Here is a 72,089-nt window from a genome sequence, read left to right as displayed (position 1 = left end):
GGCACTAGTAAGCGTTTCATGCTGCCTTAGTATTGTAACATGGAGAAAAACAAATCACAGTATGACGTTTGGGCTGAGTGTTGGTTACCTGTCATTTTTAATATTATTTAATTTTGCAGTGCTTATCTTTAAACACTTGTTCTTGAAGTTAGTATCAGATGGAGTGGAGGATGTTGAGGGGTGACATTATAGAAACATATAAAACCATGAGAGGTATGGATAGGGTGAATAGCCAAGGTCTTTTCCACAGGATAGGCGAATTCAAACATAGAGGGAATAGGTTAAAGGTGAAAGAGGGTAGATTTAAAAGGGATGAAGGGTCAGCGTTTTTACACAGAGGGCGGTGTGGGTATGGAATGCGCTTCCAGAGGAAGAGTGGGAGATGCAAGGACATCTACAACATGTAAAACGCATTTGGACAAACGTATGAATGGGAAACATTTAGAGGCATATGGACCAAATGAAAGCAGATGGGACTAGTATAGTTTGGAAGATCTGCCCAGCATGGACATTTAGAAAAGCTTCTCGCAGAGTCAGAGTGGTTTTGTGAAAGGGAAATGATATTTTGCCCTGTAAAATCATGGAAAGTATTTCTGGAGATGCCTGTAAATGTAACAAGTGGACTTGATAAAGGGGATCTGGTGGACACCAGGCTTTCCAGAGATTTTCCACAAGGTATTACAAAACAAAAGTTCTTACACAAAACAGAAGCTCCAGGATGTCGGATACTGTATTAACATGGGATGATAATTGTTTAACACAGAAATCGGAGATTCAGGATTAATGTATCTTTATGAGAAAGGTGTATCTGCTGGAGTACCACAAATATCAGTCCGATGGCATCAGTTATTTGCAATCTATGCTGACAGCCTGAAGGAGGGAGTTGAGTGCATTTTACATCCGAGTTTGAGGATGACACTGAGAATCAAAAGGCAGGCTGTTATTTAATGGAGAGGACTTCCAGAAAAGGAACAGTACAAAGGTATTGGAGTCTTCCTGGGTATGAAACATAAAGTCAGCATGATGATGCAGCAAGGAACTTGGTTAGTACATTCGGCGGTTTCCAGGGAAGAAAGGGTTGTGTTATTGAGAATCTCTAAGATGGTGAGGCGATAATTCATTTGGGTTTAAATGAATGAGGAGTGATACTGCTGAAATATACAAGACACAGAAGGGGTTGGAGAAGGTAGATGTTGAGAAGTTGTTTCCATTGTTGGGCAAAGTGTTGAACTCGAGGACATAGATACCGAATAAGGAACATCGATTTCAATCTGAGATGCAGAGTAATGTCTTCTCTCCGAAGGTAGTGAATGTCTGGAATTCCCTAACCCAGAGAGGTGTGGAGGGATACAAGGAGTCGGCAAGAAAGTGGAGTTGAGCCCTGGAGTAGATCAGCCATGTTCTTATGAAATGACAGGGTAGCTTGAGGGGCCGATTGACCTACTCCTATTCCTATTTATTCATTTCACATGTTATGCTTTTGGACACTAACGGGTTATTTTGCTGGAAATCGTGTTGTACAATGTTGCATTCAGAGAGGGCAGAGGATTTGTTGTTTTAACCCTAGGTGGGGTATGTAGCTGTATTCCCAGCGTATCTGTGTCTGCTACATGACCCACATCTGGAGCAGAAGTTACAAAGAGGAGAAGCCTGGAAACAGGGATTGGGGGTGGGGGTGGTGGTCACTTCCTTTTCCAGTCTGGATTTTCCAAGTAAATTTCCAAAACTCCACCTCACCATCGGAGTAGCCTCGATCTGCCTCTGTTTAGCATGTCCGAGGGCTGAATGGAACATCAGAAGATAGGGCTGAGGGACACAAGTGGGTCATTCGGCCCTTTGACACTACTCCACTAGTAAATAAGGTCATGATTCATCTCATTGTGATCCCAGCTGCACGTTTCTTTCCATGCACCATTAACTCTGATTAACCTGTCCATGGAAAATCAGACAAAGCCAGCTTAGATATAATTTAAAGATCTAGCCATCCCAAACTTCTGGGTAAGAGAATTCCCACTTGACTGAAATCCTACTTTGTGTATTTCTCCTAATTCCTGCTCTGATGGAGGTTGGAGGGTATCACTGTTTCCTTTTCTCGTCCCATTCCTCCACTGCTGACACCAAATTTTAAATGTAACCAGGTTGGTGATATGGCCGATGATAAAGTTCTCAGACTGAGTCGGATTCAGTGACAGGAACAAGTCAGGAAGATTTCTTTAGTCAGCCACATGTAACTAATATAACTAACGAATGTGCATGGTGGATCTGTGGTTAGCACTGCTACCTCCCATCACCAAGTAGCTGCGTTCAATTCCAACCTCGGGCAACCCTTGATGTGGATTTTGAACATTCTCCCCATGTCTGTGTGGGTTTCCTCCCAGTGTTCCAGTTTCCTCCCACTGTCCAAAGGTATCCAGCTTAGAGCGGATTGGCTATGCTAAATTGCCTCTAGCGCCCAGGAATGTGTTGGTTAGATAGGTTAGTCATGGGAAATGCCGGGTTACATGGATAGAGTAGGGGGGCAGGTCCGGGGTGGGGTGGGGGGATACTGTTACGAGGGTCAATGTGGACCTGATGGACGGAATGTCCTGCTTCCACAATGTCGAGATTCTATAAAAACAAGAAGTTTTACTATACAAACACCCAGAGGGTATCTATCTGATCACTCTCATCTAGGTTTTTTATGTTTCAATAACATCACCTCTCATTCCAAGAGTAACCTGTTAAAGCCTTCATAATATAAGACCCTCATCTCTGGAATACAGGAAGTGAAATATCTATGAACTGCTTCCAATTTAATTATATCCTTTCTCAGGTAAGGAGACAAAAATAATCTCATACACAGCTGAAGTTAATTTTAGTTTTCTCAGTGGTGATAGTATTTGGAAATCTCTTCCCTGCAAAGCATTGGAGGCAGTGATATTGAATATGTTTGAGGCACAGACAGAAGGTTCATAAAGAATAACGGAGTCAAGGATTATCGAGGAATGGCAGGAATGTGCAGTATTGGGGAAATGCTGACAGTGTTAAAAAATCACATTGCTCCAGAACATCCAAGAATATAATGCAAAATGAAATGATAATATCGATAAAATGTTAATGGGAAATCCAAGATGGTGGCGATCTGGAAGGTCTGCTTTGTCGGGCTCTGCATCACAGCACGGGCAAAGTGCTTCCCTAACCCACTCCATCACAGCCATTTACTTAAAATGCTTAGATTTTGAAAGATTTGAGATTTGGCAGTTGTAGTAGTTTTAGTTTGTATAGTTTTTAAGCTCTATGAGACTTTGTTTATTAATGATCAGTAATTCGAGTTCTTCGTCTCTCGAGTTCAAATGTTGCTACAGTGTATTCTGGGTAATGATGTGCTTAAATGGTGTATCTGGAACAGTAAGGTGAGCCATTAGCCAGAAAAGAGGAAAAATTTACTTTCTAGTCTTAAAAAGAGAGGATGGATGTTGCCCTATTGCAGGAAATGCACCTTGATGACAAAGAACATTTGACTTTCCAGCAGGTCGCGTTTGATCGGGTTTATTTCTCCTCTTTTAATATTACGAGTTGGGGAGAAGCCATAATGGATAAAATGAATCTTCCATTTAACCTACTAGATTGTACTTGATAATCACGGGAGGCTCATAATCCCCAAAGCATTGAACTATGGTAAATAATACAGTATTTTGCATGTTTATTGCACCCCCTCCCCACCCCCCATCCCCCCCCACCCCCCCCCCACCCCACCACACCCCCGGCCCACCCTCTTAAAATCCTGGTAGATGCATTTTCCAAATTCAGTTATCTTGCATCGTGGCACATTATTGTAGAAGATTTCAACTTTCTTATGGACCCCACGGTGGAAAGAATGTCCTAAAGTGCCCCAATACCCTCGTTATAATGTAAGCAATTAGTGGATTTGTGTGCAGAAAGAGAGCTGGTGGATGTCTGGAGGCAGATCCACATCACAAGTAAGGATTTTATTTTCTTCTTTTACCGGCATAAATGCCACACGAGGGTTGATATCTTCCCCATTCCTGCAACAATCTTAGATTCGGTGGCATCCTGCACAATTGGGAATATTACCATTTCTGACCATGAAGCAGTATACTTATTGATTAAGATTAAGGGCAATATAACAACTTCGAGACACGAGCGAATCAATCTTTTTAGTATTAAGACTAGTTGGTTAATTGAGTATTTAGATTAGATTACTTACAGTGTAGAAACAGGCCCTTCGGTCCAACAGGTCCACACTGACCCGATGAAGATCAACCCACACAGACCCATTCGCTGACATTTACCCCTTCACCAAACACTACAGGCAATTTAGCATGGCCAATTCACCTGACCTGCACATGTTTGGACTGTGGGAGGAAACCGGAGCACCTGGAGAAAACCCACGCAGACACAGGGGTAATGTGTAAACTCCACACAAACTGTCACCTAAGGCAGGAATTGAACTGGGGTCTCTGGCGCTGTGAGGCAGCAGTGCTAACCACCGTGCCACCGTGCCACCCACTGCAATGAATTCAGATCTTTCTTAACCATTAATTCAGATCTAACCAGTAAAACCATCCATTCGACGGGAAATTGCTAAGGCTTCTGCCGAGGGAATAATTAATCCTTAGGATGTCGCAGAAGGGGGAGCAGGAACGCTGGTTTGAGGCAGAGCTGAGGCCAGCCAAGAGGGCATACTGTGATAATTCCTCACAATGCTTCAGTCTACAGTGAATTCCACGCTCACACAGACAGCCAGGAAGGAACTTACTTTTGCAAAACAAAGGCTGTTTGAACATGGTGATAAGCCAGGCAGGTATTTATTCTATCTTGCCAGGAAAACGAACGCCCCTCTTAAGCCATTACCTCAATTAGGGAAGGTACTGGGATTCTTACCTTCAATTCCAAAAAGATTGATGTCCCCTGTCCGAGATTTTTCACCAAATTATTTCAGCCTGAACATTTTGAGGAATGATGGATTAAGATGGAATCATTTTTCAAGAACCTGGGTCTTCCAGGAGTAACCCCTGAATAAGTGTTGTGGCTTAATGCACCATTGTTAGCACGGGAAGGTGTGAAGCAACTTCAGAATGTAAAGGTGCACGTTCCTGACGGATTTCTGAGTGAGTTTTATAAATAATTTATAAACCTATTGTCAGGGCTGATGTTTAATATGTTCCATCACTCATACAGTCACGAACCCCTCCCTCCATCCTTAAGAGAGGCTCATATCTCTCTGATGCTGAAGAAATGAAGACCCCGGAGGATTGTGCTTCTTACACGCCAATCTCACTTTTAAATGTTGGTCTCAAAATCCCGTCTGAAATCCGTGCATTAAGGCTGGAAACTTTGCTACCTTCCATTACCAAAGAGGACCAAACAGGCTTTATAAAGGGCGGCAGATTTTCCTACAATGTTAAGTGGTTACTCAATATGATCCAAGAGTGTCAACATCAATCTGTCCAGGGATTATTGATCTCTTTAGATGAGAGAAAGCAGTTGATTGGGTTGAGTGGCCGGATCTCTTCTGTACATTAGAACGGTTTGGTCTACGCAAAGTTGTTATCAAGTGGGTGAGGGTCATTTACCATGATCCTCTGGCTGCAGTTCTCAGTAATGGTGTGCCAACCAGTAATATTAATATTTCTCCAGGCAGCCGACAAGGTTGACACCTTTCACCATTGTTGTTTACGTTGGGGATTGAGCCACTGGCGGAGGCCATCTGTAGGGATGTCAACATATCTGCCCTAAAGGTGGGATATAAGTCACGAAAGATTACATTGTATGCAGATGAGGGTGTTATGTTTTTTGTCAAATCCCGCAATTTCGGTAGGTCATGTGATGCAATGCATTAATTCGCTTGTTGCCTTTCCGGGCGATAAGATTAATTTTAAAAAGTTGGAGGCCATGCCGATGGGAGGCCTTAAGAAAATACCTGATACTGAGGCTAAATCCTGGTTTCCTTTTAAATGGTCACGGGGGTGGTTTCCCTATTTCAGTATATTCATTACATCTGTCTTTGATCATTTATGTAACGTAAACTATGTCGATTTGTCGGACAAAATTAAACAAGACCTTCAAACACGGGAGGAATTTCCAAAATCCTGGCTAGGTTGGATAGCTGTTATTAAAATGAATGTCCTTCCTCATTTCCTACACCCCGTGTGAATGCTTTTTTTGATGTTTCCCAGACAAATGAGGCATATGGGCTGCACTGTGGCACAGTGGTTAGCACTGCTGCCTCATACTGCCAGTGACCCGGTTCACTTCCCACCTCAGGCGACTGCCTGCGTGGAGTTTGCACATTCTCCCCGTGTCTGCGTGGGTTTTCTCTGGGTGCTCCGGTTTCCTCCCACATTAGAAAAATGTGCAGGTTAAATGAATTGGCCACGCTAAATTGCCCATAGTGTTAGGTGAAGGGGTAAATTTAGGGGAATGGGTGTGGGTGGGCTGCGCTTCGGCGGGTCGGTGTGGACTTGTTGGGCCGAAGAGCTTGCTTCCACACTGTAAGTAATCTAATCACAGTTTTTTTTTGAAAAAAATGGCTGGTTTAGCTCTTTTATTTGGCACCATAAGCGATTCTTTATCAAGCTAACAAAATTGCAACTGCCCCAAAAATTGTGTGGAGTTGATCTCCCCGATTAATAGCAATCAATTAAGTTTTTTTTCAACGTATTTGAGTGCCTGGGCCGCTGCGGTCTTGGCGTCAATATGGCTGGACATTGAGCCCTCTCAAACAAAGTGAACCCTTTTAGTCTGTCGTTCTTAGATAAATTGACAACGTTTATGGAGTATTGTCAGAAACTAATGATGATCAATACTGTTAAAGCATGAAGGACAATCCGTCAGATTGAGGGCAATACAGCCAAAACCATGTTTCTTAACCCGGATAATTGGTATACCAGGTTGTCAATCAGGGATAATGGATTCCAGGTGTCAACTATGGGCAGCGAGGGGGATACCTTGCTCGGGTGATTTAGAATTAGTAGAAGCCCTGCAGTTTGAAATCAGCACCTTGGGCCCAGCAAGTCCACTTCAACCCTCTGAAGAGTGACACACTCAGACCCATTCCCCTACCATTCTATATTTACCCTGGTTAATGCCCCAACTTACAGATCCTGGAACACGATGAGCGATTTAGCAATGACCAATTTATCTAACCTGCACATCCGCGTGACTGTGGGAGGAAACCTACGCAGACACAGTTGAGAATATACTAACTTCGGACAGCCAGTCACCCAAGGCTGGAACCAAACCCATGACCCTGGTGTTGTGAGTCAGCAGTGCAAACCACTGAGCCACCACGTGTTACTTGAGGGAGAAACAATTATATCATTTGGTCAAATAATTCGTAAGTATGGGCTACCTAGTAGAGACTCCTTCTGTTTTTTTCCAAATTAGAGATTTGATTAAAAAATTACTTTTAACAGACACTTATAGATCCGATATAGAGAAGTGGGTTCTTACTGCGAAGAATACACTCTCTGACAGTACCCTTTATCATTAGTTGGATAGTGTCCGCTCAGACAAGACTGTGCAGCTTCGTGACGTCTGTGCGAGAGAGTCGGGGTTTAGATCTCTTCGGAGACATGGGAGAATATTTGTGAAAATGCTCTAAGGATTTTGATCTGAAATAGGACCCATTCCATGCAGTTGAAAATTCTTCAAAGGGTCTATCTGACCCCAGATTTTCTCTCAAAATTCAAAGTGGGATTATCTTCAGCATGTCTTAAATGCAGAATGACTACAGGCACTCTTAACCATTGCATGTGGTCCTGCTGCAGGCTTCGTATATATTGGAGCACTGCGTTAGTTGTGCTAGAGTGGGTCATGGGGACCGAATTGGAGATGGACCCGGTTTGTCTTTTCCTGGGCCTGCCAAGAGTATCTTACACAGATGCACATCGGAAAAAAATATATCCTTACTTTCTGGGCTAGGGAAAATATTATGTTGTGTTGTATGTCTGAAAACTCCACAGATCTGTTGGGACTTTTTAAACTCATCATGGAGAATATCCCTTTGGACTTTCACACCAGCATGGTGCAACAAAAAAAAACAGAGATTAATATAAGTCATAGAGTCATAGAGTCATAGAGATGTACAGCATGGAAACAGACCCTTTGGTCCAACCCGTCTATGCCGGCCAGATATCCCAAACCAATCTAAACCCACCTGCCAGCACCCGGCCCATATCCCTCCAAACCCTTCTTATTCATTTACCCACCCAAATGCCTCTTAAATGTTACACTTGTATCAGCCTCCCCGACATCACCTGGCAGTTCATTCCATACATGTACCATTCTCTGTATGAAATAGTTGCCCTGTAGTTCTCTATTATATCTTTCCCCTCTCACCCTAAATTTATACCCTCTCGTTTTGACGCCCCGACCCCTGGGAAAAGACTTTACCTATTTACCCTATCCATGCCCCTCATAACTTTGTAAAACTCTATAATGTCAGCACTCAGCCTCCGACGCTCCAGGAAAAACAGCCCCAGTCTGTTCAGCCTCTCTCTATAGAACAAATCCTCCAACGCTGGCAACATCCTTGAAATCTTTTCTGAACCCTTTCAAGTTTCACAACATCTTTCCGATAGGAAGGAGACCAGAATTGCACGCACTATTCCAACACTGGCCAAACTAATGTTCTGTACAGCTGCAACATGATCTTACAACTCCTGTACTCTATACTCTGACCAATAAAGGAAACGCCTTCATCACTATCCTATCTACCTGCAACTCCCCTTTCAAGGAGATCTGAAACTGCACTCCAAGGTCTCTTCCTTCAGCAACACTCCCTGCGACCTTACCATTAAGTGTACAAGTCCTTCTAAGATTTTCTTTCCCAAAATGCAGCACCTCGCATTTATCTGAATCAAACTTCATCTGCCACTTCTCAGCCCATTGGCCATTTGGTCAATCAGAGGTGACCCTCTCCGCTCTCCACTACACCTCCAATTTTGATGTCATCTGCAAACTTACTAATTGTACCTCTTATGATTGCATCCAAATCATTTATGTCAATGACAAAATGTAGTGAATTCTGCACCGATCCTTGTGGCACTGAATTTGTCACAGGCCTCCAGTCTGAAAAACAACCCTTCACCATCACCCTATGTTTTCTACCTTTGAGCCAGTCCTGTATCCAAATGGCTAGTTCTCCATGTATTCCATGAGATCTAATCATGCCATTCAGTCTCCCAAGGGGAACCTCATCAAAACCCTTACTGAAGTCCATATAGATCACATCTTCCCCTCTGCCCTCCTCAATCCTCTTTGTTACTTCCTCAAGAAACTAAATCAAGTTTGTGAGACATGATTTCTCACGCACAAAGCCATGTTGACTATCCCTAATCAGTCCTTGCCTTAACAAATACAAGCACATCCTGGCCCTCATGATTCCCTCCAACAACTTGCCCATCACCAACGTCAGGCTCACTGGTCAAAAGTTCCCTGGCTTGTCCTTAACACCCTTCTTATACAATAGCACAGCGTTAGCGAACCTCCAGTCTCCAGCACCTCACCTGTGACTATCCATATTACAAATATCTCAGCAAGACGCCCGGCAATCACTTCTCTAGCTTCCCACAGAGTTCTGGTGTCACCTGATCAGGTCCTGGGGATTTATCCACCTTTACCCGCTTCAAGACATCCAGTACTTCCTCGTCTGTAATATCGATATTTTGCAAGGTGTCACCATCTATTTCACTACAATTTATATCTTCCATATCATTTTCCACAGTAAGTACTGATGCACAATACTCGTTTAGTATCTCCCCCATACTTCATGTGCTAGGAAGAATATTCTGTTGTGTTGGATGTCTGAAAACCCTATTGGGTCTATTGGGTCGTTGTAAGCTCGTCATGGAGAATATCCCTTTGGACGTTCTCATTAGTATGGTGCACCGAAAAGCAGAGATTTATGTAAGATATGGCAACCCTTTCTGGATTACCGCGATGCAGGCTTATTTGCCACTCTAAAACGGTCTTTTATATAGCCATGACGATTTTGTCTAATGAATCACATCTTAGGAACTATGAACGTATGAATGTGTATCCGTTGATGCTCTCGAAGAACGAGAGCTATCACTTTGTTATTATTTATTTATTATTTATTGTTTATTTTTGTTTTCTTCTGTCCGTTTTGAGACTTTAACTTATTTTGTATATACATGCACATGGGTGTAATTTTGTTCAGTTATTTGAGTTGTTTTGTTATTCGTTTAATATAATAATAAAAATATATTTTTCAGTAAAAAATTTTGCTAAAAATTAAAATGCTAATATGGATAGATTAGAGTCCCAAATATCTCTCATTAGAGAGACCACTCGTGGTGGTTTATGTTGAAGGTCACCACACGGGTGAAATGGTAAGGTTGAGAGAGGATCCCCTTCATGATAACCTCTGGGGAATTGACCCTGCGCTGGTGGCCTCCCTCTGCATCACAAACCAATCATCCAACCAACTGAGTGGGAGACTGTGTAACTGCTACACACAGAATCAGCCGCAGAAGAAGGGCAAGAGAAATTTTAATGACAAGGAAAAAGGTGTATTTGATACAAAAATGTTCTCTGCTGGAAATTGTATTTTATAATGAGACAAGTGTTTGGAAGCTTCCTTTGGCTGAATACAATAAGGTGAGACAAGTGAAATAACCAGAATGACTAATTGTGATTGGATATCGATAACCATAAAATAAGTCCATGTTTTTGATTGGTCTGTGGAAAGCTTGCTGGCTGTTGCATGAATTTATAAATCAGATGAAATATATTGAAAGGAGAGTCCATCCCCATGAGAAATGCCTTCTGAACACATGCTAGAAGAAACCCGGGGTATGAAGTGTCTGAGAATCGTCTGCTCGGTAACAGGAACCTGGGGGTTGAATGACTGAAAGTTCATGTAACATGGAGCTCAGAAAACCATCAGATCACCCCCAAACGTATTGAATGTTGGAGCATATTTGAAGGACTGAATGGCCGCATGATTTATTTTAATTGTGTGTCATTTGAAAAACGTACATCCCTACTCCATCCTCTTACGTGTTACACACTGGGGCACAGCCGTTTACCTGAAACTGGGAATAAGTTGGAACAATACCTGGAACATTCCATAATTGGCATTCCCCAGAATATTCTATAACTATGTGGGGGGCATTAGAAAGGCAAGAGAGAAAGAGAGGGAAGGTGCTGCATGCAGTAGTGAGAGTGGTGGAGCATGAGCCTTGTTCGGGGGTCGGTGCTATAACAGATATACAGTGAGTGTGAGGCAGCAGATAGAATGCGGTGACCCTTAACCCTCCAGACTGGGGAAGGTTATTGATGTTTGTACTGTATTGCTGGACATTTCTTCAGACCGTAGATACTGCACTGAGCTGGGTGGAGAGAGCAGACCATGCTCGGTGGGTCTGGTAGTGTGGCCCCCTCTGGGAAGAGAATGGTCCCCTTTTGTACTTGCCCATCCACCAGGACCTCCATGTTGCTGTCGACAAACCGTGGTGTAATTTCCCCTTCGCTGCCATGCTTGGGGAAAATGTGCAGGGCAGCTCCAAACTGAGAAAGCGCAACCGTGTGCCGATCGGCCTTTTAAAGATGGCACCAGTGTCAGTGATCACAGAATATCCAGGGGCATCCAGGCGATTGTGAGTACCTCCAGTCATGATGGGTGGCAGAATCGGGCTGGCATTGTATGAGAGGAACACTATGGAGTGGGGTGGCTAGTTAATGAGATGAGTTTGGTAAGATAGCACCAGGAAACTAGCTCGGCCTCGTGCAGACAATCCCTCTGTCACACTTAATTAAAATGTCACTGTGACAGTTTTTTGTTAGATTCAGCCCAGTGAGGCGAAGACTCTGCTGTCCTCATTCCCAGTTACAAAGCTGCAGAACAAATGCTCATCCAAAACTCTCCATCGCCTGAACTCACAGCAATATCCCTTTCACTCATAATTCTTCGAAATACAGACCCGTGTTGCATGATACTATAGAAATGTCTTCATTCTGAAACCTGTGAACATATCCCTCCATGTCATTTTATCTCAGCCTACCCCCCCCCGCCCCCGCATCCTATCTTCTCCCCAAAACACACTCATTTACAGTCATATTGAACGAGACTGCCAGTATGACTGGTCATTTGGCCTAGCTGGTCCATGGCAACCAAAATGTACATCACCCCATTTCCCTGCCCTTGTTCTGTATCCCTCTAATCCTTTCCTATCTGTGTATTTGTCCAATTGCCTTTTCAATGTTGTTATTGTACCAACCTCAATCACTTCCACTGACAGCTCAGTCCATATGCGTACCACACTCTATGTAAAAATGTTGCGCCTCGGTTTCCTTTTTATAACTTTATCCCTTCCAAACATTCATGGATGTCCTCTAGTCTTCGATTCACCAAACTTGAGAAAGACGTTTGAAGTATTCACCCCATGCACGCCTCTCATGATTTTATAAGGGCTACACTTCTATAAGAACCCCCTCAGTTTCCTAAGCTGTGAAGAAATAAGTTCTAACCTGTCCAACCTGTGCCTATAACTGAGAGCTTATAGCCCAGGAAACATCTTTGGAAATTTGTCTGCATACTTTCTAGTTCAATAATATCCTTTCTCCAGCAAGATGAACAAAACTGAACACAATACTCCAACTGCACCCTTACCAACATCCTGTACAATTTCAGCAAAACGTCCCACCTTCTATACTCAATGCGTTGATGAAGGCCAATGTGCCAATAGCCTTCTTCACTGTCCTGTCTATCTGTGACTCAAATTTCAGACAACCGTGCACCTGATCTCCAACGACCTTTTGTTCCACTACACGCCTTAAGGCGCTATCATTCGTCGTTAAACTCCTACCTGGATTTGACTTTCCAAAATGCAAGACGCCACACTTATCTAAATTAAACTCCATTTGCTATTTCTCAGCCCACTTCCCCAGCTGATCAAGGTACTGCTGCAATTTCTGATAACGTTCCTCACTGTAAATGATCTCTCCTAATTTAGTGTCATCTGCAAACCTACTAACGTTGCGTTGTGCACTCTGGTCCAAATCATTGATATAGATAACAAACAGCAATGGGCCCAGGACCGACCACTAAGGCACTCCACTAGTTACAGGCCTCCAGTCTGACAAGCATACCTCCACCATAGCCATTTGTTTCAGAACATTAAGCCAATTGTGTCGCCAATTTGCCAGTTTACATTGGAGACCATGTGATCTAACCTTCTAGAGCGGCCTACCATGTGGAACTTTATCAAAGGCCTTACTGAAATCCATATAGACTATGTCCACCATCTTTCCTCATCAACCTTTCAGGTCACTTCCTCAGAAATCTCTATCAAACTTTGTCAGGCATGATCTGCCACGCACAAAGCTATGCTGACTGCTCCAAGTCAAACTCTGTCTTCCCAAATGCATCCATATCTTATATCTCCAAACCTTCTCAAGTGGTTTCCGAAACAGATGTGAAGCTTACTGATCTATCTTTCCCAGACTTTTCTTTGCAGCCCTTCTGAATAAGGGCACTACATTTGCTACTGCCCAGTCTTCCGTGACCTTGCCCCTGAACTACCGTCTCTCGCCTTGTGCAGTGCTCTTAGATATATCTGGTTAGGACCAAGAGATTTACCTGACTTTATGCATTCTAATATGTCCAACAACACCTCTACTGTGATATTGACTGTACCAAGATATCGCAACTAACCTCCCAAAGTTCACAGGTCTTCATGTCTTTCTTCATGATAAACACAGAGGGGAAATTGAGGACCTCACCCATCTCTTGAGGTTTTACACATGCATGCCCATTTTGGATTTTAAGGCGTCCTATCTCTCTCTAGTTGTTCTTTTTATTTGCTATACTGAATTTGGATTCATCTTAATCTGCTCAGCCAAGGCTATCTCATACCCCATTTTAGCCCTGCTGATTTCCTTCTTCAGTAAACTACTGTAAACCCTGTGTACCTCCAGACATTCCCTTGGAACCAGCTGCCTGTACTTGAGTGACGCCTCCTTTCTTTCTGGTCAGAGCCTCAATATTTCTTGTCTTCCAGGGTTCACTCTTCCAGCCTCACTTTCCCTTCACCCTCACCGGAACATGCAGACCTTGAACTCGAGCTATCTCACTTTTGAAGCCCTCCCACTTGCCCTGAATCATTCTATCTGGATACACACTACTCCAATCAAGCCCTGCAATCCCCTGTCTAATTTCAACAAAATTTGCCTTGCCCCAGTTTAGAACTTGAATCTGTGGGCCAATTCTTTTCCCTACCATAACTATTTTAACATTAATACATCTCTGGTCACTTTTCCCAATATGCTCCCCCACTTTACCTCCGTCACCTATCCTGCCCTGTTTCCCAACAATAGGTCGAGTTTGTCCCTTCCCGACTAGGACCCTGTACATGCTGCTTGTGGAAGCTTTCCTGAACACACTTAATAAATTACGTTCCACCGAAGTTCTTAACCCTCTGGAAATCCCAGTCTATGTTAGGATAATTAAAATCACCTATTATGACAACCCTATTGCTCCTGCAAGTCTCGCCAGTCTTCCTGCATATTTGTTCTTCTAATTCCCATTGATTATTTGAAGGCTTATAGTGCAACCACTATAACGTCACCAAACCCTCTTATTGTTTGCATCATTTACAAAATCTCATTGGTTATTATCTCAGTTATTTCATCTTTAAATACTAGAGTGATACGTGCCTTAATCAGAACTATTGGTATTTAAATTGTTTCCATTTACATCTCTTCCTCGCAGTGACTTTCACATTTCAGCATCCCTTGTCAAGGCACAGTGGAGATATGGAGCTGTAAATGGATGGGAGCTGCACATCCTGTCAGTTCCAACATTGGTTGCAAGTTTCCCCACACTGAGCTGCGATCTAACACAGTGTTACCGAACAATGCAACAATCTGGGTTGATATATTAATGAACCAGTGCGGACTGCACAGTCCCACCCCCCCCCCCCCCCCCACGCTCGACATTTAGCATTGGATTATAGATCCAGCATTGGTGTGGACTGCACAGAGTTTCACTCTGCACATAGCTGGGTTGCATTCAGCAGACACTAGCCGGATCTACACAGTGCTCCATCCTGAATATGTGAGTTAGATTGCGAATCTGAGACAACTAAATATCCGGCTATGCCTTTATTTTTGTTTTAATTATTGTGATTGGACTCTTCAAATCCTGACTCATCCCGTTAGACCCGACCCTCTGGATGAGTCATGGTAACTGTTGTTACAGTATCTGGGTCTGCATCATGACCAACAATGGAGCACAGACTGCAGAGAGGACAGTCTCCGTAAAATGCCATGAGGGAATCACAATCAGATCAGCCGTGGTCTTAGTGAATGGTGGGGTAGGATTGAATGGACCACTGATGCAACTTATCATATATTTCTGTTTATTCCAAGCAAACTCCCCTTCTCTCCCAGTGCCTCATCCTGGTGGGGAGTGAGTCACCTCCTCCTGTTCCTGCGTAACAGGATCCTCGGGCCTCACTAGCTTTCAGTTTTCCCTGTGCCCCAGTTTTGAGCAGTTGAGTGACTGGCTCCTGTTCCTGTGTCCCTGTCTCGAACAGTTGAGTGACTGTCTCCTGTCCCTGTGCCCCAGTTTCAAGCAATTGAATGACTCCCTCCTGATCCCAAGTTTGTGAAAGTAGATGTCCTCCTCCTGCTCCAGAGTAACAGGCTCCAATAGCTCTGTGCTCACCTGCTGCTCCTGTGGAATGGAGGTGAGGGACTGAATGGCCTCTTCACATTCTTTACAGCTTTTATTTTGACTAAAGGCGTTTCCCCGTTTCTGTAAAACACCATCAAAATCTGAATGATGTATTTTTGTATTTGACTCTCAGTAATTGAGCAAACAAGCCGACTGGCAGAATTCAGATGCTGAATAGCCTCCTCCTGTTCCCGTGTTATACACTGAAGAGTCAATAGAATCTCAGAGATGTACAGCACGGAAAAAGATCGTTCGGTCTGGACATCCATACCGCCAAATAACCTAAATAAATCTCGTCCCCCTTGCTAGCCATTGGCCCATCTCCCTCTTAAACCCTTCCCATGCATGTATCCATCCAAATGCCTTTTAAATGGTGTAACTGTACCTGCCTCCACCACCTCTTTTGTCTGTTCAATCCATACACACAGCGGTCTCTGTGTGAAAATGTTGTCCCTCATGTCCCTTTTTAAATCATTCTCCTCTCACCTTAAACTTTTGTCTTCTAATTTTGGACTCGTCTATCCTGGGAAGACATTGACTGTTTACCTTATCTATACCCCTCATGATTTTATAAACCCCTTTAAGGCTGCCCCCCCCCCCCACAGCCTCAACACTTGAAAATAGCCCCAGCCTATTCAAACTCTCCCTGTAACTCTAACCCTCCAACACCTGCAACATTCTTTTAAATCTCTTCTGCACCCTTTCAAGTTTGACAACATATTTCCGACAGTAGAGAGACCAGAATTAAAGGCAATATTACAAAAGTGGCCAAACCAATGTCCTGTACAGATTTAACATGTCATGCAAATGCTTCGACTCAAAGCACGCACCAATACAGAGAAGATCACCAAGTGCCTTCTTCACTGCGCTGTCTACCTGTGACAGTACTTTCAAGGAACGGAGAACCTGCACCACTAGTCTAGCTTTGCTGCCTCACAGGGCAGTGACCTGGATTTAGTTCCATCCTTGAATGACTCACTGTGTGGAGTTTGTACATTCTCCCCATGTCTGCTTGAGTTTCCTGCGGGTGCTATGTTTTACTCCAACTGTAAAAAGATATACAGATAAGGGTAGATTGGCCAAGCTAAATTGCGCACCGTACCCAGGGATGTGTAGGGTAGGTGGATTAGCCATGGGAAATGCAGGCTCAGAGGGGTAGGGCAGGTGTTTGTCCAGTGGGATACTGTTTAGAGTTTCGGTGTGGCCTCAATGGGCTGAAAAGCCTGTTTCCTCACTGTAGGGATTCGATAATTTCAATGGAGTTCTCCTTCACTGGCAGATTTCGATAGGGCACTACCTGTAAGTCTTACCTTGATTTGTCTGCCAAAATGCAACACCTCACTTGTAACTAAAATATACTCTATCTGCCACTCCTCGGTTCACCTAAAAAGGTCCCATTATAGTCTGAGAGATCATTCTTCACTGTCGTCTCCCGCACCAAATTTGGAATTATCTACAAATATACTGACCATACTTCATATACTCAAATGTAAATGATTTGTATAAGTGACAAAATGCAGTGGACCCACTATTGATCTTTGTGGCACACTACTGGTCACAGGTCTCCAAGTTTAATGAACAAATGTCCACTATCACGCCCTGTTTCCAATATTCAAGAAAATTTTGGATCTAACAGGCGAGCTCTCCCTGGATTCCAGGCAGTCTAACCTTGCTAACAGTCTATCATGTAGAACATTTTGGTAATCTTATTGAATTCCATAAAGACAACATCTACTGGCTTGTCTTCATCAATCATCTTCATCACTTCCTCAAAAGATTACACCGAGTCAGTAAGACGTGATCTCCAATGTACAAAGCCCTCTTCAGTCCTTGTCTTTTCAAATGCATTTACATCCTTTCCAACAAAGTCCCCTCCATCAATTTAGTCACCATTGACGTCAGGCTCACTAATCTATAGTTACCTGTTTTGTTTTCCTTACTTTTTAAATAATGACACTGTGTTTGCTGCCCTCCAGTCTTTTGACACCTCACCTGTGGAAATCAATGATACAAATGTATCAGCAAAATGCTGACCAATTTCTTTCCTAGCTTCTCACAAACATTTGGGATACAACAGATCTGGTCCCAGGGATTAGTTCACCTTTATGTGTTTTAAAATGTCAAACCCCTCCTTGTAATACAGACACCTTTCAATGTATCACTATATATTTATTCATTCTCTCGCTCTTGGAACCTCCTCCTCATTAAATACTGAGGAGACATTTTTGTGTCATATCCCTCCAATCTCGGGTGGTTCCACACAGAGGTAGACTTACTGATCTTTAAGGGGCCCTGTTCTCTCCCTAGTTAATCTTTTACCATTAAAGGATTTCTAGAATTTCTTCAAATGCCTCGTTAACCCTATTTCTAAAGCCATCTCATGTCCACATTTTTCTGTCCCGAATTCCCCGTTGACTATACACTTATTGCCCTTATACTCCTCTCGGGATTCACTTAATCTCAGCTCTGTTTACCGGACATATGCCTCCTTCCTTACCTTGACCAGAGCATCAATATATCTAACCATCCAGCATTCCCTGCACCCACCAGCCTTTCCCATCTCACTCTCTGAAACCACATTTTGTTGGCTTTGCATTTACCAACCATCCCTTTACCTGTGAATAGGGTACCCCAATTAACCTTTCACAGGGCTCGCCTAACATTTTCAAAATTGGCCTTGTTCAAAGTTAGAACTTTAATGTTGACATCAGATATTTCCTATTCCACAACTAATTTAAAACAAATATTTATGCGGAACATGAAAGTTAAATCGACACTTCCTGCCCCTCTATAATGGGCTCGAAAGTCTGACTAGGCTCCTCCTGTCCCTCTGTAATAGACTCAAGAGGCTTAATGGCCTCCTCCAGTTCCTCTAAACACACTTGAGGGGCTGCACGGCCTCCTCCTGTCCCTGTGTAACAGATCTGAGACACAGTAATCCGTGGATTACTAGCAGCCGTTAAACTATATCTGATGGAGGTCCATCCTTTCTCAGATACAGAAACACAGACAACACAATGTACTGCAGGTGCCCTCTCAGTTACACTTTACGCAGCTGCAGCAACACATCTCTTTGTTCTGAATGATTCTGTTGACAAAATGTGCCAATGTTCAGCTTTCCCCCTTTTCAAGTAGCAACAGGCTAATATGGGCTGAATGGTCTTCTCTTCTCCCTCTGTAAGAGGCCCATTGGGAGAGAATTTCTTCGGTCTGTTCCTGAGCAGCAGTCCCAATGCTCTATCTCAAGGTTATGAAAGGATTTGATAACAGGGCATTAAAACCAGGAGTAGCCTCACACTGGTCAATAAGTACCGTACTTTGTGTTCAGGTATCTAGAAACTTGCCCACCACCCCGCCCCCTTTTTTATGCAGCCGATCTGTTATTTTATAACTGCCTCCTTTCATAAACAGAATGGAACATAGATAGACCCCTGCAGTGTTCTTTTAATACTCTCATATACAAGGAAAAAAAGATATAAAATATTGAAAGATTTATGGTCCATCCCTCAGCAACCCTCATCCATTCCATCCAAAACCAGAAGATGAAAAGTGATTTATTGAACTGGTTAACTGAGCCTATTTGTTCAGTGACTGCGATTAATGCCAATCTCCATGGATTCTAATTATCCCAGTGGAGGGTTTCCATCTTTTAATGATAAATGGGCTCCGTTCAATGTGTCATCCCATAACATGAGCAGAGCATCACCGACAGCACTGACAGGGATCAGCAGATCCAGAGAGAAGGGGAGGAGAGATCAGAATCTGAGAACATGGGACTGGAATGTTTCAACAATGGATCAGAATCTGAGAGCATTATACAGGAATATTCCAACAATAGACAGGAGCTTAGCCGATTATGTTTGGTATCTTTCTGCATTTGATTGGATTTCATTATCATTGCGGATCTATTACGCTCTTCTCATTATTCAATATTTTTATTATCCCTTCCTGGCTATCGTTGGTGTTCCTGGTGAGTGTAACTATCCAGATTTTGTTTTCTATAAACCAGTAATGACTGTATTATTGTTATTTCATATCGTCTACACTTCCTGCCACTATTATTGTTCCAATCCAATCCAATCCAATCTCTCAATCTAGATATTCACTCTACAGACCACTGCTAACTGCATCAATGAAGGTGTTCAATTACTGTCTCGCTCTCTGCTCTGGCAGTGTTACTCACGGATCTCTATGTTGAACTATTCAGTTTCAGGGGAGAATCATAATGCATTGTATCATTGACTTTGCTGTTAAGAGCATGGAGGTCACTGTTTACTGCTCTGGTTACAAACTCCACTTCCTTCCACTGTTTCCATCCCATCCCTGGCCAATATCTGCAGCTGAAGCAGACAAGTCACAACTGTGGGAGACCCCTTTGACAATGAGCTGATTCTTGACACCATTCCCTGACATTTCTAACTTGAAATACTCACCACTCCAGAATATATCTCACTGGTTTATTCCATCTGCTGTTTGAACCTTGAGCTATGAAGTACAGGCTTAATGAAGCCAATAATCTGCTGCTGACGGTCCCAGCTTCAAACCTGCCGAAGCCAATCTGATTCGAACTCACACCAAACTCCCATCCATCTGTCATTCATGTGCATGCGGATGTATATTGCTATTGTGTCTGGCAATGCCTTTGTTTTAACATTCTCAAACACTTTACCTCACTTGTCCATGAAACGTCCCTCGTTCTCTCTGTTGATAAACAAAAAGCCTGCCAGTTGTTCTTATTTAAAATTAAGACATAGGAGTGGAAGTAAGGCCATTCGGCCCATCGAGTCCACTCCGCCATTCAATCATGGCTGATGCGCATTTCAGCTCCACTTACCAGCATTCTCCCCGTAGACCTTAATTCCTCTAGACAACAAGAACCTATCAATCTCGGCCTTGAAGACATTTAGCGTCCCGGCTTCCACTGCACTCCGTGGCAATGAATTCCACAGGCCCACCACTCTCTGGCTGAAGAAATGTCTCCGCATTTCTGTTCTGAACTGACCCCCTCTAATTCTAAGGCTGTGTCCACGGGTCCTAGTCTCCTCGCCTAACAGAAACAATTTCCTAGCATCCACCTTTTCCAAGCCATGTATTATTTTGTACGTCTCTATTAGATCTCCCCTTAATCTTCTAAACTCCAACGAATACAATCCCAGTATCCTCAGCCGTTCCTCATATGCTAGACCTGTCATTCCAGGGATCATCCGTGTGAATCTCCGCTGGACACGTTCCAGTGCCAGTATGTCCTTCCTGAGGTGTGGGGACCAAAACTGGACACAGTACTCCAAATGGGGCCTAACCAGAGCTTTATAAAGTCTTAGTAGTACATCTCTGCTTTTATATTCCAACCCTCTTGAGATAAGAGACAACATTGCATTCGCTTTCTTAATCACAGACTCAACCTGCATGTTTACCTTTAGAGAATCCTCGACTAGCACTCCCAGATCCCTTTGTGCTTTGGCTTTATTAAGTTTCTCACCATTTAGAAAGTAGTCCATTCCTATATTCTTTTTGCCAAAGTGCAAGACCTCGCACTTGCTCACGTTAAATTCCATCAGCCATTTCCTGGACCACTCTCCCAACCTGTCTAGATCCTTCTGTAGCCTCCCCACTTCCTCAGTACTACCTGCCTGTCTACCTAACTTTGTATCATCGGCAAACTTCGCTAGAATGCCCCCGGTTCCCTCATCCAAATCATTAATATATAATGCGAACAGCTGTGGCCCCAGCACCGAACCCTGCGGGACACCGCTCGTCACCGGCTGCCATTCTGAAAAAGAACCTTTTATCCCAACTCTCTGCCTTCTGTTAGATAGCCAATCCTCAATCCATCCCAGCAGCTCACCTCGAACACCATGGGCCCTCACCTTGCTCAGCAGTCTCCCGTGTGGCACCTTATCAAAGGCCTTTTGAAAGTCCAGATAGACCACATCCACTGGGTTCCCCTGGTCTAACCTACTTGTTACCTCTTCAAAAAATTCCAACAGGTTTGTCAGGCATGACCTCCCTTTACTAAATCCATGTTGACTTGTTCTAATCAGACTCTGCTCTTCCAAGAATTTAGAAACCTCATCCTTAATGATGGATTCTAGAATTTTACCAACAACCGAGGTTAAGCTGATTGGCCTATAATTTTCCATCTTTTGCCTTGATCCTTTCTTGAACAAGGGGGTTACTACAGCCATCTTCCAATCGTCCGGGACCTTTCCTGACTCCAGTGACTCTTGAAAGATCTCAACCAATGCCTCTGCTATTTCCTCAGCAACCTCTCTCAGAACTCTAGGGTGTATCCCATCGGGGCCAGGAGATTTATCAATTTTAAGACTTTTTAACTTTTCTAGCACTATCTCTTTCGTAATGGCAACCATACTCAACTCAGCCCCGTGACACCCTTTAATTTTTGGGATATTACTCCTGTCTTCCACTGTGAAAACTGACGCAAAGTACTTGTTAAGTTCTCCTGCTATTTCCTTATCTCCCATCACTAGGCTCCCTGCATCAGTTTGAAGTGGCCCAATGTCTACTTTTGCCTGTCGTTTGTTTCTTATGTACTGAAAGAAACTTTTACTATTATTTCTAATATTACTGGCTAGCCTACCTTCATATTTGATCCTCTCATTTCTTATTACACTCTTTGTTATCCTCTGTTTGCTTTTGTATCCTTCCCAATCTTCTGATTTCCCACTGTTCTTAGCCACTTTATAGGATCTCTCTTTTTCTTTAATACATTTCCTGACTTCCTTTGTCAGCCAAGGTTGTCTAATCCCTCCCCGGTTAATCTTTCTTTTCTTGGGAATGAACCTCTGTACAGTGTCCTCAATTATACCTACAAACTCCTGCCATTTTTGCTCTAGTGTCTTCCCGGTTAGCCTCTGCTTCCAGTCTATTTTAGTCAGTTCCTCTCTCATGCCCTCATAATTACCTTTATTCAACTGTAACACCATTACATCAGATTTCGCCTTCTCCCTTTCAAACTCCAGACTGAACTCTACCATATTATGGTCGCTACTTCCTAAGGGTTCCCTTACTTTAAGATCTTTTATAGAGTCTGGTTCATTGCAAAGCACTAGGTCCAGAATAGCCTGCTCTCTTGTGGGCTCCATGACTAGCTGTTCCAAAAAGCCATCCTGTAAGCATTCCATGAATTCCCTTTCTTTAGATCCACTAGCAACATTATTTACCCAGTCCACCTGCATATTGAAGTCACCCATGATCAATGTAACCTTGCCTTTCTGACATGCCTTCTCTATTTCCCGGTACATGTTGCGTCCCTGGTCCTGACCACTGTTAGGAGGTCTGTACACAACTCCAATTATGGTTTTTTTGCCTTTGTTGTTCCTCAATTCCACCCACACAGACTCCACATCATCCGACGCTATGTCATTCAATACCATAGATTTAATTTTGTTCTTAACTAACAAGGCAACCCCACCCCCTCTGCCCACCTCTCTGTCTTTTCGATAAGTCGAAAAACCATGGAGGTTTAACTGCCAGTCCTGACCCCCCTGTAACCAAGTCTCTGTGATGCCTACTACATCATAATCATTCACTATTATCTGTGCCATTAATTCATCGGCTTTGTTATGAATGCTACGAGCATTCAGGTAAAGTGCCTTAATGCTAACTTCCTTATTAGAGATGTTGTAAGTCATATGTCCTAAGTTATCCTTGCTTTTTTCTGCATTCTCAGTCTGCCTCAATTTTAAATCCGCCTGGAAACATGCTATCCTGCTGCTTATCTTTCCATTTACCTCCATACTCCCTGTTGCTTTCACTTTCCCTTCCCCCCAACTCAGAAGTTTAAAGTCCTACTGACCACCCTATTTATCCTCTTCGCCAGAACATTGGTACCTGATCGGTTCAGGTGGAGACCGTCCCAACGGTACAGATCCCCCCTGTTCCAAAACTGATGCCAGTGCCCCATGAAGTGGAATCCCTCTTTCCCACACCAATCCCTTAGCCACGTGTTTACTTGCCTAATTTTCTTGTCCCTATGCCAATTGGCATGTGGCTCGGGCAGTAATCCGGAGATTATGACCCTTGAGGACCTGTGCTTCAATTTCCTGCCTAGTGCTTCGTAATGCCCAAACAGGTCCTCCACCCTAGTCTTGCCTATGTTGTTGGTACCAACGTGGACCACAACAACTGGATCCTCCCCCTCCCGCTCCAATATCCTTTCAAGCCGGTCAGAGATGTCTCGCACCCTGGCACCGGGCAGGCAACACACCATGCGAGACTCCCGATCCGGCTTGCAAAGGATACTATCTGTCCCCCTAATTATAGAATCCCCTATAACCACTACCTGTCTATTAGCTCCCCCCTCTTGAATGGCCTTCTGCACCATGGTGCCTTGGTCAGTTGGCTCATCCTGTCCAGAGCCCTTTTCCTCATCCGAACAGGGAGCAAGAATCTCGTACCTGTTTGACAAGGTCAAGGGCTGAGGCTCCTCCACTCCTGAACTCTGGGTCCCCATACCTGCCTCACTTACAGTCACACTCTTTTGTGCCTGATCACTAGCTGAGTGGGAATTAATTAATCTCCCAGGTGTGACTGCCTCCTGAAACAAAGCGTCCAGGTAACTCTCCCCCTCCCGGATATGCCGCAGTGTTTGAAGCTCAGATTCCAGATCATCAACTCTGAGCCGGAGTTCTTCCAGCAACCAACACTTGCTGCAGATGTGGTCACTGCCGTTCACAATGGGATCAGCCAGCTCCCACATCATACAGCAACAGCACATCACCTGCCCAGCCATCTCTGCTTAGTTAGTTAATTACTTACTTAGTACAAGTATGAGTTAGAATACCTTCTGATACCTCTCTGCTATAGTTTTTTTTTACCCTACGTAAGGACTTGATGTACACTGTGGAAACAGGCCCTTCGGCCCAACAAGTCCACACCGCCCCGCCGAAGCGCAACCCACACATACCCCTACATCTACCCCTTACCTAACACTACGGGCAATTTAGCATGGCCAATTCACCTAACTTGCACATATTTGGACTCTGGGAGGAAACCGGAGGAAACCCACGCAAACACGGAGAGAATGTGCAAACTCCACACAGTCAGTCGCCTGAGGCGGGAATTGAACCCAGGTCTCTGGCGCTGTGAGGCAGCAGTGCTAACCACTGTGCCACCGTGCCGCCCACAAAAAGAGGATCCGTCCGAGGACAGAATGAATTTGGCTGGAGCTACAGAACAACAAGTGTACACTTACACTGTAAGGTACAGTCTGTCTGCCAGGAACCAAAGAACTGATGGAGAGAATAAATATGCAGGGTCATTTGAGAGCGATGACAATACTACAGATCGGTTATACTGAGAAACGTAATGTTGCCAGATATAGACAGAGATACTGTTGGTGAAAGGTCACGAGGGACAAGTGTTCCTGGATTACATGGAGGAGAACTCACTGCAGGAGTATGTATCCAGCCCAAGAGAGCATGTACTATTGGATCTGGTCCTTGGGAAAGAGGTGGGGCAAGTGGATCCAGTGTCGGTAGAGGATGGTTTTGGGGCACAGTGATCATTTTATTGTAAAGTTCAGGATGTTGTAGAGAATGACATGCAATAATTGTGACTGAGAAACATTAGTTGATTGAGAGCAGGCTTCAATGGGGCAAGAATGAAGCTGGGAAATTTTGAACAAGGCCAGTGAAATGGTAGCGTTAAATAGTGTGAACCAGGTCAGATTGAGCTGGGATTATGGAGATATGGCTGCAGTGTGACCAAGACAGACCTGGATAATCAAAAACTTTTCCCCATTTCTACAGGAAGGATAAACAGGACAACACAGTGAAGTAGCATTGTGTATAAAGGATGGGGTCAGTATTATTGTGATGCTAATCAATTCACACACTGCTCCTCCCTGCCCTCACCCCTCATCCCTACATATTAATCCTATCAGATATTGGTAACCTTTGCAAACTTCAGAAAATAGCACAGTATAGAGGAGATCACTCTGTCCACTGTCTGCATTGGACAAGATGTAATGTTGTTTTTTAAAGCCCTAGTTCTGTCTCCCCAGACAGTGTAGGACTTCAGGTGCAGATCCCGGCACCTTTTTAAAATGGTTTGAGAGTTTCTGCCTCTATACCACTTACATGTGTGACTCCCAGATCCCGACCATAAACTGCGTTAAATAACAACTTTCCTCATCAATTCTCTAATATTTCAACCAATTACATTAAATAATTTCCACTGATAACTGAGCTCTCCAACAGGTGCAAGGTATTCTCTCCCTTTCGACCCAGGATCCTGACAATATGTGCACCTCAATCTAATCTCCTATCAGCACCCTCCGTTCCAATCTTTACTCATAACTACACTTCCACTGTCACAGGGTGAAGAATCACCTCTGTACCCTCTCCAGTCCAATCCCATCCTTCCATGTGATGGGGTGACCAGAACTGCACACAGTCCCCAAGCTCTGACTGAACTCATTCTTCATACAGTTCCTACATAAGCTTCCTGCTGCGAAATTCTGCCCTTTGGCTTACAGAGGAAATGATGCCATTTGCTCCATTAACGAGATTTTTGGTGTTTCCAGCTACCTTCATTTATCTGCCCACACTGACCACGTTCTCATTTATTGCACATTCTCCTCTATTGCTGATGTCCCGAAATGCCTTGCCTTACTCTTCTCTGGGTTGTTTGCTTCATTCACCTGGACCCCATAATTTCTGTTTTTAAACAGTCTGCCATGGGATCTCTCTTCAAATCCAAATAATTCACATGCAGTTACAGGTTAGTGCCTCAGACCGACAGTCAGATTAATTACACACGATCTTCCTTGAACAAATCGAGACCGACTGTCCTGGAGTCCCTGGGACTTCCTCAGTGACCGTTTATTCACTCTCAGAGTTCCAGCCTCGACCTATTCACTCAGTCCCTTGCTCCACAGTAAACAAAGTTGCAGTATTAGCCATTTTCCTGTCCTCCGGCATCATTGCTGCAGGTTTGGATAATGTCGGTAAATATAAGGCAGGGGATTTTCCCTGCTCCTTTTAACAGTCTGGAACATTGTGTTACCCCTTTTTTTGAGGATTTTAATCTCCTGTATAATTCTCCACTCCAAGTTTGTTGCTCCCAATATTTCATCCCTGTTTTGATTCAGACAGACAGAGGCCTAAACCATCTTATGATATGGTCAAGTATCATTTTAATCTGGTTTCATGGAGGGTTACTCTCCACCAGGTGAAGTGCATTTTCTCATGATACGTTCCCAATCTGCCTCATTAACTACCCTCCCTGCCCGCGTGGTCTTCCTCTCATCTGATACTAACACAATGATTTTTCCCCTTCATCATAACAGCTGCCCTCTGACTGGATATCCCAGAATGCACCGGCCTCCCTGTTTCCAGGAGCCATCTTTAAAAAGTCATTTTACTCTTGAATTGTGAATCTGAAACTGGCCTGGACAAGGCAGAGGGGTTAAAACTGGGGCTCCCCATTGTGGACAAGCCCCTGGTCCTGGGGTATGACATGATGCATAAGAGGGACATTATCTTTCTCCAGGGCTGGCAGGGGAAGCTATGACACCAGACCCTTCCAGCTTGGTCCGAGGCTGACCCCTGGGTCAGTGTGATTCCAGCCTTCTGGGTGAATGCCCAGCAGTGTAGGAAGGAGGTCAGTGACCTTTTCCCCTCTACCAGGGTAAGTGGCATCATCCCCACTTCTCCCACCCTCAGTGAATACAGCACCTTCTCTCAGTCTCTCTCTAATCTCTTCTCTGCCCCTCTGCCCAACTCTGCCTGGTGTCTGTGCTGCCCACTCACTCAGTCAGAACACCTCAACAACTTTCCCCCAACTGTCCCAGCACTAACAGCTGTACCAACCACTTCCATTTCACTAATCCTCCTTGGTAATTCTCACATTCCGGAAGTAACTATCCCACACTAGGGCACAAAGAGCTAAGAGGGATATGGGGCAGCCTAACATTCATCTCCTCACCCCCTCACAGGGGAAGGATCCTGACCCCACCAACCATGAGAGGCTGATTGACCGTGTCCAAGCTCCCGAACTGGGATCTGAGACTCCCCCTGACTCCCTGTGCTGGGCACAGTGACTGACTGTGGACAGTGATATCAAGCTTCCTGGTTTGTGTCTCTGCTAAGCACCAAGACAATACAGCAGACAGGTGAGCCTGGTAGCTCTGGCTGAGGGGAAGCGCTGCTAAAGGCAGGGTAAGGCAAGGCAATAATTTTGTGAGCATTGAACTCAGTTCAAAGTGAGTGTGTACAAACACGGAGTGAGCAGCCCAGAGGAACAGTCCATGAGCTGGGTGTGGGTCACTGTGCCCAGTGTCCTTGCAGCAGCATTGCAATGTGAGTTGTCAGCGCGCCCTGAGCTGCAGCATTGAATTACAGAAGCGTGGTGTCAGTGGGTCAGAGATGTGCTGGGATGGCATGGTGAGGCTGGCATGTGTCAGATGCCAGCATTGGTGGGTGTGGAGTACATGCAGCTTCTGTCAGTGCAGTTTCCCCCGAGACGTTGGTATCCAAGATAGAATGACGCAGAAGCGAGGGTCAAGATGGCGTCACCAGGTACCAGCTCAGACATTCATGTCAAATTCTCAATATTGAGTTTCCCCACAGTGGGGAAGGATATGAAGCTACAAGTTGATGAGGGGAGGGATCCACAATAATATGGCTGTTGGTAATCAGTAATCATTCAGTGAGCATCTCGCCACCCCCGGGCTCAAATCTTGACAAAAGGAACGGTCCAACACAGGAACAGGGCCTTCAGCCCAGCAGGCCCGCACTGACACAGGATGACCTTCTAAAGTTAAAACAAAAGTTTTTTGCTCCGCTAGCTTCTATGTCATTCTATTCCCTACTTACTCATACTTGTGCCAAGATCCCTCTTAAACCTTGCTATATTGGCTTCTTCCCCTCTATCCGTGCATTTCAGGCACTTTCACATTCTGTCTGGAACAGCAGAAAAAAACCCTTACCTATCATATCTACAGAACTTTCTCCCTTTTACCTTAAACCTACGGTCCTGAGTAATTGATATTTCTACTCTGGGGAAAAAAAAAACTGTCCTTCTATCTATACCTCTGATAATTTTGTAAATATCTATCAGGTAGCCCCATATCCAATGATGCCCAGGTGCACACGAACCATGTGTGTTCAATTTCTCCTTCTGGCTAATACCCTCCAAACCAGACAACATCCTGGTAAAACGTTTCCATACCCTCTCCAACACTTCAACATCGTTCTGCTGGTGTGGCAACCAGGACTGTACACGATATTCTAAATGTACCTCGAACTAAGTTTCTCTACAACTGCAATATGACCTGTTAATTTTCATACTGCATGCTCTGATGCCTGTCTGCAAGTTTGCCGTCAGTTTTCTTGATCACCCTATTCACTCGTGTTACCACTTTCAGGGAACTGTGGAGCTGTACACCAAGGTCCCTTCGGATGTTGATGCGGCCAGTAGTTTTCCCATCCACTTTATACTTCTCTGCTGCATTAGACCTTCTAAAACACATCACATCGCAACTGCCCAGATAAAGTTACATCTGTATTTTCTCTGTCCATAACTGCAGCTGACAGTGGGAAGTATGTCGGGCCATGATGGTTACTTGTACAGTGGGAGGTATGTCGGGCTGTGATGGTTACTGTACAATGGGAAGTATGTCGGGCCATGATGGTTACTGTACAGTGGGAGGTATGTCAGGCCGTGATGGTTACTGTACAGTGGGAGGTATGTCGGGCTGTGATGGTTACTGTACAGTGGGAGGTATGTCGGGCTGTGTTGGTTACTGTACAGTGGGAGGTATGTTGGGGTGTGATGGTTACTGTACAGTGGGAGGTATGTTGGGGTGTGATGGTTACTGTACAGTGGGAGGAATGTCAGGGTGTGATGGTTACTGTACAGTGGGAGGTATGTCGGGGTGTGATGGTTACTGTACAGTGGGAGGTATGTCGGGGTGTGATGGTTACTGTACAGTGGGAGGTATGTCGGGGTGTGATGGTTACTGTACAGTGGGAGGTATGTCGGGGTGTGATGGTTACTGTACAGTGGGAGGTATGTCGGGGTGTGATGGTTACTGTACAGTGGGAGGTATGTCGGGCTGTGATGGTTACTGTACAGTGGGAGGTATGTCAGGGTGTGATGGTTACTGTACAGTGGGAGGTATGTCGGGCCGTGATGGTTACTGTACAGTGGGAGGTATGTCGGGGTGTGATGTTACTGTACAGTGGGAGGTATTTCGGGCCGTGATGGTTACTGTACAGTGGGAGGTATGTCAGGGTGTGATGGTTACTGTACAGTGGGAGGTATGTCGGGCCGTGATGGTTACTGTACAGTGGGAGGTATGTCGGGGTGTGATGTTACTGTACAGTGGGAGGTATTTCGGGCCGTGATGGTTACTGTACAGTGGGAGGTATGTCGGGCCGTGATGGTTACTGTACAGAGGGAGGTATGTTGGGCCGTGATGGTTACTGTTCTGTTGGAGGTATGTCGGGCTGTGAAGTCCCATACTGTATGCGCTGTACGGGGTATGATTCTGCTGCTGCCGATGGCCCTCTGCACCTCATGGCTGCGTCATCATTAATTATTCAATCTGTATAAAGTCTGTCCCAGTCAGTACTCAAGGGGCTACATATCATAGTGAGGAGGGTCTGCAAAATGTGAAGATACCCCTTGCTCCCCATTGTGCAGTGACCATTCTTACTGATATATGAAATGGAGAGGTGTATCTGTAGCAGTCAGATCGGTGATGATGTGATCAGTTATATGTTTCCCTTTTATTGATTCCACCATAACCTGCTCCAGACCAGTCTAGCAGCCACAGGATCCAGCACTATCATTAGATTTGATCCCTTACAGGATGGGAATAGGCCCTTCGGCACAACCAGTCCACACCAACCCTCCAAAGAGCAACGCACACTTCTCTGACTAATGCACTGAACACTATGGGCATTTTACTATGGCCAATTCACCTGAGCTGCACATCTTTGGACTGTGGGATGAAACCCACGCAGACACAGGGAGAATGTGCAAACTCCACACAGGCATTTGCCCGAGTCTGGAATCAAACCTGGGACCCTGATGCTGTGACGCAGCAGTGCTGACCACTGAGCCGCCACGCCACCCTATATTGACTATATACCAATGAGCTGTCCCTCTTTGCCTGGCTGTGTCCTGTCAGTGGGACTGAACCTACCAGAGAGTGTGATGATTTTGCCTCAGACATTGTCCTTTTCACAGAAACCTGCTTTAGAGGCAATATCTGACTGTTGCCTGATTAGTCCATGGGAAATATATACCTGGTCACTTTCACATTTTCTGTAATGAAGAGTTAATGTCACTTTATTTCTTACATATTTTTAAATAAACCAAACATCATTGTTTTTCAGTTGAAAACAATTGAAGTGAACAATAATTGAATTACCAGAGCGCACACCTAACTGTATTCTGTACACAATTGTGTACTGAACACAATTCAGTAACTATAGTAAACAGCCGCTTCATGTTCAGATCAGTGAACACGCCATCTTGCAGGCAGCAAAGCTGTTGGAAATGACTTTGATGAAAAGCCTGAATTCAGACACAGTGTTATTGGGCCTCACCAGGACCTCCAAAACACTGGCCATCTCCAAAATCTGTCAAAGAGCTTCCAAACTGGAGCTGGGCAGTTGCTCACACAATCCCTCACAATAGACTGGTTAGAGATACACCTGAACAACAGGGAGATATGTGTGGGGCAGACTGGTCAATGGATTAGCACATGGCGCTGGTCCAGATGCAGTTCAATATTTACAACAATGACCTATAAGCAGCCATGTCTTGCAAGTATATCTTTTCTTGTGTGCCACCTAAACATTTTAATTCTGCACCTTGGACCTGATCATGAATGAAGGTGTGATAAAGGTGATGGACTCCCGCAGCACATGGCATCTTACATTGAATCCCTCATAAACCATATCCAGTGTATGTTAGCCCCACAATGTCAGTGTCCAAACAGAATTGTGCAGTCCCATTGATGGCCGGCATCAGCCCAGCCCAACAACTTTGTGTGTGAATTGAGCTGGAAATCTCTGTGTAAATGTTTGCAGCATTGTTCTAACCATTAACAGCGAAGTCTCTTTACTGAAAGTCTGACATGCTTTCGTAATACCAACTTATAGTTTGTCCAACCAGCACAAAATCCACCCATTTATTCAGTACACTGTTATAACAACAATATGATGAAAATTCACAGTAAGCAGCATTGAAATGATGAGTCTCATTGCCACACCCAAGACCAAATTGTTATTAAGTACAAGGACTTTGAAAATACACAATTATTTTCCCTTGTATTAATATTGTTAACTAATAGTCGATTCTCCTGCTCTTCAGATGCTGCCTGAACGTCTGAATTTTTTTTTCAGAATCACACTTTTTGACTCTGATCTCCAGCATCTGTAGTCCTCACTTTCTCCCTGCTAATATTCACTCATAATCATTTTCCTGGCAACAATCTCACTGTGTGTTTAAACACGTCCCAGTCAGATATGAGTACGTTTTCAGTTGCTTCTGTCTATCTCAGAGCTCAGTAATGTGGGATGAGAATGCCAGTGTCTGTGTGATGCTCGGTATGTAGGCCATGCCTCTGAGAGACTGACAGATTGTTTGTTTCAAACAGCATATCCCTTCAGCTGTTCACAACATGCAATGTACTGCCTGGACCAACCAGCCTGAGCTCACAAAACCCAAAACACAGTGTCCAGCATTGAATAGGTCAAGACAATTTTTTTATGTTAATTTATTCATGAAATGTGATTGGGACGGCATTTATTGATAGATAGGGAACTTAAAACAGTGACACTGAAGGAACGGCAATATACTTCCCAATCAGGATGGTAGATGACTTGGAACAGAATGCGAACATGGTGGGTGTCCTGTGTATCTGCTTCCCTCGTCCTTCTCGATGGTCGGGTGTTCAGAGGTACGTTGTTAGCAGCCTTGGTAAATTTCTGCAGAGCACCCTGTGGATGGCAGGTATTGCTGCTACTGAGCGTCAGTGGATGAGGAGTGAAGCTGCACTCACCCAGGCAAATGGAAGTATTTAATCACACACACATTCAACATGTGTCTTAGCAATCGGGGACAGACTTTCGGAAATTTTGGGGTGAGATATTCCTGCAGAATTTTGAGCCCCTGACATATTCTTGTAGCTAAAGAATTTATATGCGTCAGGAAGTGGCGCTGGAAAAGTAAAACAGGTCAGGCAGCATCTGAGGTACAGGAGAGTCAATGTGTTAGCATAAGCCCTTCACAGGAATGGGTAATGAAATCATATGGTCAGTCCAGTTCAGGTTAACGATAATCCCCGCGATATTGTTTGGTGTATGTTCAGTGATGGTGGTGGAATTGAACGTTAGAGGATGTGGTTCAATTTTCCATTGATATCAGTAATCGTTGTCTGGCACATGTGTAATGGAAATGGGATTGTCACTGTTAAGCACACACCTGCATATCTCCAGGTTCTGGTACATTTGGACATGGACTGCTTCAGTATCTGAGTAAATCACGATTGATGTTGAACACTGTCCAATCATTGGCAAACATCCCCATTTGTGATTTTACAGTCATTTATGAAGCAGTTGGAAATTATTGGGTGTAGGGCAGAGAGCGCTCTTACAGCTCACTGATGCTGTCCCTGTCTCTGAGCTAAGAAGCTTGCTTCTAGTTCCACCTGCTCCAGAGGTGTCTAACAACATATCTGAATGGAATAATATTACAATATCTACCACAAGGAGCTGAGTGAGGACTTGGTTAGCTTAATTAGTTGGACGGCTAGTTTGTAACGCAGATTAATGCCAACAGTGTGGGTTCAATTCTGAAGTGACTGAAAAGGGCTGTCCTATTCAACCTCTCCCTTGCTTGAGGCATGATGACTGTCCAGGTAAACTACTGCCAATTATCTCTGTCTACTGAGAGAGCAGCCCTATCATCCCGAAGGAGTATGGTACCTTATTTTCCATTTCTGATCTACAGACTTACTCAAACACCAACACAGGGGAACTGCTGCGGAGATGTCCTGGAGCTGAGATGGCTGCTCTCCTCCAACTCCAATCCCCAACCACCTTCCTTTGTACCAGGTATAACTTCAGCCAGTGCAAATGATTTCCATTTGCTCCAGTTTTGCAGTTAATTCTGGATACGACACTTGGTGAAATGCAGTTATGATGATGTTAAGTGCAGTCACTGTTGCCTCATCTCTAGAATTCAGCTGCGTGGTCTCTTGTACACCGTTAAACCAAGGCTTCAATGAGCCCAAGGGATGAGAGCCCAAACTGAGCTTCAGTGAGCAGGTTGGTGCTGAGGAAGTGCTGTTTGATCCCACTGTGGGTGACATCTTCCATCCCTTTATTAATGATAGAGATGAGAGCAATGGGGCAGTCATTGATTGTCTGATGGTTTGTCTGTGTGTGTACAGGACGCACCCGGATAATTTCCCACATTGACAGGTTGATGCCAGTGCTGTATCCCAGCAGGAACAGCTTGAATGGAATATTATCAGGGCCCCCAGCCTTTGCATTCTCCATCCCTCCAGCCGTTTGGAATTACCACACACAGTGAATCGAATTAGCTGAAGACTGCCATCTGGAGGAGACTAAAATAGATCGTCCTATCGATACTTCTGTCTGAACATTGTTGTGGTCGTTTCAGCCTGAGCTTTTCTATTGTTGTGTTGGGTTCTTCCGTCACTGAGGAAGGCGATATGTGGGGATCCTTCTCCTCCAGTGAGTTGTTTGATTGACACCACCAATCAACCTGACTGCCTGTGAGAGGATTGCAGAGATTAGGTCTGATTTGTTGGTTAGATCTGTCTGTCACTAGCTGTTTATGCTATTTGGTAAGTAAGTGGTCCTGTTTGGTAACTCACCTCATTGTGAGGTGTACCTGGCGCTGCTCTTGGCCAGCCCTCCTGTATTCTCAGGGTGTATCCTCTGGCCTGATGGTCAGTGTAAAGTAGACCATATGCCAGGCAGTGACAGTGAAAATTGTGCTGGAGTACTATTCTGCTGCTGTAGGTAATGACACAAATCACCTCACACAGGCCAGTGCTGAGTTCTGGATCTCTTCGAAATCTGTCCCGTTTAGTATGGTGATAGTATCTCTCACATGTGTGCTCACGTGTGTACACACACACATACCATACACCGCCCCACCCTCCGCCCCCCCCCCCCCCCCACACACACACACACACACACACACACACACAATTCACAATGTCTCCAGAAATGCTGTGTGCCGTAGTCATTGTTCCCAATATGGGCATCGATCAATGTCTCTGCAGCCGTGGTGAAAATTAGGTCAAGAATGTTTCTCCCTGTCAGTCGTTCCCTCCCCACCCGATGCAGACCCAGTCCCGAAGATATGTTCTTTTGGATACGACCATCTCGATCAGGAATGCTGCTGCTGAGCACCTCTTGGTGGTGATTTGAAATAGCCCACCCAGTATACATTCTTCAGTTCATTCACTCTGTCTGTTTCCTCCAAGTTTTCAATGTAGAGGGACACTGATCCATCAGCTGAGGGAAGGTAGTCAACAGGAGGTTTCTGTCTCTGTGTTTGATCTGACACATGAGGCTGTGTTTTGTCACATTGTTGCTTGAGGAGTCTGTAGGACGCCTCTCCCACATTTAGCCCTAGCCCCCAGACGTTAGGAAGGAGGGATTTCCAGTGTCTGCAGGGCTTTTACTTTTCTGTCACTATCAATTGAAGGGCCTCTTCTGTGCTGTATGACACTCAGTCTATAACTCTTGTGATTGGACAGTCCAAGGTCTCACTCCTTCAGTTCCTCCCAGTACCTTATCTATTCCACAGATGTCTACAATATTTTCTCTATTAAGACATTGCACAATTCCATTTTTAAACTATCTATGCATATCTCTGTATCTTTCCCTGTCATCTCCTCCAGCCGCTACATCCATCTGTATCTCAGTAACCCTCCATATCACTACAACATTTATATCATACTATAGCCCCACCTATCACTGTAAACTCTGCCAGCCCCTACACCCCTCCTTATCTCTCTAAACTCCAGCTGCTTCACCTTTCCCCATATCCTAGGAAGGAGTTCAAAATATCTCACTAACCTGTTCTAGCATGCACAGGCCACATTATTTCTGTAATACCTCCAGTCTTGCTTTCCTATCTCTGTAACATCTCGCACCTTGTTTCTTATCTCTGTAACATGTCCAGCCTTTCTTTCCTACCTCTGTTGCATCTCTAGCCTTGCTTTCCTCTCTCTATAACATCTACAGCCTTGCTTTCCTATCTCTGTAACATATAGAACCTTGTTTTCCTCTCTCTGAAACATCTCCAGCCTTTCATTCCTATCTCTGAAACATCTCCAGCCTTTCATTCCTATCTCTGTATCATCTTCAGACTTGCTTTCCTTCACACCTCAGTGAATTGGTTTTTACACACCTCGGTGAATTGGTTGTATATTTGCTTCTGCATGTTCATCTTTCTGGGGCTCTTTAAAATATCCCCAGCATTGTGTCTGTCATCTTTTGGACCCTAACCTCGACCCATAAAGCCTCATTTCAACACACGTCCAAGGTATTGTCCCTCCTTACTGCAATAACTGTTCCTTAATTGATAATGCAACACCACCTCCTCTTTAATACCCTCTCCTGTCGTGCCTATAGTTCCAATACAACAAAATATTGAGTTGTTAGCCCTGACCCCTCTCAAACAGGTCTCTGTGATGGCAAAAAAAGTTCCATGTCAACTCATGTCATTACCACAACAGTTTGTCTGATAATACTCCCAGCATTAATGTAAGCTGGAATATAACACCTGGAATACTCTGTGTATCGGAGTTCCTCAATCCTTTACTATTTGTTATCAGGCTGCCCAAACCATGAACCAAAATTGTAACTCTGGGACTGAATCAATATTGTAATTTCTTTTTTTTTAAATGTATTCATCAAATGCAACTTTCCAGATCTGAGCAGTCAGCTCCACATACATTGATTTTTGATGGTTAATTCCCTGCTCAGTGTGCAGAGGGGACAGCCCTCAGTAATGGAGAAAGTGAGGACTGCAGTTCTTGGAGATCGGAGTCGAAAAGTATGATGCTGGAAAAGCACAGCAGGTCAGGTAGCATCCAAGGAGCAAGAGAGCTGACGGTTCGAGCATGCGCTGTTCATCAGGAAGGGATTGGTGCATTCCTTTTTCTTTGATTCCGTGATTCGCAGGACGTTGGAGAACTATACTTGCTCAGGAAGGCAGCACGGTATATAGCACTGAAATGGAAAGCAGTCAATCAGTTGGTTGTACAGGGTGTAGACAAGTTGAGGGTAATACAGACTGATTGAAGCACAAACATAAGGATAGATAAATCCCTTGTGCCAGATGGGGTATATATGAGGTTACTCCAGCAAGTGATGGAAGATGTGCCTTTGGTGGTGATCGTTGTGTCTTCACTGTCCACTAGAGTGGGGCCAGATGATTGGAGTGTGGGAAATGTCATTCCCTTGTTCAAGGAAGGGAATAGGGTTAATCCTGAGAATGATCAAACAGTCAGTCTTACATCAGTGGTAGGCAAAGTATTGGAGACGATTCTGAGAGACAGGATTTACAATTATTTAGAAAATAATAATTTGATTAGAGATAGGAGGTTCACAAACCTTATTGAATTATTTGAAGATGTGAAAAATTCATGTTGATGAAGGTACACCGAAGGAGATGTGGTGAACACGAATTTTAGCAAGGCGTTTGATAAGGTTCCCCATTGTAGGCTCATTCAGAAGGTAAGGAGGCATGGGACGCAGGGAAATTTGGCTCTCTGGATACGGGCGTGGCTGGCCCATAGAAGACAGAGGGATGGTTGCAGATGGAATGTATTCAGCCTGGAGCTCAGAGACCAGTGGTGTTCCACAAGGATCGGTTCTAGGACCTGTGCTGTTTGTGATTTTTATAAATGACTTTGATAAGGAAGTGGAATGGTGGGTTAGTAAGTTTACCGAAGACATGCAGGTTGATAGAGTTGTGGATAGTGTGGAGGGCTGTTGGAGGTTGCAACAGGACATTGACAGGATGCAGCGCTGGGCTAATAATTGGCAGATAAAGTTCAACCTTAAAAAGTGTGAAGTGATTTATTTTGGAAAGTTGCATTTGAATACAGAATACAGAGATAAATGCAGAATTCTTGGCAATGGGGAGGAACAGAGGGATCTTGGGGTCCATGTCCATAGGTCCCACAAAATCGTCACCCAAGTTGATAAAGTTGTTAAGAAGGTGTATGGTTTGTTGGCTTTCATTAGCAGGGGGATTGAGTTTAAGAGCAGTGAGGTTAATGCTTAGCTCTATAAAGCTATAGTTCAAACACATTTGGAATATTGTGTTCAGTTCTGTTTGCCTCATCATAGGAAGGATATGGAAGCCTTAGAGAGTATGCAGAGGAAATTTGCCAGGATGCTGCCTGGACTGGAGGACATGTCTTAGAAGAAAGTTTGAGGGAGCTAGGGATTTTCTCCCTGGAGCAAAGAAGAATGACACCTGACTTGATAGAGGTGTACAAGAATTGAGAGTCAAAGATTGGACATGGGAGTCTAATCCAATGGCAGAAATGGCTATCTACCAGGGGTGTTATTTTAAGGTGATTGAAGGAAGGTTTAGGGGAGATGTCAGAGATAGCTGCTTTGCACAGAGAGTGGTGGGGAGGAATGCACGGCCAATGAGAGAAATAGAGTCAGATACATTAAGGATAATTAAGAAGACTCTTGGATAGGCACATAGAAGCTAGTGAATTGAAGGTTATCTGGGTTAGTCTGATCTTAGAGTAGGATAAAATGTTGGCAAGGCATTGAGGGCTGAAGGGCTCTTATTGTGCTGTACTGCTCTATGTTCCAAATTTCTCTCAGCTGGTGGATTCTCATTCATTGGTGAATGTGTGAGGGAGTGAGGTGTGTGAGGTCAGGAAGCTGGAAGGGGCGTAAGGCCAAGACTTCCAGTTATGGTGTGCATGGTTACAGTCAGCTGAGTGCCAGCACAATATGTGTGGTTACCTCGACCAGACAAAATCCACCAAGTTTAGTTATTAAACTGATTTTTGTCTTGTCATTAGCTCCTGGTTTCTTCAGATACATTCTGTTGGGTGACCCATGTATTAATATCTGACCATCCACAGGCAGGTACAATTTTATTTTGATACTGGTGAATGTGAAGGTACCTTTATTGGATATAATTTCAGAGGATTCACAGTGAGACACAAGATGCTGCAGAAAACTGTCAATTGTGAACATGTTCACACAGCTCTGGACCAGGGAGCCGATGTAGGAAGTATGGGGAAAATGCCAGCTGTCAGCACCATAACCAATACCATGTGATTCTGACACTCCATGTCCATACAATGCTCTCTGGGTCATGCCCTGACTGAAGATGAATTTGTAAGACCTGGTTCCTGATCAAATATTGGTATCTAATTTAGACAGTATTTTTAACTACACTAAGAACATTGATAGGTAAAAAACAAGGACTGCAGATGCTGGAAACCAGAGTCTAGATTAGAGCGGTGCTCGAAGAGCACAGCAGGTCAGGCAGCATCGAGGTGCAGGAAAGTCGACGTTTCAGGCAAAAGCCCTTCATCAGGAATGATGACTAATAGCGTGTTGGCTAGTTTCCTCCTGCCCAAGGTGGAATCCAAATGATTCACTTTGAAGGAATGTTTGAATGATTGTCCTGACCCAGGTTGGAAACTTTCTGGTAAGATTCTGGAGCAGGCCAGTATCTCACTCAGTGTCACAGGCAGCTGTGGGGTACAGTAGCACGGTGCCTGAATTCAGGCCTTTTGGAATCCATTTTGAATGTCGGCCATGATTGCAACGTGGTGGGTTTACTGACCTGAACAATGATCAGGAGTTAGCCGTGTTTGTGAATTCGGCAATGATGAGGTATGAACTACAGTTATTCAACTGAACAATAATTGCATCATCTCTGAAAACAATTAGGTTGGTTCTATATTGATGGAACTAAAATGTAAACACCTACCAACATTTTATGATACAAAAGTAAAGAGTGTTCATTTTGTTTTATACCAAAAAGAAAATGTTGTCTGATTATTCTGGTGATCACAATTACACACTAAATGCCAGTATTCAAATACATACATTGTGGCTATATCATTTGCAAAGTGGTTGACCTCTGACTGATTGCATATTCAGAGTGAGCAAACGATTGAACAATCAGATAGAATTATCATTCTGACACATTTATGTATAATCAATCGATTAAATTCTGACTGAAATGTGTGAGCTTCAGCTATCTGCCAACAATTCTATTAGTTTTAAAATAGTGATGGAAAATGATAGACCAGATCTAAAAGTTGAAGTTCTAAATTGGAGTAAGGCTAATTTTGATGATATTAGGCAAGAACTTTCAAAAGCTGACTGGAAGCAGATGTTCGCAGATAAAAGGGCAGCTGGAAAGTGGTAAGCATTCAGAAATTAGGTAACGGAGTCCAGAGACAGTATATTCCTGTTACGGTGAAAGGAAGGGATAGTAGATATAGGTAATGCTGCTTGACTAAAGAAATTGGGGGTCTGGTTAAGAAAAAGAAGGGACCATATGACAGGTACAGACAAGGTAGATCGAGTAAACCCTTAGAAGAGTACATAAGATAATATGAATATACTTAAGAGGGAAATCAGGAGGGTAAAAAAGGGGACATGAGATAACATTGGCAAATAGAATTAAGGAAAATCCAAAAGGATTTTACAAAGACATTAAGGACAAAAGGGTAAATAGGGAAAGAATAGCGCACCTCAAAGATCGGCTTGGAATCCTTTGTGTGGAATGCAGGCGTTGGGGGTGATACTAACTGGGTATTTTGCATCAATGTTTACTGTTGGAAAGGGCATGGAAGATATAGAACGTTGGGAAATAAATGGTAACATCTTCGAAATGTTCTTATTACACAGGAGGGCGTGCTGGATGTCTTGAAACGTATAAAAGTGGATAAATCCCCGGAATCTGATCAGGTGTATAGAGAACTCTGTGGCAAGCCAGGGAACGGATTGCTGGACCTGTGACTGAGATATTTGTAGCATCGCTAGTCATAGGTGAGGTGCCAGAGGACTGGAGGTTGGTGAACGTGGTGCCAATGTTTAAGAAAGTTGGTAAAGACAAGCCAGGAAACTATAGAACAGTGAGCCTGACAGCGGTGGTGGGCACGTTGTTGGGGGGAATCCTGAGGGACAGGATGTGCAAGTATTTGGAAAGGCAAGGACTGATTCGGGATTGTCAACATGGCTGTATGCGTGGGAAATCATGTCTCACAACCTTCTTTGAATTTTTTGCAGAAGTAACAATAATGATTGATGAGGGCAGAGTGGTAGACATGATTTATTTGAACTTCAGTAAGTTGTTTGACAAGTTTCCCCATGGGAGACTGGTTAGTCATATTAGATATCATGGAATAGAGGGAGAAGTAGCCATTTGGATCCATAACTGGCTCAAACGTAGAAGGCAGAGGGTGGTGGTGGAGGGTTGTTTTTCAGACTGGAGGCCTGTGACTAGTGGAGTGCCACAAGAATCGGTGCTGGGTCCACTACTTTTCGTCATTTATATAAATGATTTGAATGTGAGCACAAGAGGTATAGTTAGTAAGTTTACCGATAACACCAAAATTGGAGATGTATTGAACAGCAAAGAAGATTACCTCGGGTTGCAACAGGATCAGATGGGCCAATGGGCTGAGGAGTGACAGATGGAGTTTAATTTACATAAATGTGAGGTGCTGCATTTTGGGAAAGCAAATCTTAGCAGGTCTTATACTCCGAATGGTGATGTCCTAGGGAGTGTTGCTGACGAAAGAGACCTTGGAGTACAGGTTCATTGTTCCTTTAAAGTACAGTCGTAGATAGATAAGATAGTGAAGAAGACGTTTTGTATGCTTTCCTTTACTTGTCAGAGTATTGAGTACAGGAGTTGGAAGGTCACGTTGTGGCTGTACAGGAAGTTGGTGACGCCACTTTTAGAATATTGTGTGCAATTTTGGTCTCCTTCCTATCGGAAGGAAGTTGTGAAACTTGAAATGGTTCAGAAAGGATTTGCAACGATGTTGCCAGGGTTGGAGTATTTCAGCTGTAAGGAGAGCCTGAACAGGCTAGGGCAGTTTTCCCTGGAGTGTCGGAGGCTGAGGGGTGACCTTATTGAGTTTTATAAAATCATGAAGGGCATGGATAGGATAAATAGACAAGGTGTTCTCCCTGGTGTGGGGGAGTCCAGAACTCGAGGGAAGAGGTTTAGCGTGAAAGGAGAAAAATATAAAAGAGACCGAAGGGGCAACTGTTTCACGCAGAGGGTGGTACATGTATGGAATGAGCTGCCAGAGGGAGTGGTGGAGGCTGGTACAATTGCAACATTTAAAAGGCATCTGGATGGGTATATAAATAGGAAGGGTTTGGAGGGATATGGCCTGGGTGCGGGCTGGTGAGACTAGATTGGGTTGGGATATTGGGTCGGCATGGCTGAGTTGGACCAAAGGGTCTGTTTTCATGCTGTACATCTCTATGACTCTCTGACTCGAATTTAGAAATGACAATAATTTAACATGCACTGTCAAATACATAAATGGTTTATGTTATTAAATTGTAACATACAATAAGTTGAAAACTTGCAATTTTTAGAATGAAAAATGAAGAACGACTAATAAAGAAAATTCCAGCACAGCAGCAGGCCCTTCGGCCCTCCAAGCCTGCACCGATCCAGATCCTCTGTCTAAATCTGTCGCATACTTTCTGAGGGTCTGTATCCCTTTGCTGCCTGCCCATTCTTGTATCTGTCTAGATATATCTTAAATGATGCTATTGCAAAAATACTCCAAATATGGTCTGATCAGAGCCTTGTAAAACCTCATCAATCCATCCCTGCTTTAATATTAAAGAAATCTCCAAATGAATGCCGTCACTGTATTTGTCTTTCTGACTGGATAGGCCACCAGGAACAATTAACACATGATGGAGTTTAATAAACTTACCAAGGAGATCTAAAAATGAACAATGATTAAAGCATGCTGGGAAATGGATCCCAGCCTTGAGTAAACTCTCTACTAATCCATATGCTGCAGAATCCAGACAAGCTGCAGCTCCCCACAGACGGTTTGCAAAAAAACCTGACAGTTACAGACCCTGCAATACCCACCTGAAATTGGACTTGAATGATACATAGGAATGTCACCCTTGGGCCATCAATATGCCAACCCCTGGTTGAGTCTGATTGATCTGGGTAAATCAACTTGATCATTCCATTGGAAGATCTTCCATACCCTCCCAAGGGCTTGAAGACTTAGACGGATAAGAATCACCTCAAAACCCCACAGAGTGCGGCAACTGGAGAATAACCACTGAGAAAGAAAACAACTCCAAGACCATCGGAAGAATAAGAAGGCATCACCACGTGGGGCCCGGCCAAGTTCTAGTGTGGTGGTACACAGTCAGTCAAAGTTAAGTTAAAACATAAGACAGTTTACAATATTTTTCATTACTTTATAGTAAACTTTATTGGACTAACATTGATTGTGCTCACAAACAATAATATTTGTTTATTAAGAGTTGACTCAGTTCTTTTGCTGAATGGAAGAATTTAAGCAAACTGTGCAGTAGATGCAACAACTTCCTAACTATTGACTCAACCTGCAAGTTTACCATGAGACAATCCTGTACTAGAACTTGCAACTCTCTTTGCTCTTCAGACTTCTGAATTTTCTCTCTCCATGCCTCTCTCCCTCTTCGCAAAGTGCATCACTTCAGGTTTTCGCAAGATGTACTCCATCTGCCACTTTGCCCACTCTCCTACCCTGTCGAAATCCTTCTGCAGCCTCCCTCTCATCTCAATGCTGCCTGTCCCTGTACCTACCTTTGTATCATCTGAAAACCTCGCCACAATACTCTCAGTTCCTTAATGTAGATCGTTAATGCACAAAGTAAAACGTTGTGGTCCCAACACTGAGCCATGTGGAACACCAGTTGTCATCGGCTGCTATCCCAAGAAGGACCTTTTTACCCCCACTCTCTACTTGCTGCCAGACAGCCAAGCTTCTGCACACACTAGTAACTTATCTCGAACAAAATGGGGCCTTATTTAACTCAGCAGCCTCCTGTGCGGCACCTTGCCAAAGTCGTTCTTGAATTTCAGGTGGATAACATTCACTGGCTTTCCTTTGTCTCACTTGCTTGTTACATCCTCAAATAACTCTTACAGATTTCTGAGGCAAGACGTCCTCTTGATGACACCATACTGACTTTTCCCAATTTTACATTTCACTTGCAAGTATTCAGAATCTCATCCTTCACAATGGATTCTAGGATCTTACACGTGACTGAGGTTAGGTTAATTGGTCTGTCACTTTCTGCCTTTTTTGCCTAATTCCCTTTTAAAAGAGGCCGTCACGTTTGCAATTTTCTAGTCTTTTGAGCCTCTCCCTGATTCTAGAAATTCATGAAAGATCACCACAAATGTCTCCATTATTTCTTCAGCTATCTCCCTTGGAACTCTGGGATATTGTCCAGTTTATTTACCCATTTAGTTTTTCGAACAATTTCTCCTAATAAGCTCTGTCCCTTCGCTATCTTGAATTTTTGGGATACTATTCGTGTCTTTCACTGTGAAATGTGACATGAAATAATTGTTCTGTTTCTCAGCCATTATTTTTTCCCTATTACTATATCAACAGCGTCGTATTCCACGACCAATGAGCATTTCTGCCTCTCTTTTGCCCTTTCCATATCTAAAGAATCTTTTACAGTCTTTTATATTACCGGCTAGCTTACCCTCATATTTAATCTTCATCCACCTATTTCTTATTTGTTTGCCCTCTATTGCTATTTGTAAGTTTCGAAATCCTTTGGTTTCCCATTGCCATTTGCCATGTTATCTGATTTCTCTTTTGCTTTTACGCTATCCCTGATATGCAGTGTCAGCCGTTGTTGCCTCATCCTCCCTATACCATGCTTCTTTTAGGTTGGGATGAATTTCTGCTGTGTCTCCTGAATTACTCCCAGAAACTCCTGCCATTACTGTCCCACTGTCCTTCCTGCTAGCCTACTCTCCCAGTCAATTCACCACAGTTCCTCCCTCATGCCTTTGTAGTTGCTTTTATTCAGTGGTAATATTGTTAACTCTGATTCTACCTTCACCCTCTCAAATTGAAGAGTAGGTTCAATGATAATATGATTACTGCCTCATAAAGGTTTCTTTACCTTAAGCTCTCTTATCAAGTCTGCCTCATTGCACAATTCTAAATCCAGTATTGCCCATTCCATCGTTGCCTGCACCATAAGCTGCTCCAAAAAAGCCACCTCGCAGGCATTCCACAAATTCCTTTCCTTGCAAACCTCTGCCAACCTGATTTTCCCAGTCCAGCTGTATGTTGAATTCCTCCCAATCACTGTAACTTTGCCTTTTCGACACATCTTTTCTACATCCTGATGTGACATCCGCCCCTGCTCCTAACTATGGTTCGTGGACCTGTACATAACTCCAACTATGGTTTTTCCACTTTGCCGTTCCTCAATTCTAACCACACATATTCTACACCATCTGTCCCTACTTAGAGTTTTGGGAACTGAGTGATGGGACTGCAAAACAGTTTAGCATTGTCACAAGTTCATAGTTTAGACATAATTTAAAAATATTACATTGTCATTTCCATTGGAATGTGGCCACAATCTACTTCTTTGGCCAAATATTCTGTGTGTGCTTTAGAAGAATGCAGACTTTTGAAACTGTTCGAAAAGCATCATATGAAGAGGACTTGAGTCTATAAAGAGATTAAGGTGGGTCAAGTGAACAGAAAAATATTGTTGTATGGAGTATCGTATGATGTATTGTCTGTGCGCTCAAAGATGTTGGCGGGTTGAATCGAAAGGCAGTGTATGATTTCAGTGGAGAAATTGGCTTGAAGCGCAGAAGAACCGGGCACCTGGATTACAAAATAAAAACTTTATGTGTGCATAAAGTTTTGAGGGTGGTAAAATAAATGTAGACATGTTCGGAAACAGAATACATTCAACATTAGGGAAAAAATTCTTCAGTTTTGCAGAGTAGTGGCGAGACCACATCGAGAACACAATGGTCATACTGACACGCAAATCAGTCCAGAAAAGGTTCACTCAACTGCCTTCATTGTGGAACATTTATTTCAGATGGAAATCTTGAACTGACTGACTGAGGATCTGCTGGAGTTTAGGCGAACAACATGTGATCTTGGTGACCCCAAGATATTCTAAGTAGTCTTTTCATGTTGAATTCTGAAACCATATTTCAGCTTGTGTGAGAGATTACCAGGCAGGGATGGACTATGAAACTGAAGGTTATCTCAGTTCAGAAGATGTTGGAGATTTTAATCCTCTCAAAGTGTCGTGTAGTTGTGAATTCTCTTCCCAGGTAGCAATGGAGGATAACACATTGAATATTCCTAAGGCAGAAGCAGGCAGATTCTTGATTAACAATGATGCACTGACATTGTAAGGGCAAAGGAGGAATGTGTGATTGAGGCCACAATCAGATCATCCACGATCTTATCACATGACTGTGCTGTATTGGTGACTTATACAGCATTTCTGTTGACTTTAGATACTGAAAAATTTATGAGATGATTCTCATGAACATGGAGACATTTCCTGTCAAATTATTGGGCAGAGGTTTCCATATGTGACTTTTAAACAGCACTCAAAAGCACTCAGGGAAGTTTCATGGTATTGGAGAAAGATCAGGAGCATCGGGCAAAGTGAAAGCCTGCCTTGAAACTGCTTAAGAAATCAGATTGGGTCGAATGGATAACTTGAATTCTGCTCATTCCTTTCAGTTCTTGTTGCGAGGTGAGTTTCATTAGCGAGGCCAGGATTCTGTTGCCTATGTGTAATTTCTATTCAGAATATGGTGATAAACCCCAGGGATTCTTGTGGTGCAGGAACACTAACAGGTATGTTACAAAGAGAGAAATGGGGTTCTGATCCATTTGATAGAGAAGGCAGAATGATATAGCTTCATGTCGGTGTGCTGTGTGACCTTGGAGATTGCATTCCTCAGCACATGATGCTCACAAGCTATGGAAATAGTGAGACTACATTCTTCGTTTTCAACAATTAAAGTGATAGTCATACAGCATATAAACAGGCCCTTCAGCCCAATACATCTACGCCAGCCAGAAAACACCAATGTACATTATTCCCAGTTTCCTGAAGACTTATAACCTACTATGCCCTGGCCGTTTTTGCTTCAATGCTGCATTCTCTTTTTATACACTTAATGGTAAGGTCCTAGGGAGTGTTGCTGAACTAAGATATCTTGGAGTGCTGTTCATAGATCCTTGAAAGTGGAGTTGCAGGTAGATAGGATAGTGAAGAAGGCGTTTGGTATGCTTTCCTTTATTGGTCAGATTATTGAGTACAGGAGTTGGGAGGTCATGTTGCGGCTGTACAGAACATGCCACTGTACAGGCCACTGTTGGAATATTGCGTGCAATTCTGGTCTCCTTCCTATTGGAAAGATGTTGTGAAACTTGAAAGGGTTCAGAAAAGTTTTACAAGGATGTTGCCACGGTTGGAGGATCTGAGCAACAGGGAGAGGCTGACCAGGCTGGGGCTATTTTCCCTGGAGCGTCGGAGGTGGAGGGGTGACCTTATAGAGGTTTATAAAATTATGAGGGGCATGGATAGGATAAATAGACAAAGTCTTTTCCCCTGGGGTCAGTGAGTCCAGAACTAGAGGCCATACATTTAGGGTGAGAGGGGAAAGATATAAAAGAGACATCAGGGGCAACGTTTTCACACAGAGGGTGGTACGTGTATGGAATGAGCTGCCAGAAGATGTGGTGGAGGCTGGTACATTTGCAACATTTCAGAAGCATTTGTATGTGTATATGAATAGGAAAGGGTTGGAGGGATATGGGCCGGGTGCTGGCATGTGGGATTAGATTGGGTTGGGATTTCTGGTCGGCATGGACGGGTTGGACCGAAAGGTCTGTTTCCACGCTGTACATCTTTATGACTCTATGAGTCTATCTGTGACCTGAGCGTTTTTTGTTCTTTTTTGCACAAAATGGTTTCATGGACACAGATAACACAATGATAAAGACAGTGGCAAACTCATCAGATCAACAAAAACAGACTCTGCATTTTTCAATAATTGCAGAAAATCCGATTGTCGTTTCAATTCATTAGGAAGTTTAATGGAACTAGACCAGCATTAATTGCCCTTGAGTCGTTCCAGTCCAGTTGATGTTGGTCTGTCCAAGTGGCTGGTAGGATGGAGTCCCAGCAGTGCATCTCATGTGCTGGGTTGGCTGGGAATAAATATTACTGGTGGTGGATGGAGTGTTACACCAGCCGTCATGCTGTAATGAACAGCTCGCAGGAAAACAGGAAAACAGACTCATTGTCAAAGCAAAATATAGGATGGAGTTTATTATTGTTCTGAGAAATAGCAACTTTACAGATACAAGTCTATATAGTAATGAAGGGAAGTCTGTATCTATGTTATTGGTGTCCTTAAAATAATGGTGTCAAACAGTTGGAATTATGTTATTGCTTTGGAGGGACGATGCTTGCACTGAGCATGTGATTTATCCTGGATATTTTAACAGATGGCTGAGCTGTCCTAGGTTGAGTAAGTGCTGATACTCCATGGGATGATGTTGATTTGTAATCTTGCCACTTACTGAGCACCATTCGCCAGAACAAACCAACAAGTACCGGTGGTTTGTGCTTCAGAATATATCAGAGCTGTCATGGCTGCCACAACATGGAATCATGTATAAAGACACGGCCAATCGAGTCTGCACCATCCAGTGCTGATACTCGTGTTTTATAAAGTTTGTGAGGTTACCTTACTGAACCACCCTCTCAGGCAATGCATGCTAGACACAAACCATCCTCTGGGTTCAAAACGGATTCCCCAAAACCTCTCTCAATATCTTCTCTTTCTCTTCAACCATGTGTCCCTTGTTTTAGACCCTTTGACTAAGGGGAGCTGCTGTCTGTTCACTCTGCCCATACCTCTCATGCTCTTATACACCTCTGTCAGGTTCACCCCTCACCCTTCTCTGCTCCAAAAGCAAGACTAGCCTATCTTCATGGTTTGAGTTCTCTCTTGTCTTGTTACTTCTTCCAAAGTGCAGCATCTCACATCTTTCCTTGCTAAGTTTTATCGGTCATTGATTGTTCAGATGGCCAGATCAATGTGTACCCTCCTGTAACCAACACATTCCTCCTCACCATGTCCCATTCGGCCTATCGTTGTGTTATCCACAACATTGTTTCTCATTCTCCACCCACCACCCCCATTAATATCATCACCATTTCGGAGCAACGAGAGGGAGAGCCGGCAGGAGGTGACGTTGGTGCAAGGTGATTGTCAGGAATGCCAGTAAGTATATTTAAACTTGTTACCTTCAGGCCAGCGAGGGAGAAGAGAGCAAAGGACTTCTGGGAAGGGTAAGTAGAACAGTTTATATTTGCGTGGTTGCATTATCAGAGACACTACTCGTTAACTAGTTTATTTCCTAATCTGTTTTTTTAGTAGTCACTTCGGGAGTTAGAATAGTGGGAATGGAGTTTAGGGCAGTGGAATGTTCCTCTTGCAGAATGTGGGAAGTAAGGGTCACCACTAGTGTCCTTGCTGATTACATCTGTGGGAAGTGCATCCAACACCATCCCCTCGAAAACCGCATGAGGGAACTGGAGCTGGTGTTGGATGAACTTCGGATCATTCGGGAGGCAGAGGCGATTATTGTCAGGACTTATAGAGAGGTAGTCACTCACCAGATAAAAGAAAAAGACAGATGGGTGACAGTTATTGGACAGAAAGGGAACCAGCAGGTGGTGCAGGGATCCGCTGTGGCCATTCCCCTCAACAGTAAGTATACCATTTTGGAATGTGTTGGGGGGATCACTTACCAGGGGAAAGCAGTGGGGCACCTGCTGCTCTGAAGGGAAGGGGGAAGAGGAGCAGAGCAGTAGTCAGTGGGGACTCAATAGTTAGGGGGAACAGATAGGAGATTCTGTGGGGCGAGAGAGACTCACGGTTGGTGTGTTGCCTCCCGGGTGCCAGGGTCAGTGATGTCTCTGATCATGTTTTTGGGATCCTCCGGGGGGAGGGACAGCAGCCCCAAATCGTGGTCCACACTGTCACCAACGACATAGGTCAAAAGAGAGATGGGGACTTGAGGCAGAAATTCAGGGAGCTCGGATGGAAGTTTAGAGCAAGGACAAGCAGAGTTTTTTTCTCTGGTTTGCTGGCTGTGCCACGTGCTAGTGAGGTGAGGAATCGGCAGAGAAAAGAGTTGGAACACGTGGCTACAGGGATGGTGCAGGAGGGAGAGTTTCGGGTTTTTAGATAATTGGAGTTCTTTCTGGGGTAGGTGGGACCTCTACAAACAGGATGATCCTCATCTAAACCAAAGGGGTACCAATATTCTGGTTGGGAAATTCGCTAAAGCTATTAAGGTGGATTTAAACTAATACAGCAGGGGGGTGGGAACAAAAATTGTAGGACTGGTACAAAAGAGGATGACAGTAGGGAGTTCCAAAATCAAGTATCTGACACTGGCAAGCGAGAACCTGGTTTGAAGTGTGTGTACGTCAACGCGAGGATCATCTAAATAGAGTGGTTGAACTGGCAGCGTGGGTTGATACCTGGGACTTTGATTTTGTGGCCAATAAGGAGACATGGATAGAGCAGGCACAGGAATGGCTGTTGCAGGTTCTGGGATTCAGATGTTTCAGTAAGAACAGACAAGATGGTAAAAGAAGGGGGAGGTGTGGCATTGTTGATCAGGGACAATATTACAGTTGTAGAAAGGATATCTGGGGACTCGTTAACTGAGGTAGTATGGGCTGAGTTTAGAAACAGGAAAGGAGAAGTCACCATGCTGGGTGTTTTCTATAGGTCTCCAAATAGTCCCAGAGATGTAGAGGAAAGAATAGCAATGATGATTCTCGATAGGAGTGAGAGAGGCAGGGAAGTTGTCATGGGGAACTTCAATTATCCAAATATTGACTGGGATCACGACTCTACGAGTACTATAGACGGGTCCGTTTTTGCCCAGTGTGTGCAGGAGGTCTTCCTGACACAGTTTATAGACAGGCCTACAAGGGATGAAGCCACTTTAAATTTAGTTCTGGGCAACGAGCCTGGCCAGGTGTTAGATTTAGAAGCAGGTGAGCATTTTGGAGTCAGCGATCACAATTCTGTCAGGTTTACTTTAGTGATGGAAAGGGACAGGTGTACTCCACCGAGCAAGTGTTACATCTTGGGGAAGGGAAATTACGATGCAATTAGGAATGATTTAGGAAGCATAGAATGGGGAAGGATGAGCACATTAAAAATGTGGCGCTTATTCAAGGAAAAGTTCCTGTGTGTCTGAGATAAGTATGCACCTGTCAGGCAGGGAGGAAGATATAGAATGCGTGAGCCGTGGTTTACGAAGGAAGTGAAATCCTTGGTCAAGAAGAAGAAGAAGGCTTATGTTGGGCCAAAATGTGAAAACTCAGGGCGCTTGAGGGTCACAAGGAAATCAGTAAAGACCTAAAAAGAGAGCTGAGAAGAGCCAGGAGGAGACATGAGAAGTTGTTGGCTGATAGGATCAGGGTTAACCCTAAAGTTTTCAATAGGTATGTCAGGAATAAAAGAATGACGAGAGTTAAATTTGGACCAATCAAGGATAATATTGGGAAGTTGTGTGTGGAGTCAGAGAAGAAAGGGGAAGCACAAAATGAATATTTTTCGACAGTGTTCACTATAGAAAATGAAAATGTTGGCGAGGAAGATACAGAAATATTTGCATCTAGACTAGAAAAGATTGAGGTTCACAAGGAAGATGTATTAGAAATATTGAAGAGTGTGAAAATAGACAAGTCCCCTGGGCCGGATGGGGTCTATCCTAGGATTCTCTGGGCAGCAAGGGAAGAGATTGCCAGCTTTGGCATTGATCTTCAAATCATCATTGTCCACAGGAATTGTGCCTGAGGACTTGAGGATAGCAAATGTGGTTGCCTTGTTCAAAAAGGGTATTTGAGACAAGTCTGGTAATTACAGACCAGTGAGTCTCACTTCAGTTGTTTGTAAAGTGTTGGAAAAAGTTATAAGGGATAGGATTTATAACCATCTAGAAAAGAATAATCTGATCAGGGACAATTAGCACGGTTTTGTGAAGGGTAGGTCGTGGCTAAGGAAAATTATTGATTTTTTTGACAAAGCGACCAAACAGGTAGATGAGAGGAAACTGATTGATGTGGCGGAAATGAATTTCAGCAAGGCGTTCGATAAGGATCCCCACAGTAGGCTATTGTACAAAATGCAGAGGAATGGAATTATGGGAGACATAGCAGTTTGGATCAGTAATTGGCTTGCTGAAAGAAAACAGAGGGTTGTCATTGATGGAATATGTTCATCTTGGTGTCCAGTTACTAATGCCGTACCACAAGGGTCGGTGTTGGGTCCACTGCTGTTCATCATTTTTATAAATGACCTGGATGAGGGCTTAGAAGGGTGGCTTAATAAATTTGTGGACAACACTAAGGTCAGTTAATTTGTGGATAGTGATGAAGGATGTAGCAGGTCGCAGAGAGGTAGGATGCAGAGTTTTGCTGAGAGGTGGCAAATGGAGTTTAATGTGGACAAGTGTGAGGTGATACACTTTGGACGGAGAAATCAGAATGCAAAGTACTGGGATAATGGTAGCATTCTTGGGAGTGCAGATGAGCATGGAAATCTCAATGTCCATGCACACAGATCCCTGAAAATTACCACCCAGATTGACAGGATTGTTAAGAAGGCATACAGTGTTTTGGCCTTTATTAATAGAGGGATTGATTTCCAGAACCGGGAGGATATGCTGCAGCTGTACAACGCTCTGGTATGGCCACACTTGGAGTATTGTGTACAGTTCTAGTCACCACATTATAAGAAGGATGTGGAAGCTTTGGAAAGGGTGCAGAGGAGATTTACTAGGTTGTTGCCTGGTATGGAAGGAAAGTCTTACGAGGAAAGGCTGAGGACCTTGAGGCTGTTCTCATTAGAGAGAAGAAGGTTGAGAGGTCATTTAATAGAGGCATGCAAGATAATCAGAGGGTTAGATAGGGTGGACAGGGAGAGCCTTTTTCCAAGTATGGGGATGGCAAACACGAGGGGACACAACTTTAAAGTTATGGGAGTTTGGTATAAGACAGATGTCAGAGGTAGTTTCTTTACTCAAAGAGTTGTAAGGGTATGGAATGCTTTATCTGCAACCGTGGTAGCAATTTAAGTGCATTTAAGCCGTCATTGGGCAGGCATGGAATCGTGTCGGTGGGATGAGCTTTGGATTAGTATGACGGGGTGGCGCAAAACCGAGGACCAAAGGGCCTGTACTGCGCTGTAATGTTCTATGATCTATGTTCTATTCATGAATATCAGATACAAACCTTGATTTTCTACCTGTTCGACAGATCTGTTGCAGACGAAGAATTGGGAATTCCAGTCTCTTTTTTTCATATTTTGGTGAATTTACAGCGTGATGCAGTTGAGGTATTTTATGAGGAAGCCAGAAATAATATTTTGGACATGGAGCTGAATTCTGCTTTTACACTCCACCCCTCTGCATGTATTATTTATAATTCTTGTATATCATTAATTTTGGAATAGGTTTTGGCACTGTGCACTGCGACAGTTCAATTCGATGTGGGCCTGCAGCTTATTCTGTAAGAAATTCACTGCAATAGTTAGAGCTGAAGATTTTTCTTCTCATGTGCAGTATGGACGCAGCCTCGTTCATTAAGTTTGTTTCAAAGAGCTGGAGGGATGAGGATAAAGATTAAATTAATTTTTACATTATAAACACACTATAGAAGAACAATTCACATTCTCATTTCTACGTTGGATTGGAAGCAAATTAAAAGAACAAGGACCCTTTGTTCTGAATAATGTTTTATAAGGTAACATCATGTTGCAATAATGCATTGGGGGAAAAGAAAATGCTGTCTGCATTTGATAGAGATACAAAAATGCAGAGTGAATGTACTATGTGAACAAGAATCAAGTGTTAATAAAAATGTATGAGAAATCTTTTCATAATTTCAAAGGAAGCCAGATCCCAATTTTCCTGAACAGTGATGTTTGATTGTCCATCAATCTCATTTTTTCAACTATATGCTTTTCCTGCCACTGATGCGCCTTCGGCACACCACATCCTCCCTTCTTACTCAACTCCCTCCCATCTCCCTCCTACTTCCCTTGCATTGCCCATTCTGATGCTACATACCCTTCCACTGACCATCTCCCTTTACACTTCTCGCTCTGTATGTCACACCACGTCCCCTGACCCTCCCTTTCCCTTTTTGCTCTCACACGAGATGCAGGAATCTGCTGATTTAAGTGCTTCTACTGGTTATCAGTGAATGGTGGGTTTGGAATGATCAATGTCCAATAGCAACAGACAATAGGATGTTTGCCATTGTCTGATGCACCGTGAACAGGATAGTTTTGTTCACTATTGGTACAGACTGGAGCTTCTTCCTGTCTGTCTGACACAATGTTTAACGAAACAGCCTCATCACCAAGACAACCACATCTGACAGAATTGTAACACCATGTATCAATGTTCTTTTGAATATTGCGAGGACATTGTTCTAACAAACAGTGTTCTTGTCTTTTGCTCTTTATTCTTTCAACTGATTTTCCCACGTAATTTAAGCTGAGATCAGAGTGACTTCCCTTTCAATCGAAGCAGGACTTGACTAAGGGTGGAATCAAAGACCCTGAGCAAAACTGTGGTTAATGGTAATTTGAGAAAAATCTGCAAGGATATGGGAACAATGGAAAAAGCAGTCTCTGCAAGTTATCTTCCAAGTTGCATGTCATATTGACGAGTAACGAATTTGCTCTTCCTTCACAAGTATTTGTTAAAAGTCTTGGAATGTCCCGACAACAGCTCTGTGTGGATTTGCATAACTTGTATTGAAGAGATTCAAGCAGGCAGTTCTCTGGCGACTTATCCAGAGCTACTGGGGACGACAAATAAACTCTGCCCTTGCTAGTGCCTTCCAAAACCCTGGATGAATATGTTCTGTTAAAGAAATAATCACATGATATTTTATGTTTGCACACTCTTATCTAAAGTTTCGGAAAAGTATGACCTTGCTGGATGAGTATGATGCCAGTGACATCAGCAGCATGACAAGACATTGATAATAATTGGAATCGTTAATTCAGTTAGTTACTGACAGATGATTGATTGTGTGATGTCAATGCCATGGAATTCAGCATTTTCATTGTGTGTAATGGTAGTCATTCTCATATTTTAAATTTTTTCGTTCAGAAGCCATAACCAAATACTCGAGAGCCAACAGAAATGGCAGCTACATTGTTCCCTTTCAGATCAGATGAATATCCACAGTCCAAAAGACTAAGTAAGTTGAAAGTGTTGTAAAACTTTAACAGGTTCTGAACAGAGAGAAACAGATTTAACTTATTGAGTTGAATATGAATTTTTCCCAATTGGGTAATATCAGGCTTAATATTATAACTCTGTTTCTCTCTCCAGACACTGGCTCATCTGTTTTCTATTCATGTTACAGATTTGAATTTTCCTCAGTATTCCCTAGCACAGTGATTCATTGGGGGGTAGCAGGGTGGGAGTGGCATGGTGTGGCAGTGGTTTGCACGACTGTCTCACAGTACCAGGGGCCAGGATTGCTCCCACAACCAAGACTGTTTGTATTGAGTTTTCACATTCTCCCCCTGTCTGCAAGTGTTTCCTCCAGGTGCGCAGATTCCTCCCACAGTCTAAAGACTTTCAGTGGATTAACTATGCTAAATTGTCCATCTAACACAATTTTGAATAAATGTAAACACACAGGCACCACAGAAGGTGGGGAAGAGAATTCCAACTCAAACGGTCCTTAGATAATTTCTCTTTATCCCTGTTCTTACCGAGGTTGGAGAGTCATTGTTTCTTTTTCTAGTCCCACTCCTCCATAGGTCATGACAAATTATCAGTGTAACCAAGTGTGTGATATGGCAAATGATATCAGTCTCAGACTGTGTTAGATACAGTGTTAGGAACATGTCAGATATGTTTCGTAAATTTGTAAAAATAATTAATCTAAAACAAAAGCAAAGTTACTCAAAAAACGATGGAAAGATAAATGACATATAGTTTGGGCATTGACGATAAGTGTATCATTATTTATTTTCCTATAAATCTGAGACACACACACATACGTCAGAAAGTAAACAGAGAAAAAAAAACAAACTCTGCAGAATATTAGTTTGGAAGACTTTTGTCCAGATAATAATTTCACGGCAAAAGGAAAATTGAGGTGGTCTTAATTGTTATTCTGCCTCACAGATGCTGCTGGCAATGTGGTTTCTTCCTGGAATACTTGGACTTGGCTGAATTCCCTTCTCTGCTGGCAGTGGGGAGATTCCAATGAATCCTCAAAAGGAACCCTCCATGAGTGGGAAAGATGCCTGATAGATTTTCTGCTCTCTGTTAAAAAGGCATAAAAAGTGTTTTCGGTTTCATTTGTCGAGCGATTGAGTTCGGGAGCCGCAATGTCATGTTGCAACTATACAAAACGCTGATGCAACCACACGTGCAATACTGTGTACAGTTCTGGTCCCCATATTATAGGAAGGATGTGGAATCATTGGAAAAGGTGCAGAGGAGATTTATCAGGATGTTGCCTGGTCTGGAGGGAAGGTCTTATGTTGAAAGGCTGAGAGGGGGTTTGATAGAGACATACAATATGATCCGAGGATTAGATAGGGGAGACAGTGAAAGTCTTTTTCCTAGGATGATGGCGTCAGCTTGTACGAAGGGGCATATTTACAATTTTAGGGGTGATAGATTTAAGACAGATGTCAGAGGCAGGTTCTTTACGCAGAGAGTGGTAAGGGCATGGAATGCCCTACCTGCTAATGTAGTCAATTCAGCCACATTAGGGAGATTTAAATTGTTAAATAAGCACATGGATGATTTTGGGATAGTGTAGGGGGACGAGCTGAGAATAGTCACAGGTTGGAACAATATTGAGGGCCGAAGGGCCTGTTATGCGTGGTATTGTTCCATGTTCTATGTTCTATATGTTATTGTCGAGTTGAACAAGTAAAGTGATGGATCAATGGCTGTGGCTGATCAGACAAGTTACATTTTCTTCCTCTTGGAGCTGAAACATATAATAATGTTACCTGAACACCAACGTGAACCATGTAATGTCTGGTTAAACATTCCCCTGATTGCATACTCCATCCCTGTTACCTGCTCCATTTAGGAGTGATTTGTAATTTATCATTTGAAAATATTTTTATATGTGGCTTCATAATTATTGTACAATGAATGCATGTAACCCACTGAGACCCGTTCAAATGCTATGCTATGCTTACCCATGAATAATGCCCCTAACCTACACATCCCTCAGTACTATGGACAATTTAGCATGTCTAATTCACCTAACATCCACAACGTTGGACTGTGGGTGGAAACCAGAACACCCAGAGGGAACCCTCGCAGACACGGTGAGAATGTGAAACTCCACACGGACAGTCGCCTGAGGGTGGACACGAACCCGGGTGCTTGGTGCTGTGAGGCAGCAGTGCTTGCCTCAGAGTTTTGTGATTAGATTCATATAATACCTCCCTCTGCTGGACTACCCACACCACTGCATCGGTGCCACAGTTTTTAACTCTGAGAAGATAATAAATTCTTTGTTGTGAATCTGTCAAATTGCATGACCATTTGATTTTTCAAATAACATCTTTGGAAGCACAGAACAGTTTTGTCTGATACTAAGCGATGTTCCTGCGTCATTACCACCACAACTGGGATTTTTTTCTGGACCATCCAATACTTTCTCACGTAATCTTTAAGCATTGCAAGTCACAGAATGAGAAATAAATTCATCTAATCTCCTGATAAAATGGTTCACTCAGAGGTGAGCATTTTCATTCTGAAAGGCCGAAGTATTTTACAACCCTCCATCTACCAGCATTGTGTGTGTGTGTGTGTGTGTGTCTGTGTGTGTGTGTGTGTGTGTGTGTGTGTGTGTCTGTGTGTGTGTTTTATGTGTGTGTGTGTGTGTGTGTTTCATGTGTGTGTGCGTGTTGATGGTGCTGTCAGTTTGGATGGTGCTGTGAGCTGTTGCCGTCTCTCCCTCCCAGATTGAATCATCGAAGGTTAGCACCCTCTGTCATTGTCACTGAAGTAGGTTTGGGAGGCCAGCTGAGGGAGTGATTGTGTCCTTTTAAACACCACAGAGACTGTCAGACCTGCACCCACTTATAGATACTCACAGAGGGAAATACAGGCACATTGGTACGGAGTGTTGGGAGGATAGATGGATATCGGACACTCCACCACACGGCTTGGCCCTTTCTGTCCTATTCCAAGCTGTTTCACCTGGTATAGGAGACGGGGAAGGATGGAGTGAGGGTGGGATTGGGTGACCATGCTGAAAGCGCTGGAGTAGGTAGGGTGGGTGAGGTGTGCAGGTGGGAGATGGTGTGTGTCCAGAGGGAGTCAGTCAACAGTGTTGTATCCATGCAGTGCTATTAGTGAGGGAGATATAGGAGAGGGGAAAGAGAGAGGGATGGTGCTACATGCAGCAGTGAGATTGTGGAGCATGAGCCTTGATCGGGGTTTGGTGCTATAGCAGATATACAGTGAGTGTGAGGGAGCAGGCACTATAAGGTGAGCTTTGTCCTGAAAGAGAGGGGAGGGTCAGTGATGCTTGTCCTGTATTACTGGACATTCCTTCAGACCACAGATACTACACTAAGGTCAGACCATGCTCGATGGGTCTGGTGGTGTGGCCCCCTCTGGGAAGACAATGGTCCTTGTCCGTACTAGTCCATCCACCAGGACCTCTGTGCCCCTGTCGACAAACCGTGGTGTAATTGCCACTTATCTGCCATGCTCGGGGTAACCTGAGCAGGGCAGCTCAAAACAGAGAATGCTCAATCGTGTGCCCATTGGCCTTTTAAAGATGGCACCAGTGCCAGGGATCACGGAATATTCAGGCATATACGGGCGATGCTGAATACCTACTGCCATGATAGGTGGGAGAATCCGGCTGGCATTGAATGAGAGGGATGCCATGGGGTGAGATGGGTAGATAATTAGTTGAGTGAGATAAGATAGCACCAGGAAACTAGCTCAGCTTCGTGCAGAACATCTCGCTGTCACACTAGATGAAAATGTCACTGAGACAAATTATTGTTCGAATCAACACAATGAGTCGAAGACTCTGCTGACCCCAATCCCAGTTACTACGCTGCAGCAGCTTGACCAATGCTCTCCACCACAGAGAAGGAGCTAAACGCCACCTTACCCTTTGGACATAAGGCAGTGGGGAGGGGGTGGTTGAGGGAGTAGTGGCGGAGCACTTTATGGCAAGTCATCATAATTCTATTAGTTTTAAACAGGAGATGGAAAAAGATGAACCACGTCTAAAACTTAAAGTTCTAAATTGTTGAAAACCAAGTTTGATGATTTAACCAATTATTTTCCAAATTCGATTGGGACAAATATTCTCAGAAAAGGGGGTCAGTTGGGAAGTGGGAAGGCTTCAGAAATGAGATGTCAGGAATACAGAGACATTATGGCACTATTAGGATGAAGGGTAACGCTGGTGTGTGGAAGGAATGCTGGAGCGTTGTAGAAATTGAGGCTCTGGTCACGAATAACCGGGAAGCATATGTCAGGTATAGACAGCAGGAATTGACGTTTTTTTCTTAAGTCATTCACAGGATGAAGGTGTCCCAGGCGAGACAAGCATCTATTACCCATCCCTAATTTCCCAGAGGGCAGTTAGCAGTCAACCACATTGCTGTGAGTCTGGAGCCACTTGTCGGCTTGACCAGGTAAGAATGGCAGTTTGTTTCCTTAAAAGGTGTCAGTGAACCAGATGGACTTTTCCGACAATCGGAATGGTCATTATTAGCCTCTCAATTCCTGATTTAAAGTGAATAACGAGAAGAGTCTGAAGGCAACAAGAGTATAAATAATAGGGAAATTGGGAGCATAAAAAGGGGACATTTGATAGCTTTGACAACAGAGTTAAGAAGAATTCAAATGAATTCTACAAATACATCAAGGACAAAAGAGTAACTGTGGAGAGAATAGGACATCCTTAGAGATCAGCAAGGCTGCCCATGTGCAGAGCCATAGGAAATGGGGGAGGTACTAAACGAATATTTTGTATCAGTATTTACTGTGCAGGCGGATATAGACGTTAGAGAACTTGGGAAAATAGTAGTGACATCTTGGAAAGTGTCTGCATTACAGAGGAGCTGCTGGAGGTCTTAAAACATGCAAAAGAAGGAAAATGTCTTGGCTTTTATTGATGTACGCTAGAACTCTGTGAGAAGTTGGGAAAGTGATTGCTGGGCCCCTTGCTATTATTAATAGCCACAAGTAAAGTGCCGGAAGACTGAATGTTGGCTAACGTGGTGCCATTACTTAAAGGATTTAAGAAGGGTAATAAGGAGAAGGTAGTGAGCCTGACGTCAGTGGTGGGTAAGTTGTTGAAAAGGATTATGAGTCATCGGATTTTCACGCATTTTGAAAGGTAACGATTAATTAAGGATAGTAAACATGGCTTTGTGCAAGCAATATTGTGTCTCACTGACTTGACTGAGATTTCTTTGAAGAAGTGACTAAAAAGATTAATTGAGATTGAGTGGTGTACATTGTCGATCTGGACATCAGTAAGGCGTTGAAAAACATTGTGCATGGACATCTGTTAAACAAGGATGGTTCTTATGAAAGTCATTTGGATACAAAATTAGCTCAAAGGTCAGAGACAGAGGGTTGCCATATCTGTTTGTGTCTTAGGCTGGATAAGCACACCCTCTCACTCTCCCCGTTACATACACTGATGCAGATTCTCCCTCTCTGCCCCTCACACACACTCGCACTACCCCTCACATTTCACACACGCACTCCACTCTGTCACACACACATGCACACACAGCCACTCTCTCTCCCTCCCACACTCACACCCACACACCACCTCACTCTCTTTCACATACACACATTGTCTCTCTCTCTTCTTCACACTGACATGCCCCTCACACATATGCACACCCACACACACGAATGCACATATAAATCTGTGGGTTGAATTTGCATTTTCCCATTTGTATTCGCAGATGCATTTTATTTTGTTCCAAAACGTACAATTTGTAGACATTCAGTCAATGTGTTAGTTTATAAATCGTACTTTGTAAATAAAACCAGTCGAACTCCAGGTCAAGACACAGAGTCCAAACAAGGCATCACGCTTAGAATACATTGTCTGACCGCACGTGTTACTTCATTTACATCGATAATACCTAAAGGTATCTCCAGGCAGTGACTTGAAATAAATTCTGCAATTTGCATATTAATCAATCAAACTTGCACCTCCATTCTAACTGATTAAGTATTTAAGAGCCATCTTAGGTGTGTACAATTCATGAGTTGTACAGCCCTTTGGTCTTTTCCTTATAACTTCTGTGTTTAAAGTCTTCCCCTCCCTCTTACAACTGATGAAGGAGCAGCGCAAGGAAAACTTGTGTTTACAAATAAACCCATTGGACTCTAATCTGGTGTCGTTTCATTTTTGACCTTGTCCAATCCAGTCCAAAATCAGTGGCTCCATATCATGGTTTTTACTGGTTAGCTAATCCTCTCCCCTAGCAAGTAAATTGTTCCTAATCCACGTGTTCTTTCCTTGCATTTTCAAGACCTTTTCCAAGACACGTTACGCACTGATGTCTGGAAGTCCAGATATAATACATCTATAGGACCCCCATTATCCACCTTGCTTGTTACACTTTTTTAAAAAAAGTTAGTCAAGTCATTAAAACATGATTTATCCATCATAAAACTATGTTGGATTGTGGCTTGACTTTGAAAATCTCCTGTAATTAATTCCTTCATAACGCATCCTAACAATTTGTCTTCAATCCCAATAATTTTCTCACCACTTTTCATTTCCGAGTGAAGCTGGTTATTTGAAGTCCTTCCCTTTCTATCAGGATTATGTTCCCTTCCATAATTCCTGTGTAACAGGCACAAGGCTGTAAAAGATCGGCTCCAATTGCTGTGTAAGAGGCATGAGTGGCTGATTGGACTAACTCTATTCCTGCTTTACACGCTCGCTGGGCTGAATGTACTCCTGGTGTTCATACATTATAGTCTCAATGGACTTGCATGTCCTGCTCCTGTTCCTGACCAAGCCGTTCAATATCTCAATGTCCTCCTTCTGTCGCTCAATGAGAGTTTTGGTGACCTATGGAATCTCCATTCTCAAATGTCACTTTTCAAGGGCTGAACTATGGAGGCAAGTTTTGTTGCCCACACTGGGTAGCTCAATGGTTAGCACTGCTGCCTCACTGCACCAGCGATCCTAGTAAAATTTCAGTCTCCAGTTTCCTCCCACAGTCCCAGGATATGCAGGTTAGGTGGATTGGACAAGCGAAATTACCCATACTGTCCGGGATGTGGAGGCTAGGCGCATCAGTCGTGGAAAACGCCAGGTTCGAAAGACTGGGTGAGGTAGGTGGTGGGGATTGGATGAGATGGTCTTCGGAGAGTCAGTGTGTTATCGATGGGTCAAACGTCCTGCTTCCACACTGGAGAGATTTGATGATTAACACCTTTGTTGCAGACGTCCGTTGAGGGAACAATTTTTGAGTTCATTACAATATCCTTTCCACAGTGAGGAGATTAAATCTGTGTGCACTATTTCGGATGTGATCTCACGAAGATCCTGTACAGCAGCAGCAGCACTTTACCAGCCTGCTGTAAGGTTCTCACCCAGGTTAGAGCAGTCTCCGCTCTCTGGCGAATATACAGCATTGCTGGAAGATCATTGTCCTTCTCTACTACACCAGCATAACGGGAGATTTGGAGAAAATGTCACAATGCCGCTTGAGAAGAACGGGTAAGATGTGGTGAGATAATATCAATGTTGAGATATACCTCACCAAACATCTAGCCTGAATCTGCCATTAACCTCGCCAGAGCCCACGTTACTCAGATTCCCCAGAATCTGTTGAGGTGGATCTTAGAAACAGCAAGGAGAAGCAAACATTCATGAGAGATATGTATCAAAGTGAAAGCTGCAATACAATTGTTGGGTTTGTTATAAAACAGGACATAAGACATACAGGGTTTGGGGTACTGCAGTAATAATGGGCAGCTTCGAGTTAAATCTAACCAGCGCTTACCCAAGTGAATGTTAATGTTGGGAAAATGGATTTCATGAGCGTGTATGAGCTGGGTTGCTTTAGTAGTATGTTGAGCACTGAGCTGTTGATCAGGCAATTTTGGAATTGGTGCTGTGTGATCAGAAGAGCAAATCAAATACTTTGCTCTTGAGGATCTTTGGGGAATAGTCATTTTAATATATTGAATTTTACATGACGTCTGAATACAAGCAGTTTTTTTAATGTTACGGGTATATACCTGAGTTGTGCAAGACATTAAGTTACGAGAATAAAGTTGGCTTTAGAGAATTTGGAAAATACATTAAACTGACTTAATGAAAGACAGGCAATATATGTTATTTACTGTAAGGTCTGTAATATACATATATCCCTCCAAGGCATAAATCTCAAAAGTCAAAGGTGACTCAACGATGGTGAACAAAAGAAGTCAAAAATTACATTAGATCTAAGAAAAGGGTCATATATTGTGGATTCATTGAACTTTTGGATGCAACAAAACAGGACTGATAAACTGATAAGTAAAGTATAAAGACAACAGGAACACAAACTAACCAGAAACAAAAAGACAGATGAAAAACTGCCATGAATATTTGAAAGGAAAATAAAAGCAAGGTCAAATGTGGAGAGTGAATGTGTGGACAGGATAATTTATTGTGGAGAACAGAAACAATGACAGGGGGAAACTAAGCAGTTACTTTATGTCTGTCTTCACGGAGGAAGGGCCAGAAAATCTCCCAGAAATACCAAGTGACAATGGGACTTGTATAACTGAAGACTAAAATCATTCATATCAGTGACCAGGTAGCATTTGAAAGCATAACTATATTGATAAGTCTGACAGACCAAAAGTACTTCATATCAGAGTTTCAGAGATAGCTGAAATGGAAATAATAATTGCATTGGGAATCACTGTATTTTTCTGTATTCAGGTGGAAGGTTATAAATGCATTCCAAGGTTTTACAAAGGGAAGAGTAGGGAGAATGGTGAAGTACCGACCAGTTAATGTATTGTTCACAGTGGGGAATCTGTTTGAATTTATTGTAAAGAATGTGATATTGGACACTTGGAAAGTAATAGCAAACGTCTAGAGAATGATGCTAGATTTCTGAAAGGGAAGGCAACATTTACAAAAATTTTGCTTGAAGATGTCTCTTGTCGATATAAACATTGGAGAACCAGTGGATATGGTATAGTTGGATATCAGGAGGACTTTTTAAAAATTCATACGGAAAGTTAGACCTAAAACAATAAAGCAAATTGTATCGGTAAGAACATATGCACATGGAGGAAGGTAAAGTTAAGTTTCCCTTTGTTTGAAGGGAATCAGATTATCGGCAATGAAAAGTTCTGTGCTCTCTCTCTCCACGGATGATGTCTTACTCGCTGTGAGTTCTAGCATTGGTTCAGTATAGATCCCAGCTTCTGTAGTAATTCGCTGTGAGTAGAAGTGAAGTTCTGCACCAGTGACACATCGTGTTGGTCAGACTGTACCTGGAGTATGGTGTACAGTTTTGATTTTCTGATCTAAGTAAACCATACTGATCACATATACTGAATGTACATTCTCTAGATTAACCCCTCGGATGGCAAGATTGTCCGATGAGGGAACTCTGCCTGTATTCTGTAGATTTTCAGAGACTGAGACGTGATCGAAATGTAGCTTTCAAAAACTTTACACAGAGGGGAATGAAGAACATAGGGGTATTGAAAAGTGCGAGTAGGATTAGTGAGCATCTTAAGATATTCCACAAGGACCTCAATTAGGACAGAATAACCAGGGAATAATTGGAGCCTATTAGAAACCAAGAGGATAATCAGTGTGTGAAGCTGGAGAATATTGATAGATTGGGACATGAGAGATTCACATCTGTTTTACGCAGGAGAAGGAGGAGGCATAGTTCAAGAAGATGGACTGGGAAACTCGTGGGCAGATTGATATGAAATACAAGCAAGGATTGATAGTTTTGGCTGGTATAAAATTAGACAAGCCCACAGGTCTGGCTGTGTTGTATCACAAACTGTTGTCGGAGCAAGGCCTTGACCCGAATGTTTAAGTAAATTCTGGTCACAGGGCAGGGGCCATAGGAACTCAGAACACCTTTCACAGGAACGGTTGGTGCAGGTAGATAAGGGAACTATAGATCAGTGAGTATCAGATCAGTGTCAGTGAAACTATTGGGGAAAACAGGGTGGGAGAAAATGGATCTTCATTTAGAGAGGGATAGTCATCAGAGGGGAGTCATAACGAATTAATTTTATTGAACTTTTTTCAAGAAGGTTGATCATATGTTTTTATTTCAGCAAGACCTTTGACAAAGCCCCACATGGGAGACTGATAAAGAGAGTAAAATCTCATGGGATCAAGGGTAAGTTGGTAAGTGACATTCACAATGTCTTTGTGGCAGGACAAAGAGGGAGATTCTGGAAACTGTGTGAATCGACATAAGTATCCAGTGGTATAGTATACAGGTCAATGGTGTGACCCTTATTATTTGTGATACTCATAAATAATGTAGATATAAAAGTGTAGGGCGTGCGTTTACGTGAAGTGTGGTGCGTGAGTTTACATGTATCGCAAAGATTGCACGGGTGGTTGGCAGTGAGGGGGTAGGTCTTATGTTACCGAAATATACAGATGGAATGGCCAGATAAGCAGATCAATGGCAGATGGATGTAACCCAGATAAATATGAGGTGGTGCACTTTGGAAGAAGGAACCAGACAGGGGAGTACTCAATGAATGGCAGCACACTAGGAAGCTCAGAGCGTGCTTCTCCACACACCCCTGATTGGGACTGGGCAGGGTAATAGTGGAGTTAACAAGTTGTTTGGAATAGTAAATATAACCTTTACACATCGAGACATAGCGTACAATACTAATACAGGACTTTAGTTAGGCCAAGATGTAATACTGTGTGGTGTTCTGGGAGCCAAATTACAAGAAGGATGTGATTGTACTGGAGGGGGTGCAGAGGAGATTCACCAGGATGTTTTATGGGATGGAGCATATCAGCTATGGAGAGAGGCTGGGTAAGCTTGGGTTATTTATATTGGAGCAGAGAATTCTGAGCGGAATGTGATTCAGAAGGATAAGATTATGAGGAGCATGGACCGGGTGGATAGACAGCAGCTGTTACTTTTCGTCAGTGGGCCAAAAACAAGGGAGCACACTTTTAAAGCGAAGGGTTTGACATGTAGAGAGGATTTGCTGATTGCATTTCACCCAGAACGTGTTGGGGTCTGGAATGTACTTCCTGAGAGGGGAGTTATCGTGGTAACTTCATAACTGCTAAAAACCTACTTAGGAGAGCTCTTAAAGTGTCATAACATTCCCGGCTATTGGCCTGGCGTAGGAGAGTGGGACGAATGTAGATTGAGCTGTATTTCTGACGGTGCAGAGTCTATGCTCCTGTGATTATATGGTGTGCACATGAATTGCTGGGTTTCTGAAGACAACATTAATAAGAGTTATAAGGTGAACTGTCAATGGAAAAGATAAGAGAAAACAAGTGCAGCTTCGTTACACTCTGAATCCAGAGAATAGAAAATGAGAGCAGGGAAATGGCAGAACTATTAAGCAACTACTTCAGTTTTGTCTTCACAGAAGGAAACAAATGAAACAAATTAAATCTTCCCAGCAACTCTAGAAACACTAACTGTCGTCAGAAAAAAAGAATAAAATTAGTAAAAAAAATGTTTTGGGAGAAATTATTGGATTGAAAGTATGGTTGAATTTAGAATACAGATAGAAGGTGAGAAGATAATATCCTATATCAAGGGCCTGTGTTTAAACAAAGAAGATGGCAATAGGATGAGAGAGGAGTTGGGTAAAGATGGCAGGAAGTGAAGACTTTATGGTGGAATCGTTAATGAACAGTGGAAGGCTTTCAAAGCAATCTTTCAACGTTCTCAGCAACAGCATATAATAGTGAATTGGAAGGACTGTAGGAAAAGGGTAATCTGCCAGGAATGTCTCAGGAAATAAGGGAGACTATCAAATTAAAATAAATGGTATAAATAATGGCAAAGACCAGTGGGAAAGTAGAAGATTGGGAACATTTTAAATGTCAAAATAAAGCAACAAAGAAAGGTATCAAGACCCATCAGATAGGTTATGAGAGTAAACTACCTCAGAATATGAAGACAGATAGCAAAATATTCTATAAATATACAAAACAAAATGAATGGCTAAGGTAAGCAATGGTCCTTCAGAGAAGGGGTATCCAGTAAAGGGATATGAGGAAATGGATGAGGAGTTGAAGAGTTATTTAGTCCGTCTACACAATGAAGGACAGTAATAACATACCAGCAATTGTCAGAGAGGAAGGTAAGTGAGTACCTGGAAACAACCATTCCCAAGACAGAGATAGTGTTGGGCAAGCTCATGGAGCCAAAGGTAGATAAGTCTCCTGGCCCTGATAGAATGTATCCCAAGGTACTAACAGAGGTGATGAGAGAAATAGCAACTGCACTTGCGGACATTTTTCTGAATTCACTGGACTCTGATGCAATTCCAGCAAATTGGAAAATAGGAGTTCACACACCACTGTTTAAAAAAGGAGGTAGACAAAATGTGGGGAATTATAGACCGGTTAGCATAACAGCTGTAGGGGAAAATATTTCAATCTGGAATCAAGAATTAAATGGCAATGCATCTTGATAGAAATTGTCCCGTTGGGCAGACACAGTGATGGTTCATGAAAGGCAGGCCTCGTGTAACTAACCTACTGGAATTCTCTGAAGACATTACAACTGCAGGAGCCCAGTAGGTGTGGTGTACTGAGATTTCCAAAAGACATTCAATATAGTGACGCCAAAAAGGCTGCTGCGTAAGGTGTGGCATTACGGGCAATGTATTAGCACGGATAGAGGATTGGTTAACTAACATGAAGCAACGAGTGGGAATACATGATTGTTCTTCTGGTTGCTGATCAGTGACTAGTGGAGTGCCTCAGGGATCGGTGCTGGGACTGCAATTATTCACAGCTTGCATAAATGTTTTGGAATAGGGGGCCACGTGTAGTGTCTCAAAGATTACAGATGATACTAAAATGAGTGGCAGAGTAAAGTGTGCAGAGGACTGTTAAACTTTACAAAGGGACATAAATAGTTGAAGTTAGTGGGTCAAGGTCTGGCAGATGGAGTTCAATTATAATAAATGTGAAATCGTCCATTTTGGTCAGAAAAATAGTAAAGAGGACTCTTATTTGAGTTGTTTTTTTAAAAAGCAGCATGCTTTGTGCAGAGGGACTTGGGTGTCCTTGTGCATGAATCACAGAAGTTGGTCTGCTGGGGCAACAGGACGTTAAAAAGGCAAATTTAATTTTGTCATTCATTGCAAAAGGGATTGAGTGTGAAAGCAAGGAGATTATGAGGCAGCTGTACTGGATGGTGAGAGACCACACCTGTAGTACGTGTAGTTTTGGTCTCCCTACTTGAGAAAGGAAAAACTGGCACTACAATGGATGCAGAGGAGGCTTGCTACGTCGGTTCCAGAGGTGAGCGGGGGTGGTTATGAGTAGAGATTGAATAGATTGGAATTATACATTGATTGGAATTTGAAAGAATGAGGGAGGAAAGAATAGAAACATATATATTTGCGAAGGGAGTAGATAAAATAGAAATATAATGGATGCTTCCAGAAGCACGTGAAACGAGGACAACAGGGCAAAGCTGCAAAATTAGATGGAGCAGATTCAGGACTGAATTGAGAAGGAAATTCTTGACCAAGAAGATTGTGAATCTGTGGAATTCTTCGCCCAGTGAAATAGTTGAGGATTTGTCAATGAATATGTTTCAACTAAGATAATTTTTGAACAGTAAAGGAATTAAGGATTATGATTGGGCGGGTAAGTGGGGCTGAGGCCAAGAAATGATCAGCCATGATCTTATTGAATGGTGGTGGAGGCTTGAAGGGCCCGATGGCCTACTCCTGCTCCTAGTTTGTACGTTCTTATGTAATGGGTGAACGTGAAATGGGAATCATATTTGGGAAATTGACTGGTCAATGCATACAGAGAAAAAATGGATGCAATGCATTTAGATTTCCTTAAAGATGTTGATAAAACACTATGGCCTAGTGGGCAAACTCAAATGTAACAGGATTGGGACTAAAATATGAACATGGTTTTAGATGAGGAGAATTGACAGGAAGCACTGAACAGTTTTGAAGTGGAAGGATCGTGTCAAGCATTTAGTTGAGGGAATCAAATGCAATATTTCTCACTCTGCTGACAACATTAAACGATGTTGGATTGTTAGTGGGTGAGGTGGATATAAAAAAGCTCCAAGGTGACTGAGGCAAGTGGAGTAAATGGGCAAATACGTGGCAGGTGAAGATGTGACGGTGTGTACTTTGATTGGGAACAATGGAACAGCAACCTATCATTTGAAAGGGGATTGGATGAAACATGTTGGTCTTTAAAGGGATTTATGTTCTTTTTATTTTCCTGCTGTGACCTCCGATGTCAGTGCAGGGCAGTGAGTTCTGAAGGCAGAAGTCAATACTGGGAATGGCATTGGCACGCTGACCAGTGTACACAGACCCAAGTGGGGAACTGTAACATTGAAAAGAGTCTGGATCTCATTGCACGCCAGTCACAGAAAGCAATATTACAGGAGCAGAAAGCAGGTAGGAAGATAAATGGTGTGTTGACCTTCATTTTTCGGGGCTTGACTTACAGGAGTAAGGGTGTCTTACTGCAGCTATACAGGGCCTTGGTGAGAGCCCATCTGAACATTGTGCAGTATTATGTGTAGTTTTACCCTCGTAATCTAATAAAGGACAAACCTGACATTGAGGGAGAGCAGTGAAGGATGACCAGACTGATCTCTGGGATGACAGGCTTGTTGTGAGAGCAGCGTTTGGGGCGACTGGGACTGTATTCCATGGGATTTAGGAAAATGAATGGAGATCTCAGTGAAACATATAAAACTCTGACAGGGTGAAATTGATTGGAAGCAGGGTTGATAATTCCCCTGGCTTGGACATCTAAAACAAGGCGCCACAGTATTAGGTTAGGCAGGCCACTCTGCATTGAGATGAGAATAAATGTCTGCACTCAGTGACTGGTGACTCTGGAGATTTCTCTCCCACATAAGCTGTGGAACACAAGGCACTGAATATGAATAAGGATTTCTCGTCAATAAACCGATTGGGAGGCATCTGGAGTACAGCTGTCACAAACTCTCAGATGTTAGGGAGGAGGCCTCTGCAGGTTCAACAAGACTGTGTTTCCCGTTTCCTTTTCTGAGACCGAGGCTGGTGCTGGGTGTTCTGTCAGTTTTATCCTTCCAAACCTTGGAGCAGTTTGATACAATTTAGTGTCTTGCTTCACCGTTTTAGAGACGATTAAAAAGTTTCACATGCGTGTGTGTCAAGAGTCACGTTTAGGCCAGAGCAGGAATGCATGGAATTCACCAGACCAGAATTCACTTCCTGAAAGTACATTGGTGAAGCAAATTGGAGTTTGCAATTGACATTGATTTCAGTGTCACGGTTACTGATACCAGATTTTAGATCTCGATATTTTATTAATTGTTATTAACTTCCATCAGCTGCCAGAGCATTAGCCTGGTTTGGAATGGTAATCCAGTGACATTTCCACAACACAGGACCATCTCCACATGGGTAGCTATCTGTAACCACACTGAGCAGGACATTTCTGTGGTGTTTGACAGATCTGTCAAAAAGAACTTCTACTAGTTTAACAATCGTGACGGGACTGAGGGGGTGGTAATGGGTCAGAATTTAACTATTCCCCTCTTAGCGAACTGGACATAGCTGAGTAATTTTCTGCATTGCTATGGAAATGTCAGAGTTGGAGCTGGAATGAAGCAGCTTCCTCAGGGACACGGCTTGTTGTGCAGCACAAGTCTTCAGTCCTCTTGCAGGAATGGTGTCAGGGCCCATTTCCTTTATCCTATCTACTTTGTTCACCTGTATCTTCAAGTCACGTACAGCAAATCAAATTGATTGAAGATGGGCATCTGTGATTCTGTGGACATTATGGCGAGGGTGAGGTTAATCATCCACTCAACACTTCTGGTATAGTATCGTACCAAAACGACATTCTTAACTATTACACTGATATACAGGGCTGTTCCATTATTTGGGATGGGGATAATAGTGGAGCCCTCTCCTCCATGAAGTTGTTTAACCGTCCATCACCTTTTATGGCTGGATGTGATAGACTGTTGCTTTGTTGGTGTTGGGATCATTGCACCCTCTCTATCAGATGTTAGTTCTGCTGTTTGGAATGCAAGCAGTCAATTTTGGCAGCTTTAACGAGTCGTCATCAGGTTTAGGTACACATGATTCGGACATTGGCACGTTCACCAATATATCACTGAACAATAGATCAACATGGTTGGAATGGTAGACCGAGGTATCATCCCAGGAAAAACGTTACAGATTGTACTTGAATATAATTCTGCTTCTGCTGCTGATGCTGTGGTCTACAGAACCACATCTATGCCAGCAAATCTCTATTTAAGAAAGTTTGGCAGTTAGATCATTTAAAGTATTTACAGATGAGTTTTGACTTGGAAATAAATTCAGTGTAATGAAGGACTAGTGATGAAGGAGGAGTGAAAACGTTGTAGACTCTTAGAATCAGATAATATGCAAACAGACCTTTCGGTTTAACTCGTCCATACTCACCTGGTTTCCTAAATTGAATTATTACTATTTATTCTTCTTCTAGCACAGACCCCCTCCAAACATTTCCTATTCATTTACACATCCAATTGTCTTCCAAATGTTGCATTTGTACTTCCCAATGTGACTTTCTCTGACAGCTCTCTACCTATACACACCACCCTCTGTGCGAGACAACTGTCCTTTTGATATCATTTCAATTTCTTCCCTCTCGCCTTAAAACTATCCTCTCTGTTTCTGGACGTACACACCAGTGGGAAAAGTTCTTGTCTATTCATCCTATCCATGCCTCTCATGAGGAAATAAAGGTCACCTCTCAGCCTCCAACGCAAAAGGAACAAAATCCAAGCCTTATATCTCAAAACCTCCGGTCTCCGTAACATCATTTTAAATACTTTTGCCCCCGTCCCAGTTTATAACATCTTTCCTATAGCGGGGCGACAAGAATAGTACTCAGTACACCAAAGTATTCTCTTGTAGAACCACGACATGATGCTCTAATTCCTGTAATCAATG

Source organism: Chiloscyllium punctatum, unplaced genomic scaffold, assembly GCF_047496795.1.
Source record: "Chiloscyllium punctatum isolate Juve2018m unplaced genomic scaffold, sChiPun1.3 scaffold_126, whole genome shotgun sequence".
NCBI classification, from domain to species: domain Eukaryota; kingdom Metazoa; phylum Chordata; class Chondrichthyes; order Orectolobiformes; family Hemiscylliidae; genus Chiloscyllium; species Chiloscyllium punctatum.
The sequence above is the reverse complement of the archived record's forward strand: the minus strand, read 5'-3'. Positions refer to the sequence as shown.